This window comes from Peromyscus californicus, unplaced genomic scaffold (genome assembly GCF_007827085.1).
Source record: "Peromyscus californicus insignis strain IS unplaced genomic scaffold, ASM782708v3 Scaffold_6__1_contigs__length_162567912, whole genome shotgun sequence".
NCBI lineage: Eukaryota > Metazoa > Chordata > Mammalia > Rodentia > Cricetidae > Peromyscus > Peromyscus californicus.
Window position 1 is genome coordinate 47,522,475 of NW_026294584.1, and position 72,089 is coordinate 47,594,563.

The window sequence follows — 72,089 nt, forward strand, 5'->3', positions numbered from 1 at the left end:
GCCAATCACTTTAAGTTATTTGTGTGTGCATGCGTTCACGTGCTCGTGCATGTGCATGCACGCATACAAAAGTGAGGTTGTCACAACACATGTGTGGATGCCAGAGGGCAATCTTCAGGGACTGGTTCTCTTTCCACTGTGGGTTCTGGGGGTGGAACTCGGGTCACCAGCAATGCACAGCAAGTGCTTTTACCCATTTCTCCAGCCCTCAAATGCCACCCTTACTGAGATGAACACTTTACTTCAAATAAAATATCTTTATGCACGGGGCTGGAGAGACGGCTCAGCAGTTAAGAGCACCTGCTACTCTTGCATAGGACCCAAGTTTGATTCCCCACACCCATGTCAGGCATTTCAAACTACCTGTAACTTCAGTTCCAGATTTGACACCCTCTTCTAGTCTCTGCAGGCACTCATGTGCACATGGGCATGCACACATCCTCACATAAGTAAAAGTAAATCTTAAAAATCTCTCCATGTGGCTGCTATGGTTGATTACAAATAAATGTAATTATTTAGTTAAATTATGAAAATGCGATACAGCTGTTGTTGAAGGAGTAATGGTAGAAGGCTTCTGTAACACTGACTGAAAAACATGCCTGAAGATATTGATGTTTCCTCAAAGAAACAATTCCTCCTCTAAATGAACAAGATGTATTCACACACTTATGAGAAATGTGCAGCTATGAAGAGCTCATGTGTAACTTCTCATTTACTGCACATCTGATAAATAGATACAATGAATGATTAGAAGTCTTAATTAGTGGAGTGCCAGTAAATTAACTCTCTGGATTTATCTTTCCCCACTAACTTACAAGAAAGATAAGCAATATCACAGAAGGGCGGGACTTTAAAAGCAATGTGCTTTATTTCTCAGCTTGACCTGTTTAATCCTGTATTTATGTCCATCTTGTGGTGCATTAGCACCTTGTACCTCAGCTTCTGTCAATATGAGTAATAGCTTGCATTGACTCTGGAGTCACACTTTACAAAGCCCTTCAAATACATCATTTCCTTTAAGTTCTGTTTTAGTATATTATTTTGTGTATGGAAAAACTGAGTCTAAAGGGAAGCTAAGTTGTGTCTGAAATGCCAATTTTCCTACTCTGTATTACTCCATGCCCATTAGAAGAGCTAAAATTTAAGAGTGAGGATCTCAACTATTGGTAGGATGTGGAACAAATAGAGCTCAATTATGTTGCTGATAGAAATATAAAATGATATAACCACCTTGACCATAGTGGCAACTTCTTGAAAGTTAAATGCACATTTAACCTTCAAATCCAGAAATACAGTCCTAGGTATTTATCCAAGATAATGTAAGCTCACAAAAGGATTTATTCAAGAAGGTTCACTGCAGTTTTATTAGCAAGGGTACAAAACCAGAAATCACGTAAGTGTCCATCAACAAGAGAATGGGTAAACAAGCTATGGTACAGCATTACTGAGCAATACAAAGAATGAATTGCTGTGCCAGTGCACAGAATAATGTGAACAGATGTTAAGAAGAGAAGCCAGCTACTAAGGAATATACACTGTAAATTCCACTTATTTTAAGTTACAGAACAGGTTAAAAAATAACATAAAGTGAAAACAGATTGTTGCTTGCCTTTGGGGTTAGGAGATGGACCCCAAGGGAGTACTCTTTCTCACAAGATAGAAATGTGATAAGCATGTATATCCAGCTGTCAAAATAATTAAGACTTGTATATTCCACTATATGAAAACTTTTCCTTACAAATCACAATGTTAATAATTAGAGCATCTGAGGACTGGGTGGCATAGATGAAACAAGAATGGCAGAATATCAACCATAATTGAAGCTGAATGATGAGTAAATGGGGTTCATTGCATTATCTTATTTATGCTTGAAATTTTCCACACACACACAAAAAAAAGACAAGCAAAAATGATCAAAAGGCTTTCAGAGATCTGAAAATAGCCCAGCATGGCTGGAGCAGAGCCTCTTGCAGTCTTGACTCTCATAGGAATTTTCCAAGATTGCAGTGAGCTAAAAACACCAAATCTCTTAGTCACGTCTCATTCTAGAGCATGGATGGTTACAATGACTAACTAAGAGAAATGAATAACATGGTTAGGAAAACAGATTTTTTTTTTCAAATATAAAGATAAATCAAACACTGTTCCTTGAGGCACCTGCAGCAACATGGGCCATGTAGCTACCATGGCAATCTGGACATGTCTAATGGTACAGGTTCAGACTAGAATAACCCCATTTTCTTAACTAAACTTAGTTTCACGTGTTTCAAGTTCTCTCCTTCTACCACTTGGGTTTTTGGGATCTGGGCCAAAGGGATCATTACCTACACACTAACTACTTAGGTAATATTTTCAGGAAATGGCAAGCTTCTTGAGAATAAAGGAATTTGTTTTCTGAGCCCCTACTTGTCAACTGTTAGCCATAATTCCTGGGCAAATAGAGTTCTATCCAGAAAGTCCTTTCCAACACCTGTATCTTGTAGGGTACTGCCTTGTTCTGGTGTACTTAGCTTTTCAGGCATTGAATTGAGGTCATTGGTCCACTTGCAGTTAATTTTTGTGCAGGGTGACAAGTATGAGTCTAATTTCTCTCTTCTGTATGAGGACATCTAGTTTTCTAGTGCTCACTTATATGCTGTCTTTTCTCCAATGTATATTTTGACTTCTTTGTCAAATATTAGAAGGCTATATATACTAACAGCATGTACTCATGTATGGGCCTTCAATTTTGCTCCACTGGTCTACATGTCTGCTTTTGCACCATTACTATACTGTTTTTATTACTATAGCTCTATAACATATCTTAAAATCTGGAATGGTGATCTCACCAATATTGTTCTTTTTTGCTCAGGATTGCTTTGACTATCCAGCATCTTTTATGGTTCCATATGAGTTTGGGAATTTTTTTTTCTATTTTTGTGGAAAATGTTGTGGATGTTTTGGTTGTAATGGCATTGTATCTGTAAACTTAATTTTGGTTGAATATTATTTTTCACAATATTAATTTTACTAGTTGATGAACATGGGAGGTTTTTCCACTTTCTAACATCTTCCTCAATCTCTTTCTTCAGAGATTTGAAGTTCTCACCGTAGAGGTCCTTCAGTCCCTTGGTATGTTTATTCCAAGGTATTGTTGGTGGAAGTGCAAACTGGTGTAGCCACTCTAGAAATCAGTATGGAGACGCCTAAAAAAACTAAAAATAAATCTACCATATGACCCTGCTGGTAACACTATACTATATGACATATTCCCAAAGGACTCAACATCCTACTTCACAGATACTTGCTCAACAATGTTCATTTCTGCTTTATTCACAATAGCTGGGACATGGAAACAACTTAAATGTCCTTCAACAGATAAATAGATAATGAAAATGTGGGATACAGTAAAGAAAAAAAAATAAAATCATGATATTTGAAGGTAAATGGATGGATATTGTATTGAGTGAGGTAACACAGATCCAGAAATACAAATGCTGCATGCTCTCTCTCATCAGTGGTTCCTAGTGCCAAATCTTCAGATGAGGCTATATAACTTGGAATAACCAAAGAAACTAGGAAAATATAGAGGGACTATGGTCGAGATGGGGGTGAGAGAGGGGCAGAAAAAGAATACCATGCCCCAGGTGATATGAAGGGGAAAGTGGCAAGGAGTGCTTTAGTTGAGAAGGGGAGAGGAGGTCAATACAGAAGTTAAAAGATGGAAGAAGGACAAGCAACACTAAGGATGTTTGATAAAGCCTGAAGGAATCATATTTTATATTCGCTTAAAATATAAATACATATTTGTGTGTGTGTGTGTGTGTGTGTGTGTGTGTGTGTGTGTGTGTGTGTGTGTATAAAATGAAGTCATGCCACTTGGGCTGACAATACTACCCACAAGAGTCACAAACTATCTAATAAGACTCCTAGCACCTGGTATGAAAAACCCCATTTTTGCTGTTGGTCGGGGTAGTCCAAGTCACTCCTAAAATAATACGGGCTGTTGCTGTTGCTCTTGGTAGCCTTTCAGAGGTTGAAGGTAGTTCCCTATTGCTGAAGACACTGTGCACTTTGGACATAGGACTTGGAAGATTAGAGCTGGATGTAATCTGGAAGCTCCTGGAATCTAGCTTTCATAGTACCAGAAGGTGCTAGCAAGATGCCTATGGAGGAAAGCAATCAATAGTTTGATGAAGCTGTGATGCCTATGAACCACAGCAATGATCAGGGCAAGATATTCCTAAAGATGCAAGAGTGGCACTCAGACCTGGGTGGTAATCAACTGCTGTCTAATTGGACTTAAGGCCCAACACTCAACAGGAGGGAAATCATATATAGTGCTATAAACTTAACCACTACCTGGGGCTAGTGAGATCATAGATCTTAGAGGAGACCTTTACTAGAACAGCATAATTCCTAACTGCATTATAAAACTTAACCTTATGACCACAGAGACGTGTAGATCTCACCACCCCCCACTCCCTGCACCAAAGAAACATTTTGCAGCAAACGGATCATTATAGAAAACCACAAGTGGTCAAAATGCAGAGATCACCTGAGCCCAGTCCCAATAGATACAGCTATAGCATAGCTTCTGCACCTAGGACTCAGAGAACTTCAGGGAAGAGTTGGTGGAGAGATTGTAAGAGCCAGAGAACCAAGAAGTCAGCTGTGAGATTGTCTCCAAGAAATGACAGAGAAGCTACGCTCATGGTATTTCAACAATGTGGTTGCCTAAACATGACCAGAATAATGATAATACCAATAGAATTGCTAACACGAAAGGGGGAGATTTTATGAGGGTCCCACCTACTAGACAAAGAACTACAGGCAACCAATGGCTCTCTTCTGGAAGAGAAGAAGATAAGAACTTGGGATATAATTTTATTTTCTCTATATATTTAAAACATGGGATAGGGATATAACTTACAGCTTGTCTAGCATGAATGATCCCCAATACTACATAAAACCCAGCATGGTAGGACATGCCTGCAATCCCAATACTCGGAAGGTAGAGGTAGGAGGATCAGAAGTTCAAGGTCATCTTCAGCTACATGAGTTTGAGGCCAGCCCATCAAAAACAAAAATGATCATTGCCTTTTTAAAGATTTGTTTTTATTTATGTGTGTGTATGAGCAAAATGTGTGTGTGTGTGTGTGTGTGTGTGTGTGTGTGTGCGCGCGCGCACGCATGCCATGTGTGTGTAAGTGCCTGCAGAGGCCAGAAGAGGGTGCCAGATGCCATAGAGCTGAAGTCCCAGACTTGTGAGCTACCCAAGATGGGTACTGGGAGCTCGACTCAGGTCCTCTGGAAGAAGAGCGAGCACTCTTAACTGCTGAGCTCTCTCACTAGCCCCCACTATTGCTCAAGTCCTAGCGTACAGGTATAAATATTTCACTTCATATATCTCACTCTAAGTAGCAGTGAGAGTAGACGGAACGGAGTACATCATTTCTATTTAGTTGGTGTGATGCCAAGGCTCGGAGACAATCTGTAACGCAGTGAAAACTTCACGTGTACTTGTATGGGGATCTAAACCACCTCCCAGATCTTAAGACATCATGTACAGGAATGCTCTTTTGTCCCGTGGCCCATGTTCTTTCTTTCCCCTTTCCTTGATTTCCTGTCCTTTCCCTTAGCTTCTTCTCCTTTCATCTTCTCCTTCCTAACGATGTAATATTTGCATCTATTTGTAAGAAAAATGAACTGGCATTATCTCAGCATTCAGCTAAGAAATGAGATACTGTCAATACCTCTGAAACCCAGGGACTGCATTTTATCTCCAACATGTCACCACTAAGCTGGACTTTGTAGTCACAGTTCCTTTCTTGTCACTTACACGTCCTTACAAACATACAGTGCTTGATCGCCGGGCCTCACATTAGGGGACCCACTGTATTCCTTCTTATTAAAAACTACATATCTGACATTTATCCATGCTGATTTGCAGATGTATCTCATATTTGTTTTGATGGAGCTAGAGCATTCTGCTTCAGGGCTATGCCGTGTTTTCTTACTGACGGGCATCTGCATCATTTTTAGTTTTGTGCTATTAAAGTTATATGACTCCAATCGCACATACGCAAAAAGTTTCTCCAAGGTACTCATGTCACATTGTGTAAAATGACTACCTCATTGAACCTACAACTTTACTGGCTTATGCCAAATTCTTTTCCAGATCTCGGTTCACATCTTGGTTTCTAAGTACTGTTTTGCAATCAAGAGAACAAGTGTTCCTTGAAGAAATATTTGATTCCAGGGCCAGCACAAAGAATACACAAGAGACATGCTGTGATGCCAGAAAATAAGAAAATGCTCCAAATAAAAAACAAAAACACACTCCAACTCGAAGGAGCACTAGAAAAATGAGCAGCAAAGTAAGTTAATAAAGCACTCAGTCATAAACCATAAAATATAATAAACACCCAAACCTAGAAAAATCAGAACTCAGGGTAAAATGTTCATGAATTCATCTGATAAACAAATCACCGAAGTGCTTGCTCTGGGATGCTGGGCGGAAAGGTATGAGGAGGAACACAATTCACATCATTTTAATATAATTGTGAAGATGTTTATTAATTACAAAGGGAAGAACAGTGATTTTAAAGGACAGAAACTTGGCCAAGGCATAATAACCAAGTGACATGTCAGTATCACAAACCACGTGCTGTGACGCTGTGTGGACAGAGCACCATTTTGCGGCATTCTCAGCCAACAGGCATAGCTTCAGTGACAAGAAAACATCAAACTCACAGCTGAGAGATGTCTGACAAAATAATGTATACACTTCAAATATATCAAAGTTGGGAAGAACAAGAAAAATGGAGGAACAAGTACAGACTGCAGGGGACCAAGGACAACTTGCCAACTAAATGCCAATGAGATCCCAGATAAGATCCAGGAACACAAAAGAGCCTCAGTGGGAAGTCAGTGAGCAGCAAGACTTAATTGAAGTTTTCAGTTAATGTTAATTTCCTGGCTCTAGCTACTGGGGAATGGTTATCTAAGATGTTACAGTTAAGAGAAGCTAGGTGAAGAATACATGTAAATTCGCTCATATTCTGGCTATTTTTTAAGAGTATAAATTTAGTTCAAACCTCTCAAATGTCTTTTGCTATTCTGAAGCTGTAAGATGATAACTAAGTCATGAGGGTAGCGATCAGAACATCAGCTCTATTTCTGATAAGGCCGTTGGATTACATAGCCCAAGGAATAGGCACTGATAAGCTTCTTAATGCCAACCTCAGCTTAGTGCACACAGCAGAGGCTAACCTGCAAAGAGGCGTGGGTACTGCTAATATGACTCATGAACATTCAATTCCAAAGGAGGGGCTGAACCAGATCCATCTCAGCTTTGCTTCAGTCTCCTAAACATAAGGGGACAGAAAGAGTCTAAGTTACACTAACAGACCTCTTTCCACACGAGAGGAAAAGCAAGTACTGGGAGTAAGGTTCCCTTTGACCATCACCTACAAAATCATGTGGACCAGAAGACTTATTTTCTTTGTATTATTATTTTTTTAGGGAAGATTTTATACTATGAACCTCATCCCTTTATTGATTACAGAACTGGTTATGTCTCCTTCTTGAGTCCGTTTTAATAAATCACTGTCAATTCAGCTTTCATTTAAGAAGAGTAAAGGAATCAAAAGGAGGAAAGGATGAGCAGCAGGAATTGGTGAATGGTGTTAAGGTCCATGAGAAAGGGCAGGAAAAAGGTAACGAAAGAAAGCCCAGCTGATGGGGACTTTTAATTCTAAAATAAATGCTGGTGATGGAGATACAAGGATCGAATGAACAGAAGGGGAAGGGGAGAACTGTAGACCAAGGAATACAGGAAAAAGAAATCTTACAAGAAAGAGAACAGCCACTCATCCTAAAAACTTTTAATCACTCTCTGGAGGATCCCTGCAAGGTTCAATGAAACCTGAGGCCCCGAGATTCACCACAAAACTGCAGACATGTCTGTTATCTGGCAAAAATATGGCTGTTGCTAAATAATAAAATACTGGAAAACTATCCCATAAGGAAGCAAATGATGCAGAAAGAAAGTACATCATTGATGATTACATTTTATAGTGAATGCTGTGACTGATGAGACAGGAAGACACATGGGGATGAAACAAAGGAGCTCTGCCTTTAAACTTGCGAGTCTGAGGCAGGAGGATTGCCATATGTTCCAGGCAGCCTGGCCTACATTGAGACCTTGTCACCAAAAAGGGAAGGGAACAACTAGACAGATTAAAGAGAAAGAATAAAATGCTAAAGGGAAGGATGACAAAGATTTCTGATTTTCTAGTACATATTTGTGTGTATGTGTGGTGTTTGTATGTGTTTGCTCATGTCTGAGCATGTGTATGGAGGCCAGAGATCTGGTGTCTAACTAGGTTATACTCTATTATCATCATCATCATCTCATAATCTCTTCTTCTTCTTCTTCTTCTTCTTCTTCTTCTTCTTCTTCTTCTTCTTCTTCTTCTTCTTCTTCTTCTTCTTCATCTTCTTCACCTCCATCTTCATCATTGTCATCACTGAGACAAGGTTTCTCACCATCCCTGGAGCTCACTGACTCAACTAGGTTCTCTGGCCAATGAGTTCCAGAGACCTGTATGACTTAGTTCCCTAGCCCTGAACTTAAAAGCACACATCACCACACCTGGCTTTTACATGGGTGTTGAAAATCCAAATTCAGGTCCTCAGCTTGTACAGGAGGCACTCTGCTGAGTGAGCCATCTTCCCAGCCCCAATATTTTGTTTTAGTAACAAATCCCCAAATGATGCACATTTATAATATAAAAGGGATTTACTATGTACATGTACCTTCTATTTGATTCTGTCCACCATTTCAGGAGAAAATACTATAAGCAGGCTCTTTGAGGCATTTAAGATGGACTGACCACAGTAACTTACCATTTGAAAATTTGAAACCATGAATCAACACCTACTGTATTAGGAATAGGGATGTAGACACTGTGTTCATAAAATGAGACTCTTCAATCTCATATCATGGGATGACGACATCATCTCTACATATTGTTCAAAGCACTTCTTGTCAATGAAAATGGTCAGTTACTGTGTAAGTTATGAATGGAAGAAAGACTTGACTGAATCTACTCTCTACTCCATCACACTTTAATGCCAACACAAAAAACTAAATTAACTCACAAATTTGTCTAATTGAAAAGTTATGAAGCATAGCAGAATATTAGGGTGTGATAAATCTGAGTTTTACATAATATTTTCTAGTCTTGTCTGGAAATATTACATAACTTTAAAATAACCAAAGTAATAATTAAGGATTTGTTCAGGGAGGAGGGTTAAGAAACACATTTCAGGCCGGGCGGTGGTGGCGCACGCCTTTAATCCCAGCACTCGGGAGGCAGAGCCAGGCGGATCTCTGTGAGTTCGAGGCCAGCCTGGGCTACCAAGTGAGTTCCAGGAAAGGCGCAAAGCTACACAGAGAAACCCTGTCTCGAAAAACCAAAAAAAAAAAAAACAAAAAAAAAAAAAAAAAGAAACACATTTCAGGGGTTGAGGAAATAGCCTAGTAGGTAAAGTGGTTGCTGCCTAATCATGAAGACCTGAGTTCAGATCCCCAGCAGTCACATATAAGCTGGGTGTGGTGGTGCATGCACATCTGTAACCCTAGTACTCAGGCAATGGAAACAGGCAGAAGCCTGGGAGCTTTCTGAATAAACAGTCTAGCAGAAATGGTGAGGTCCAGTGAGAGACCCTATGTAAAAAAAAATCAAAATTAAAATCATAAGATGGAGAAGCAATTGAGGAAGATATCCAGATGTCAACCTCTGTCCTATGCATGTATGCCTGCACAAGCAAGTGCATGCCCTCACTAGCATGCAATCACACACATGCATAATACCCTCCCCAATAGAAAAAAAGAATGGAATGTACAAAAATACAGAGAAATATTATTGGACAATAGGTAAGAAAATTGGTGCTAACAGGGAAGGGAAAGAGAAAGGGGACAGTAAATAGTGGGGGTAACAGAGTCACATTGTAAGGCAAGGACACCAGAAGAAGCTACAGGTGCTTTCACTGCATTTCACGACACAGCAAGCAGGAATCTGGTGGACAGTGGATATAATTACTCATTAAGCACCCCTGAGAGAGAAAGGGAACTAATAAATACTAGACACCTATGTAGCTAATTCTTTAAATTATCTTATTTTAACTTCCCAACAAGCCAAAGCTAGGTATTATCCCTGCTTCACACACGAGTCCTGGAGATGAGGGAGGTTAACTAACTTATTATCAACTAGGCAAAGGCAAGGATTTGTCCACATCTGCTTGTTTCTCCACAGCCAATGGTCACTAAAATTTTTTAGATATAAATTATCCATTTGAAGAATACAACGGCAAATTTTGACAAGTTTAACACAACATGTAGCCATCACTATAATCCAACTTTGGAATACATACTCATTATCTACTATAAAGTTCCCAATGCCCATTTGTAGTTTATCTCTGCAACTTTGCATCTTGTTAGTTTTATATAACTGGAATCATACACTATACTGTCTCAGAGGCTCTTTTATGTCACATAAGTTCCTAAGAAATGCAAGCAGCAGTAAAAATCATGCGCCATTTTTAAAAGAGCACACAGAAACTCCATCTATCACTTTATAAACAACTGAAGGAATGATTCTCTCCTACTCAGTTTATGATGCATATCTTTAATAAACAAAAAAACCTTAATGGTTCTCAAGAGTGCTATAAGACAATTTCTAGTCCTATCAGCCCTATTAAACTTTTAATGACAGAAAGATGGCAGATAATACTGCATTGAATTAACTATTTCCTTTCTGTTCACAGGTGGTAAGTTATAAGGGTAACTGATTAGAATGTTGGGGAGGGGTACTTCTTGAGAATCAAGCCAGAGCCATCATTTATGTAGGGACCTAATTCCTTCAAAATTTGGGAGACACTCTGCGCAGCTGGTTACTTGCCAATTTGATGTGCTGTCTGAGATAGGGTCCTGGACATTTTTTAAGGAAACAGGTGGATTTACAAAAGACATACACACGGAAAGCATTTGCCATACTATCTTATTAGACTGGTCTACTCTTGTTTTGCTTAATACAATGAGTTTGGAGTAGAGAGCACATGTCCTTTCCTCTGGGCCTTGAACAGATTTCTCCACAGGGAAAAATCTCTAGTGATGCATAGATATACTGGCCTTTGTACATATACTTAGTGTTCCATTAGTGAAGAAAGTAGGTCACTGGGCATTGAGGCTCCTTGCTTCAGCCGTCAGAGTGAACATGGATCCCAACAACCTGAATTTTGGTATATCATCTTTCCTAGACTCAGAAGACTTTTCCTTTGTTTCCTTTGCACGTCTCAGAGCAACTTCCTTCTTCTTGATTTCCATGCTGTGGTTGCCAACACATTCATCTCTCGTGTGTCTGACGCCTGACAGAGCAGCCATGAACAGCCGGGGCACTCACCCATCATAGAGAGAGACCAAACTTCAGATGTCAGTTTTGAATGAGGAGACAAGCCTAGTGACAAATTATGTACTCTCACTTTCTCTTCCTTGGAAACTTACTAACAAAGGAAACCAGTCTATTTCCCAGATTTATTTTAGAAGGACCATGTGAGGATGTAGATGAAAACACAGTGAGTTTTGTCTGCCTCATGTTGGAGTCGTGGATCTGTAGGTAAAAGAGCCTCTCCTCAGAATACACTAATAGCCCCTAGAGACAGTAGCTATAGAAACAGCTCTCCAAGCCAGTCGAGAACATCATTTTAGGATAGTGCTATCTGGTACTGTGAATAGCCTCTCACATACTTACACCCCAAGAAAGAACATGCTATGTTAAAAGGGCTCATTTAAAATTGTTTTAATTTAAAATTTTAAAAAAATTGATGTGTCTAAGTGTTTTGCCTGCATGCATGCCTGTGTCTGGCATCTATGGAGGTCAGAAGAGGGCATCAGATCCCCTGGAATTATAATATGGACAGTTGTGAATCCCTATGTGGGTGCTGGGAATTGAACTGAGGACCTCTCTGAGAACACATGCATTTAAATGCTCAGCCATCTCTCCAGCCCCTAAAAGAGCTAATTTATGCTTAAGATGATTTCATCATGGATTGACTTTTGTTGTCTGTTGTCATTTTCTATGGCATTCTAGATGTCTTTAAAATGTTTATCTCACCACAAACTTTTCAAGTCCCCAAGGCTTCACGTTTTCTCACCTGACTGACATGTATGGCCCAGCACTTATTTTGACTCTGTAATCACGTGCCTTTCTCTACTAGCACAGCCCCTGAAACCTTATCTGCTAGGAACAGCCATCTGCTGCCCTGGAAGGCCTCCAAGTGCACACTGCATTTGTTTTTCTTAGAAGAAAATGAGAAAATCAACCAGGGTGATTTGACAGTTTACGTAAGAAGTTGTACTGGGTCATTTACATTAAGACACTTTTTAAAAAGATTTCTATTTTATGTATATTAGTGTTTGCTGCATGTTTGTGTACTGTATATGTAGCTGGTGCCTGCAGAGGTTAAAAGAGTCAAATCCCCTGGAACTGGAATTACAGATGACTGTGAGCCACCACGCAGGTTCTGGGAACTCAATCAGAGTCCTCTGCAAGAGCAACAAATGCTCTTAACCACTGAACTATCTCTCCAGCTCCTACACTGAGACTTTTCAAAGCTAGAATTTATTGGCTGGATGGTGGTGGTGCACACCTTTGATCCCAGCACTCAGGAAGCAGAGGTAGGTGGCTCTCTGTGAGTTCAAGGCCAGCCTGGTCTACAGAGAGGTTAGAACAGCCAGGGCTACACAGAGAAACCCTGTCTCAAAGAACAAACAAATGAACAAAAAACAAAAACGAAACTCTAGAATTTATTGAGTTCTTGTTATGCAAAGGAGATATTCTTTAAATACATAATTTTATGAGGTAATTAAAATTATTATGCCCATTATATAACCAAATGAGAGAAAGCTGTTAAACAACCTGCCACAGATTATACGGTTAGTCCAGAATAGTCCTTTCTGGAAACCAGGCAGACTGGTTCTAGAGTGCACACCCTACATGGCTGTACATCTTTGAATCTATCATTACTGCTGTTCTCTAGTGGATCATGATTAGTTCCCAGTAAAACATCCGCATTTGCTCTTAAACTGGGACAGGAAACTCTTACTCCCAGCTTTAACTGCTTTTATACCCACTGTCTTCACCCACTCTGTGCCTTTTTCTCAGCTGTAAAATGAGGGGAGCTGAGGGGATGGAGCTGGAGGACACTATGTATACAGAGTAAGCAAGCCAGGACCAGAAAAACAAGCACACGTTTTCCTTCACACATGGACGATAAAAAAGTTGATAAGTTGATGTCATACAAGTATAGAGTGAAACAGTGGTTACTGAAGACTTGCAAGGGGAGGTAGGACATAGAGGGTTTGATAAACTGCTACCAAAATAGATAGGATTAGTTCTAGTGCTCTACAGCACAGTAAGGTGACTATACTTTATAGTGACTATACATTTTGTAATGAACTAGACTGAAGGAGTTCAAAAGATCCTAGCACAAAGAAATGATGTTTAGAGGGATAGAAATTACCATGGTATCCATGATACAATGTATATATGTATCAGATTATTACATTGTGCTCAATATACATTTATAATTATGCAAACTGGAAAAGGTAAACATTAAAGGGAAAAAAGGCTGGGTGTAGCACATGCCTGTAATTCCACCATTTGGGATGCTAAGGCAGGAGGATTGATTATGAATTCAAGGTCAGCTTGGGTTATACAGCAAGGCTGAGCCCAGTCTAGGCTAGATAGTAAGATCCTGACTCAAAAGACCAAATTGAAATAAACAGAATTATATGTTTTTTTTTTTTTTGAGCTAACATCGAGTATATACATAACACTTAGGGAAAACACATGGGTGAATCCCTAACCCCAGGAGAAAGGAAGGTCTATATGAGGAACAATGGGAAGTCACTGTTCTAAGCTAGAGGAAGGCAGGGAGGATGATTTGTGCCATAATCACAAAGGTTCCCTACTGGTACCAGCCCGGTTCCTTAAGAGTAGAAGCACATTCAGGGGGACTTAAGAGCAGGCTGCTGAAAAACTGCAGGCAGAATGTGATGGCGGATGAGGCTTCGGGAATGTATCTATATATACTCTAGTTTCAGGAGAGGGGAACCTGCACTCAGGTCAATGGCAGGAGGCAGACATGGGCCCACTGCACTAGATTAACCTGACGCCGAAAAGAAAGAGTTGGCGGGAGACTGCCTGCCAGCAGCGAACAGCCAGCTCACGGTGTGAAGATAAACAGACAGTCCTGCACATGGGATAGAGGACCACCTCTGTAATTACTGGAGAAGGACAATGGTTCTGTCAAACTAGATAAAGGCAGGACAGTCCAAGCCAGTGGCTAATGTTTTCATGCTTCTTGGACCAGCTCAGCCCTACTAGTAAAAGGCTAGGGCCTCGGGGTACACAGCTGTGAAATTATTTTGACCAGCTAACCATGCGACTATAAAATGTTACTTTAATCAGTTTATTAATGGGACAGTTCTCAAGGTATCAATGGGCTGATACTGACTTTTCGATATACACGGACAATAAAGGCCAAGAGGCAACAGGGTTAAAATAATTCATTACTTTTTCATTTATTTGATGAAAACAGAACTGCACTGAAAGTTGAAATGAACCAAAACAGACTCGTTTTCATAATACCTAGACCATATCAAAATGAAATTCCTCGTTTTAAGTTTTTAAAAATTCACTCTTGTTACTTTTCTTTTCCTTTTGAGACAGGGTCTCACTGTAGTCTTAGTAGTCCTGGAACTCACTATGTAGACCATGTTGGCCTTGAACTCACAGAAGTCTGCCTGCCTCTGCCTCCCTAGTACTGGGATTAAAGGCACTGACCACCAAGTTTGGCTTTCTTATTATTTTTTAATTATGTGGATGGATGTGCACATGTAAACATAGATGCCCATGGAGTCCATAAGAGGGTGCTGATCTCCTGGAGCTGGAGTTATAGAAGTTGTGAGACATCAGATGTGGGTACTAGGAACTGAACTCAGGTCCTCTGCAAGGGTGGTATGCAACCTTAACTGCTGAATCTCTCCAGCCTCAGAATTAAACTCCTCATGACTAGAATATATTCTTGTGGGAGTCTGGTTCAAGAAGAGAGTATTTCCCAGAATGATCAATTAGCAGTTGGGTTTTTGTCCCAATCCTCTATAAATACTTAATGTCTGATCAAATCACTTTAAATTCATTTGTGCAAAGAACTAAATAGGTTTCTTTCAAGGCCCTGTGAAGTAATGCATTAATCTAATATTTTTGAAGGTCATCTTTGCCTTAAATGGGTTTATGATAATCTTTGTGAGCACAAACTCACTCTTTTAATGTTCCCAAGGAAAACAGTTCATGGACAGATCAGAACACAAGGTCCAGGATATACTCTTATCTAGCTAACAACGAGAACAATCTTGCTATGACAACAGTGACTCCTGACATTGTTAGCTTCTGTGAATATCTGTGTCACAAAGACCATGCTTGCGCCTAACATTTGCTTTTAATTCCTATTTAAAAGAATTACTGCTAAAATTGTTTCTTATATAAAAATACATATGCTAACGATTCAGGTGGATAATTCTAAAAGACAAGTATCGTTGAAGTTTTATATGACAAGCTAGCATTATTGGGTATTAAAGTAAATCAAATGAGTAAGCATCCTTAGGTTCAGAGTATCCCTAAATGTCAAATGCTGTATTACTGGGTTCTTTTGTTTTTGTCTTGCTTTGTTTGTTTTGGAGACAGGGTTTCTCTGGGTAGCCTTGGCTGTTCTGAAACTCACCCTGTAGACCAGTCTGGCCTCAAACTCATGGAGATCTGCCTGCCTCTGCCTCCTGAGTGCTAGGATTAAAGGAGGGTGCCACCACCATCACTTGGCTATGTATGCCTGTTTCTTATGATTGGTTTTGAATGGCTGCCATCATCCTTCCTGAGTAGAAAGCTTTGACATTACAGTGCAGTAGGAATGTTTTCTGCCTCACCTGTCTTCATTGGCATGAAGAACAGGTTGGCAAGTGTGTAAGATTGGGAAGCTGCATCCCCTACAACTAAGACTGAAAGCTGCCTCCTCCAGGTTATCCAACTTGAACTCTATTTAAATCTTGTTCAAGTTACAACTATTACTAGAGATGGCCAATCACCTGCTGGGAGCTGCCAGGCTTTGAAACTTCCAGAAATGAATGCCTGTTCTTTGAAAACCCAGGTGCAATTATCACCACTAAAATGGATAAGTGGGACACACAACTTGCTACAAGTAGATCTAATGTCATGTTCATGTGTTATCAGTTCAAAAAGTGTCACAGAAGTTTAACCTGTGGCAAGATTATCTTCCTAAATGTATGGCTAATTGATCTGAGAACCTGTTTGTTAGCTGGTCACAAACTTATTGGACTTGTGTATTGGATTAACCAGGAAAAACTCAGGAGGCACTAAATACTAAGCAGGGCTGCTTTTAGAAATCAAGAAGGGGGATTTTCCCGTGTGGTCAAGTAAACATACCATTTCTTATCTTTCTCATCCACCCTCAAATTCTGACACACATGCTTCAAACCTCGTGTGGTAGTTTAAGCCTGCTTAGATGCTTCCACCTCTGGTGCCAGCTCCGAAAGACAAGCTGGCATTTTCATAGGTTTCTCTGCAGAAACTGGTTTTCCACGTTTACAGTTCTCTCCAATTCCGCCCCATTCGCCACGTCCCGTTCTGGGAACTTTTAGGATATTCTATTATTCGTTTCTTTCCCCTTCAGAATGTTAGGAGAAAGTAAGAATGAACTACCGTCTACAAATCGGACACTTTAAAGATTTTCATTTTCATCTCTATTTACAACGCATAAATACGCGTGGCAACCGAGCTGCCGTGAGGATCGCCCGGGTTCAGCTCAGGTAGAATCTGAAATTTTCCGCTGACTAGAAGAAATATCACCTCGTCTCTTCCACGGTTCAGCCGGGCCCGCTCTTCACGGCAGGTGTTTCCTGTGACACCTCACGCTTTCTACAACTTCAAACTGTTCTCTGAGCCTCCTGGCACGCTTCGGCTTTCCCAATCGCTCCAGAGACGCGCCAGGGTTTGTTTCTCTACGGCCAAAACCCGCCCACCCACGCCGAAGCTATCATCTTATTGGTCTATCTGTGCGTCCGTCTCCTCATTAGACCAATCAAAATCTCCCTTCTTACCCGAGGGCTTTGGGTAAACGGAAAGAAACCCAGGCAGGTCGCGGGTGGAAGGGCGGGGCCGTGGGTGAGTGACAGCTCTGTCCTCCAATACACAGCGCCATCGGTCCTGCCTTCTCTGGCTTCTGGGCTAGAAAAGAGCGTTGGTGCGGGTGGTAGAGATGAGACCCTGCTGGCTCCCACAGCCCGGAGTCGCCGAGGAGCGGCCGCTGCTCCTGGTCTCTTTGCAGGTGAGTGGTTTCGTCGTAGAACGTTACAGTTGGGAGAGTTTCTTTTCTAAGTGGCGGGGTCTTTTAGGGGGAGAAGGCCAGTTCCTGTCCTGCCCGGCTTTAGTATCTGGTGGGAATCTGATGCCTGCTCCACCCACTCAAGCGGCGACCCTCATGGAACCTCACCCCCCACCCCCCAGATCTCAGCTGTCCCTTTCTCAGAATGCGTCTTTCAGGAACAGTAATTCTGTTCGCTGGAGGATGAACCCACCGGTAGAGTGACGGTGGCTTTTAGGAATGTTGGACTCTACCTCCTGAACGGCTCAGACGCGGTGTGGCGATTGTCTTTGCTAGTAGATTCCCTGGAAGGAAGCAGGGCTCTGCACCGTGTGTAGGTGGCGGCGGACCTGACCCTAAAAGTGTAAGTTAAGAAGGGGAAGGGGGGAAAATGCCATGGAAGGCAAAGAGGTCTCATAAGTAGTGATCTCAGGAGCCAAATTACAGGTTCGGGGGAGCACTAAAAACACCCCACCACCACCACCACCATGTCCAAAAAGTGTAATTCCTTTTGTTCAAGGGGCTAGGAGCCAGCATTTCATTATAGTAGGTCAAAAGCAGTGCAAAATTGTAATTAAGTTCACTATTAGACCCCCTCTGTCCCTTCTAAATTAGGAAGGATTTATAGCTTGTGAATGGTCCTAGAATTTTAACTAACAGAATTCAGACTCCTTCAGAAAGAAATAAAAAACAAACTGTTACATTTTGCCAACAGGGACTGATGTTTCTATAATAAAAGCAGAAGCCATGTCAATTTGTCTCTAAAACTGTCTCCCCTAAATCCAGAGACAAGGTTTTACCCATTTTCCTGTGCTGTAGCAAACTCACACACTATGGATACTCCCTGCATAGTGTTGGAATTTTAAAAGACACAATTCCAACAAATGGCATAATTAAAGAACAGTGAATTAAGCTGGGCGGTGGTGGTGCACACCTTTAATCCCACCACGCTGGAGTCAGAGGCAGGCAGATTTCTGTGAGTTCAAGACCAACCTGGACTCCAGAGTAAGTTCCAGGAAAGTTGCCAAAGCTACACAGAGAAACCTTGTCTCAAAAACCTAAAAAAAAAAAAAAAAAAAAAAAAAGTGATTTAAAAGTCATGGCCCTATCTTTTAGTTCAGAAGTCGTTACTATTTAAGTGATCTTAAACAAATGATTTCAATGCTGACTTTTGATTTTGACTTTGATCTTTTAAAAAAGCAGAAGTTATATTTCTGAGGCCCAGATTAGACAGTTTTCCACTACCAAGTCCACAAGGAAAATCTCACTGTATTGAATGCTGTATAAAGTCTGTATCAAATAAAAGTGCCCAGCTTCAAGGCCATGTTTTTTTGTGCCCATATTTAAACTGAACCAAACCAAGCAGATCGTTGTTAAAAAAAAAAAAAAAAAAAGGAAAAAAGAAAAAAATTTTAAAGAAGAGTATAGAAGTATAATGTGCAAAAAAAAGGTCATTTTTAATATTGTTACTCTGAAGCAACCACTATTAGTGTTTGGATTGTTTGTTTTTAGTTTCTCTTCCTCTGCCTTTTATGGCTTGTTGAGATTAATAGGGTTGTTTTAGTTTAAGTAGTGATTGATGCATCTACATTCACCATCCATGAATCCAGCTTTGTGTGTCTAGAGAACAGAGAACAAAAAAGGTTATACTGGTGGCTTCTTGAACTTTCTTGAAATTGAAATCAAGTCTGAAGTGATATTTTTATGGAGAAACAGAACAAAAGGTATTACTCTCTGGGCATGGTGCCAGGCTCCTGTAATCCCAGGATTTAGGAGGTTGAGGCAAGACAATTGCCACAAAACTGAGGCCAGCCTGGACCACATAGTGAGACCTTGGATCAAAAGATATCAATAATGAAACCCTTTCATTAAGAAAATATGGTGATAAAATCCTTTATAGACTATAGATTTAACATTGACCTCTTTACTAACACATTTGGATTGCAGAACCTAACAGTAGTTGGTGTGCTTCTAGGACAGCACAATTCATTCCGCCTTCCCTTTCACCCACATTGGATTGCAGTTTCCTCTGTTCTGTTTAGGTTTCTCCTCTCTAACCTTCCTTCTGTTACTTTATTTCTAGATTTTGAGTATCTTCATACCGTCAGCCCAGTAGAATCAGTTTGACAGGCCTGCGGTCTATGCCAATCTTCATGAGTTAGTAAAAGCCTAGCCCTTTCTACCTCTCACTGTTTGGTAGAGTGTTTTACCATAATTCATATAATATTCCTAAACAGTCCCTAAGAAAGTGATGGTTTTGTTATTCATGTAGACATGGAACCTGAGGGTCCCAAGAATTTAATATATTCATGATCAAACTGTCCATAAGCTTCTGCCCAGTTTTTTGACTTTGAACTTTTGGGATTTGATGGACACAGTTTGTATTGACAAATCTACCACCTTAGGGAAGTAGCCGGAGATAGAAAAGAAGAATCTTGAGTGGGTATTGTGCACACACACGGGTGATTCCAGGCAGGCTGGAACAAGTACCACGAAGCCACATCTCAGTACTACACATGTGTTATCTCTTCCCTGGAAAGGGGGATCTACTTACTATAAAGTGTTGCCTTTGCAACGCATTGTGGGGTTTGTTAGTAGATGTAAGGTTGAAGGATGGGAGATTTTAGTGTCTGAGACACCTGTGAATGGCAGCATCTGATGCAGAGGTGCTCTTAGAACTGCACACATGGAAAAGTTGCCATATCAGCCTTTAGAAAAGAAATAGGTGTTAAGTGCCATGAAGAGTCATGTTTGATTTTTTAATACTGAGCTTCAGTCTGGGGAAGGCATATTTTGTTAAGATGCTTGAAACCCTACGGAATTAAGTTCCGGGTTTCATTTGCCTCAAGAACCGTTCCTTTTTAGTTGATTAGAGACCTTGGTAGTCTTTCTCTTTGTCCTCAAATAGAGCCGGCTCATCTTCCCTAAAGTTAAATCCCCTGTGCAGTGGGAAGTAAAGTTGCCAAAAGCTGCGCAGTAAGGATTTGGACTAAGGAAAGCTTAAGAGTATTCTGAGGTAGTGCGGGATGTTTAAATCTTAAAAGTAAGCTTTGGATGGACATGATTCTGGTTCCATGTCCCTTATTTGATATTACTTGACATATCATTGCTATTTCGAAAATAGAAGAAAATAAAAGTTTTAGGTTCCGTTTTACACTGTGATTTCTCCATTTTTTCATGAGTCTTACGTGTATATTACTTTTCAAACACTTGAAAGAGGAAGCAAAGTCCTAGCAATGTTAATTTGTAAACAGATGGGGAAAGAATGCAAAATTATGTGGTTTAATGGTGACACATATTATTATCTGTTCAGGTTTCTCCTCTCTAATCTTTCCTTCTGTTACTTTATTTCTAGATTTTGTTTTGTTTCTTCAAAACAGGGTCTCAGAATAAGCTGGCTATTTTATAATGTAGGGACTGTCCTCTGTGAGAGGATACTTGATTAAGGCCAGAAATACTGGTGTGAAGAACACATCCAAGTATGGGGTCTAGGTAGGCAGGGATTTGCATACTAAAGCCTCTGGTCCATTATTTCTGTATAGACCACAGATATAAATGGGTGGTTTTGGTTTTTGTTTATTTGTTTGATTTTGGATTTTTTTGCATTTTAAATTGATGAAATTGACCTAGTAATAAAAATATATAACATGAAAATTATATGAAATTCTAATTTTGATGCCATCATCAAATTCTATCACACTTACTCACGCATGCATTACATATAGATAGATACTTTCAGCCATAGAGACAAGATTATACCATTGTAACTTAGTTATGACAGAGATCATATAGTTTCAAAGCCAAAAAAATTCAGTTTGAATTTTTACAGGGATTATTGACAACATCTTAGCATCTCAGTTAAATTATAGTTTCTTTGTCTCTGATCTTCTTTATTCCTTTTTAATAGCCATCTTCCTGGTCCAGGTTGTCATTATATGTTACCAGGGTTACTGAAAAACTCCTAAAAACTAATATTTGTACTTCTCTGTGAGTGTAAATGCTGCTTGGTCCTCAAATTCATGCTATTAAGCCTTTAATGTCTCAGTATTTATAGAAGAGTCTGCATTCTTTGGCACAAGGTCCTCCTCAAGCCTCTAGTCAGTTTTATCTTTCTAGACTAGTCTCCACCTACTTCCTCATTAAGCCCTATACAGAGTGACCATATAATTTTCCAAATGGACACTTAGGTGTGAAAGGGGCCTTAGTAATCATATGCTGGGGAAGGAAAAGGCGTAAAGCAATTCTGTTTTAGGCAAATCAGGATGAATAGTCACCTACTTATAACTCTGGCTGTATTAAATGGGCCTCCTGTTCTCAGTGCACCTGTTCCTGGTTGTTACCTTAGGCTAGAACTCCATTCCTTTTTTTTTTATATCAGTCTAAATTTAAATATCTTTCCAAATCCACCTTAAGTAATACTGTGTCCATGAGGAGAGAGATAATCTCTCATTTCCTGCTCTTCCTCTTTTATGAATGAAAAGCTTCTATTGATGTTAATTACCTTCACTTTTAGTGACACACGAGCATGTACATCTTCCCACACTGGTGTTTTTGAAGACATAATCTCTGCTGAAGTCGTGTTCCTCCCAGGCTTACCATTGTGCTGTGCCCAAATCATATTTCTGCACATTTGAAAACTGAATAAATTGATTGGTCTGGGAAGGCTCATGAGGATTGGGCTTTCAGTATATGAATCATTAATTTTAACGTGTTGAAAACAGTGAGAAAAAAATTGGGGTGTCAAGGTTTGAGGTCGGAGCCTTGGGTTCCAGTATCAGTGTAGCAGAATGGTTCAGGGCGTGGATGTGTCCTTGGGGCCCAGCTGATACTGAATTATAGTTCTGCCATTTACAGCCTATGTTGCTTTAGGCAAATTCTTCCTTTCAGTTCTGCATCTGTCAAATGGGCATAATAGAAATTGCTGCATGAAGAATGGCTGAAGGTTGGGACATGCACTCTGAATTAACTGCTGTGGTTAAGATCACCACCAGCAGCACCACCAGCACCAGCACCACCAGCACCAGCACCACCAGCACCAGCACCAGCACTACCACCACCACCACCACCACCACCACCACCACCACCAGTACCACCTGCACCACCTGCACCAGCACCATCATAACATAGGTGGGGGTAGGATAAAACAAAGATCCGAGACCAGGATGTAAAAGTGGGAGAGCTAGAGGAAATAGTACCAGAATCATAGATTTTCCCCTGAGGACGTAATGGGCTTCAGAGGAGCCAGAGCAGCATGGGCCCTGAGAGAAGGTGGTCTCCGTGTAGTAGTGACTAATCATAGGCTTTTGAGAAATCACTTCAGTAGAGTAGACAAGGCACACATCCATAGTTAGAGGACTACGAAAACAATGTCCAGGACTGGAGAGACGGTGTAGTCCTGTGCAAATATGAGACCTGAGCTTTGATCCCCAGTATCTATGTAAAAAAGCTGGGCTTGGTGGTGCATGCCTGTAATCCTGGCACTGGGGAGGCCGAGACAGGAGGGTCCCGACGCTTCCTGGCCAGCTGGTCTTGTTTAATCTGTGAGATCCAAGTTTAACACGAAGTCATGCCTCAACAATAATATTGATGTGAAAAACAATAGAAGAAAACACCTGGCCAGCAACCTCTGGCCTGTATACACACAAGTGCACATACATACACATAAAGCGCACACACATGCCATAGCCACATGCACCCATAAACCGTAAATTTGGTACACACACACACACACACACACACACCCTGCCCTGAGGTGAGGAAGAACGAACACAGGATATAGGAAAGCTCCATCTTTCCCTAAGAGTTGCCTCCACTGTGCCCATACAGTCATCGGAACTCACCACCATTCTGACCACCGTCCGTAGTCTGGTGGCACCTTCTTCTCACGTCAGTCTTACTGGTAGATGCTTGAGTTCGCAGCCCCTGCCTTGAACTTGTCAAACTGATAAGCGTCTCGTATCTATTGCTGAACATGGTAGGCCAGCTTCAACCAGTACTGAGAGCTGTCTTAAAGGCTGCCAGCTCAGCAGTGCCTTTGCACACACTCACCGGCTAGTTCAGTAGGAAATGAGTTGATAGTACCACGCGGGGGAGCAGGAAGTTTGGTTTACCTGAGATAGACCATCTAGTTTCCTACTTTCTCCTTTGCTCACCTCCTGTATGTCAGAGTGAAGGAATGTGTATGCTTGCATAGTTTTGTGGCTCTTCTGCTCCATTATCTATATCTTCAGTAAAAAGGAAATCAGAATTGTTTTTTAAAAAACACAGAAGCAGTTGTAGCAGATTAAGATACCGGGAAGCTTGGTGGTGGGTATCTGGGTACTGATAATGCCTCCGCTCCTCGTTTGGTTCCCTTGATATAATTTGTAATCCAAAACTGATTGAGAAGTGCTTTTGTTTATAGAATTTGTCCACCACACCTGTCTGAGTTTCTTTTCCATTGCTGTGATAAAATACTCTGACAGAAGCAACTTGAAGGAGAAAGGGTTTATCTAGCTCACAGTTCCAGGTTACAGTCCATAATTTCAGGATAATCAAGGCAGCAGGAACGGGAAGCAGCTAGTCACATTACACCCACAGTCAAGAGCAGAACAATGCATTAATGCATCCATGCCAGGGTTCTGTTCCCTTTCTCCATTTTCATATAGTCATGGGTCACAATCACAGATGCCCCCACCCACCGTGGGTGAGTCTTCCTAACCTCAGTTACACAGTCAAGGTCATCCCCACAGGCATGCTCACAGGCCCATCTCCTAAGTGACTCTAGATTGTCAACTCGCTAGTTAGTACTAAGATGATACCCTTCTTCATTTGAAGGGAAAATTCTTTCACTAGCTCTTTAGCCTGGAGGCTTCCTGCTTGATGTGGCAAATTAAGGGCTGAAGTAGAGGAACAGTTGATAGCATGCTTCTCATTTCTTACCCACAAAACAAAACACATGATTTACAAGATTGAGTATGGTTTTCAATAGGCCCGGAGCTTCTATTACTTGGCCGATGGAGGCTTTTCAAACAGGAATGTAAAAATACCTTTCTTGGGGCTGGAGAGATGGGTCAGCATTTGAGAGCACTGGCTGTTCTTCTACAGGACCTGGTGTCGATTCTCAGCACCTACATGGTGGTTAACAACCATCTGTAACTCTAGTTCCAGGGGTTCTGACACCCTCTTCTGGCCTTTGAGGGTACCAGGCACAGATGTACATGCTGACAGAAAACACACACACACACACACACACACACACACACACACACACACACACACACACACACACACTCTAACTCTGTGTACCACACCCATCCACATGAATTCATTGCATGGTCTTTCCCGGATGAAGATCCTTGAAGCTGGAGCTTCATCCATGTGATTATCCCCTGGGCATGCAGTCACCTGGCAAAGCCACTGCTCGGAAGACTTTCATCCTCTTTGCCACCTTGATGCCCCTCTGAGGCCGAGAGAGTAGGCATTGTGCGGTCTCCCTGCAGTTTCCCAGCCTTGTGAGGTGCTTGCACCTGAGCTTGGTTCTTCTAGGCACTGGGTTTACCCTTCCTCCATATTCTTCAAAGCTTCAAACCTGATGCTCATCAAAAAAGAGAAATTTTAATTCTAATTCTTGCAGCCTTTCAGCTACTTACAGACCACCTCAGCCACCACCACCCCTGTTCCTGAAGCCTTATTTTATTGACGCTTTCCCCCTTCAGAATCTCCAGGAATTACTAAAAAAGAGTGCAATCTAGATACAGTTTCCAGTGAACTCTGTCACTGGTTGTTATATAACCATGGGTGAATCACAGCTCAAGCAGGACAGAAAATCTCCAGTTACTGGAAGTTGCCAAGAATGGCAGAAGCCAGGCCCTGGTGTTCATATAATCTTTGCTCCCCAGTGTGGAAAAACCAGGGGTGGAGATGGAAGGTGCCAACTGAGCAATATGTGTTTGTCATGACCCACTCTTGTCCACAGCATGAGAGGCAGTCTGATGCAGCCTTGTCTCCAGGCTCTCCACAGGACAGAGTAGGCCCACAGATCTTTGGGGTAGTAGCAACAGCATAAGGGAGTTCAGAATTGCCTTAGGGTTGCTTGGCCAGCTCTACTAGCTTCTCCTCACAATGTGTGGCTGATGTGAGTAGAATTTCTACAGGAAGGGGGAGGAAGAGGCAGGCCTTCTAATGGGTGGGGTTCCCTGCACTACCACAGACCTGTTCTGTTAATCTTTTCCTCCAGGCAGCATCTCTCAGCTGCTTACATTTGATAACTTGTTTTGCATCCGGATTTATTCCTGCCAACAGCAGGTGAAAAATTACTTCAGGGACTGCTACATTTGCTCTTGTTGAGGCCACTTATAGTTCTGTTTGAGTGTTGAACCAAAGTGTCTGCCCGTTCCCTAGATTTGTGAGCCGGTAGCATCAAAGATTTGGTTGCCCCCTGTCAGAGAGGTGTATGACGTAGATGCGGTGCTTCCCTGAGTTAACATGTTTATAATGTCCATAGTGAGGCAAGACTGGAAAAACACTGGACACCCAAAGGAGGAGGATGCTCGGTGTAGAGTCAGCTGCTAGGAGCTGGGCGTTCCCAGCCCCCAGCCATTCTTTTTGAGATCTATAACTCACGTATTTTGTCCTCTCCTTAATAAGCATAAACTGCCTGCTTGTTGGGTAGAAACACACCATTAGGATGGAGTGTTGTCATTTTAGGTCATACAATTAACATACTATCTAGCCATCAGAAACTTTAAGTCAGCAGGGCTGTCTGTAATTACCTGAAGAGTGTGCCTGTACGTGCCATAGTATATGAACACCAGATGTTTGACGTCAAAAGTGTTCAAAGGAATTTCAGTTTATCTTAGAAACTGGCTGGTGTGTAATTGTTCTCCATTACTGGGTAGTCATTTGAATAATGAATATAATTTGTATTTTTTGTCTTCTCTTTCTAGATATACTCCTGTTCTTGAACATCATCCCACTGAGAACACCAGGGAAGTTCAGCCACCAGCATGTCTAAGCACAGACTTATTATACTGAGACATGGAGAGGGGGAATGGAATAAGGAGAACCGATTTTGTAGCTGGGTGGACCAGAAACTTAACAGCGAAGGACTGCAGGAAGCTCGGAACTGTGGGAGACAGCTTAAAGCCCTGAACTTTGAGTTTGATCTCGTCTTCACATCCATACTTAACCGCTCCATTCACACAGCCTGGCTGATCCTGGAAGAGCTGGGGCAGGAGTGGGTTCCTGTGGAGAGCTCCTGGCGTCTCAATGAGCGTCACTATGGAGCCTTGATTGGTCTCAACAGGGAGAAAATGGCTCTGAATCACGGTGAAGAGCAGGTGAGACTCTGGAGGAGAAGCTACAGCGTGACCCCGCCTCCCATTGATGAGTCTCATCCTTACTTCCATGAGATCTACAATGACCGGAGGTATACAGTGTGCGACGTGCCCCTGAATCAGCTGCCACGTTCAGAAAGCTTGAAGGATGTTCTGGAAAGGCTTCTTCCCTACTGGAAGGACAGGATTGCTCCTGAAATACTAAAGGGCAAAACCGTTCTGATATCTGCTCACGGGAACAGCAGTAGAGCCCTCCTGAAATATCTAGAAGGTACCGGCTTTCCATCCTGCTTTAGAGCTTGCTGAATGTTGCAGTTGGGTCTTCCTCTAGAAAGTGACAGCACTTTTCACTCATATGCCCCTTGTCACTTCATGTTTAAGAAGCCACTGTCCCGTAAACCAAAACTCCTGTAGTTTTTATGGTCATCGTGGCTGGAGCAGAAGTTTTCAGACGTCAGTGTGCGCCCCTCAGGTGGGGAGTTCAGAATGACAGAGTTGTGGGTTGCGCCCTGGGAGTTTCAGAATCAAGAGGTACAGTTAGGAGCTGGCATTTCTCAGCAGTTACTGGTGATAGCTGCTGCCTTGGGGGCTCTGCACTTTGACAAGCTCCGATCTGAAGGGCCATGTGGTTTCTGCTGTAAAATGAAAAAATGAAAAGAGGCTAAGAATTGAGAATACATTTATTTGAGCCTTTTAAGTAAATTATCTAGAATTCAGTTTTGTCTGTTTTCTTCCACTTTCAAACTCTCGAGGCTGTGTTTGCAGACCTGGATTTCCTGAGCAGTTCTTTTGTTCCAGTTTTCCAGACGAGGCTTAGTCACTGCCTGAGAGAATGTTAGAGGGGAGGGAAGTAAAACAGCAGTTGGCTTATTGACGTATCTCTGCTAAGAGCCTGGAGAGGATCAGAGCCTCAATTTATTTCAGTCGCTTGATGTTGTGTTCTAAACAAGAACTCTTGAGGACTCTGGGCTCACCATTTTGGGGTGCCAGTGATTGAGGGTGGTAGTTCTCACTTTTGCTCTCCCTTCACCAATCCCGTGCCTGCTCCTTTGACTGTTCTGCACCACATCGCCCCTGCCTCATCACTGGCCACAGCTGGCTGGTGATGAATCCCTTGCTTCACTATTCCTTCCAACTGCTTCGCTTTCACTTGAGAGGCTGCAGAATTGGAACAATGTGAGGCTGTGGAAAGTGTAGCAACACAAAAAGGCTTCTGAGTACACAACAATAACAAAACGAATCCACACTCAGATACAGAATGACTGGGGTGTCGAATTATGTGGCTTCCCACAGCCTTGGTTTTGAACTAAGCCTCAGTATCTTCCCGGGTGTGAAGAAATGGTGTCTTGAAGAACAGTGTTTCTCCATGTCACCTTTGTCACTCTGATGGGGTCTCAGCAGGTTAAAATTCATTACGGACGTATCCTACGGATGTATCCACTCACCGATACAGGACCCCCAGCCTTTCTGTTGTCTTGTATGTTGACTCTTCAGAAGGTTATGTTTATAGAGCTTCATGTGCTGTTTGATTAATTCTTAACCTAGCTTTTCTCCAAAAAATTAAATGAATTTCGACTAGTTTAGGGGGGACATCTCAACTCTCTCACAGGAATCAACAATTGGAGTGTGTGTATTTATTATAGCAATTTACCTCATTGCCAGTTTACATGACTGTCGTTACCTGCCCCACAAAACCCATTTCAGATGTATAGTAATTATCTTCATGTAATTGCTATCACCTTTTGCTTTTAGAATTGCCCCAGCTCAGACAATAAATTATAAAGTCACCTTACTTTACTGATATTTTCCTAATATTAGACTTAACAACTAATCTGAATTCATTAGCATTGATTGTCTTTGAAATGCATACTTCCTATAAACACAAAAGTTGCCAAATTGCTTACACTGATTTTTTTTTTTTAAAGGTAAAAGTGCTTGTTGTAGATGCATCTGATTCCTACTCATGCTTTCTATAGGTATTAATATTTATGTAAAAATTTTCCCCTGTGAAATAGAGTCTTGCAAGGAACTGGGGAAACTTCTCATGTTGTCCTTAAACTGCTTGGCAAACATAAAGCACGTTACTGATTTTAAACCCACTTTCTTCATTGTTTAAGAACTAACTCGGAGATGGGAACAGTGGTGACCCCAGTTAGAGAAGTAGCTATGGTATTGTTCTTTAGAATCACGTGCATCGTTCAGCTGCTCTCTGATCTCCAGGGGTAGTGTGTGTACTTCAGCTGTGTGGCTGTTGATTCTTAGGGTGCTGTTTGGCTTCTCGTGTTTTGGTACTGCAGTCCGATCCCCACTGTGCTTAGAAGACAGGTCCCAGTGAAGTCACCCCAGGAAGCCTCAGGTAACGTGGCCATGACAACCGACTGTTATCTTCAGTTAGAATTGTCAACTCTGCCCCAAATCCAACTTGCTCAGCTTCTACACAGGGTTGCAAACAGGATTTTTTAATTTTAAATTTTTTCTTGAAAAATAGCTCTTTCCTTGATTATTCTTTCTTCAAAACATTATAGGGTGAGCAGCAGCAGCATCCAGAGCACCCCTAGGAGATAAACCGCCTTTTTTAAAAAGGTGATTTATTGCAAGGAAATGAGTCTTTAATTACTGCTGCCATTGTAACACTGCGGTCTGTGAATGGCACTCCCTGGCACAGCTGTACAAAGAGGCCTTTTTGGGAGCCCATGCTTCCTGCCAAGCATAGTCCTAGACATTTTACATAGATATTTTGTTTCATGTAGAAACCTGAATATGGCTTTTAGCTCCCTGAGAAGCAGTAGCTCAATATTAGGTTTTGTTTACTATTGTTGTTTACTGTCTCCATATCATATATATATATATATATATATATATATATATCATATATATATATATTTCATGGGATCAATCACTGATCAGGTAGTTGCTTCCCTTAATGAACTACTTCAATTAAAACAAGCAAGCTTTTCACACCCTGGCACCATGGATGATTCCGTTACATCATGCTAAGTGAAAGAAACTTGCCTGAGAATGCTGTGTACTGTCTCACCCCATGCATGTGGCATGTGGAAAGAAACCAGGCTGGGAGGACCAGGCAGAGATGTGTGGCAAAAGGCAGGCTGCATGACGGCAGGGGAACTTGGGGGCAGGGGATGCAGGGCTGTTGGGCGTCCTCACTGCAGGTGTTTATCCATCTATATGCAAAACTTAACAGAGCTGTATTTTACACATTTAGGGTAAATGTAGTGAAATTCTAAAGAAAACACCTACACTATTCAGTGTATCCAGCTAGTGAAGTGCCCTTAACTGGGACCTCATTTTTTTGTTCCTCAAAGTAACCATCTGAGTGTGCTTGTCAGTAGACTTAGGTGAAGGTTACTTAGCACACCTCCCTGTGCCTTTGAACACTCGCCACTTTCAGTCTCCTGGACTGCTCAGTGCCGACTCTTCAGCCTCTGAGCCATCAGCAGCACAGGGGCACCCTTTCCAGTCCTCCTTCAGGAGAAGTTACATGAAAGATGCTGGAAGAGGTTGCTTACATCTTTTTTTTTTTTTATGCTGAGGATTGAACCCAGGACCTCACACCTGCCAGACAAGTGCGCTGCCACTGAGTTACACCCGATCTCAACTGTGTGTTTTGTTAGTCTTGCTGATGTTACTTATATAGAATGTGAACCCTTCTAATAATGGCTCTTCATCGCAGACCTATGACCCTTATTTGCCACCGTATGGTATAGCATTATGCTTTCATCTGCTTCCCCCACATACACACACACCCCGCATCTTAGAACATCTAGTCTAGGAATAGTTTTATGAACCTCTCAGAGCCAAAACATGCAGACGATTCAGTTCACGACAACTGTTGTTGATTGGAAGTTAGCTAACATTCTTACCTAAGGATTGTCAGCTTAGGAACCTTGAGGCAACATCTATGCTGTCATATTCCTGACTGATGAGCCTGGCCTGTACCCTGCCAAGTGACTTCTTTTATAGCATCCCTGGCCTGTACGCTGCCAAGTGACTTATTTATATAGAATCTTGACTTGTAAATTGTATGTAACCTTGAGGCTACTTTACTTTTAACCTGAGAATGATTAATACTTTCAGAAGACAAAACAAGGCATGGGATATTATATAGTAAGAAAATTCCTCCTGGGATTACTTTACTGGTTTGGGGAAGCATAAGTAATTACCTGCACGTTGTCAGTAAGCCCGGGTTAAAGCAGGTCCCACCCCCTGACTGGCTCAGATACACTCCTCGCTAAGCTGCAAGAAAACTTCCAACACAGGCTGGAGAGCTAAGAGCATCCTGTCCAGCACAGATCCAGACAGGCGTGTGTTTCTTTTTCTTGTGGTTGGCATAGTCACTTCCTGTTTGTTTCCTGCTGCTCCACACTGAAGGAAAAAGCTGGGTACCAAACCATGTTGGATGTGGTCTGCACCTTGCCGGAGGAAATGGACTGTTTAGTCTGGGTATAAGCACAGGATTAGGCAGTTGCAGACTGGGATAAGAGTGGCAGGCAAGACATGTGTGTAAGACTTGGACTTTGTCCCTGGAGAGCTGTGTGCAGCTGCATACACAGCAAGGCAGAGAAATGGTGACTTGAGATGAGAGAAGTGGGAGGAAAGGTCAGCGGAGCTGGTGGCCTGCCGATGGCGACCGAGGCGTCTGTCACCTTTGGCATTTAGTGTGATATTTTCAGAATCATGAGTTCAAGCCCTCTTTCCTGGGAGGCAAATAGTTGCTTAGTGGTAGAATTGATCTTTCTTTTTATGTAAACCTACCAAATCTGTAGTAACCCCTATTTTTAAATATCATAAGATTTTAAGTATAAAATTTAAAGGTAAATTTCTCTCTCACTTTATTTTAAATCAGCAGCTGTTAGCTTACAGTGTTTAATACGCTGTTTTCTTTGCTTCCCCCAATCTGTCTTTAAGTTGTATGTATGTGAAATTAAGATTTTTAAGGACCTAAACTTAAATTTAGCTGTATGGTCACCTGTAAAGTACCAGGTCTCTTCTTTGATCCCTTACTGATAATAGAAGAATACAGAATTCTTATCACACAGGTTCAGCAGGAGACTGGGTGGGGAATGGGTGGAATCTCCCAGTTGAAAGGGTTGACCGCAGCTGGGTTTTGTTTTTTTTTTTTTTATTAATTTATTTTGCAATACAATTCAGTTCTACATATCAGCCACGGATTCCCTTGTTCTCCCCCCTCCCGTCCCCCTCACCTTTCCCCCAACCCCCCCCCCCCCATTCCCATCTCCTCCAGGGCAAAGCCTTCCCCACAGACTGAGGTCAACCTGGTAGACTCAGTCCAGGTAGGTCTAGTCCCCTCCTCCCAGGCCGAGCCAAACAATCCTGCATAGGCCCCAGGTTTCAAACAGCCAACTCATGCAATGAGCACAAGATCTGGTCCCACTGCCTGGATGCCTCCCAAACAGATCAAGCCAATCAACTGTCTCATCCATTCAGAGGGCCTGATCCAGTGGGGACCCCTCAGCCATTGGTTCATAGTTCATGTGTTTCCATTCATTTGGCTATTTGTCCCTGTGCTTTATCCAACCTTGGTCTCAACAATTCTCGCTCATCTAAACCCTCCTCATTCTCGCTAATTGGACTCCCAGAGATCCACCCGGGGCCTAGTCATGGATCTCTGCATCCAGATCCCTCAGTAGTTGGATGAGGTTTCTAGCACAACAATTAGGGTGTTTGGCCATCCCATCACCAGAGTAGGTCAGTTCGGGCTGTCTCTCGACCATTGCCAGCAGTCTGTTGTGGGGGTATCTTTGTGGATTTCTGTGGGCCTCTCTAGCACTTTGCTTCTTCCTATTCTCATGTGGTCTTTATTTACCATGGTCTCCTATTCCTTGATCTCCCTCTCTGTTGTTGATCCAGCTGGGATCTCCCGCTCCCCCAAGCTCTCTTTCCCTCAACCCTCGCCTTTCATTACCGCCACTCATGTCCAGGCTGTTCATGTAGATCTCATTCCATTTCTCTGTCATTGGGTGATCCCTGTGTCTTTCCAAGATCCAGCTATACCACTCTTGGGCATATACCCAAGAAATGCTCAACCACACCATAAGAGCACTTGTTCAGTTATGTTCATATCAGCATTGTTTGTAATAGCCAGAACATGGAAACAACCCAGATGCCCTTCAACTGAAGAATGGATAAACAAAATGTGGTACATATACACAATGGAATACTACTCAGCAGAGAAAAACAATGGCATCATGAGGTTTACAGACAAATGGATGGATCTAGAAAAAATCATCCTGAGTGAGGTAACCCAGACTCAGAAAGACAAACATGGTATGTAGTCACTCATAGCAAGATACTAGACATGAAACAAGGATGACTTGTCTGCTACTCACATCACCAGGGAGGCTACCCGGAAAACAGGACCCCAAGAAAGACACAGGGATCACCCAATGACAGAGAAATGGAATGAGATCTACATGAATAGCCTGGACATGAGTGGGTTTTTTTTTTTTAATCCCAGAGTGTGGGTTTTCCTTTTGTCCTGTAACAAACCCTTCTGTGTTCACAATGAATGCTTCGTCTCTCATTTCATTTCCTGCTGTTAAAAGAGTTGTAGGCAATTTAGAGAAAAGCCAAAGAACACCCAGAACACATTTAATTTGGGCTTGATTAACCCTAGGTATAAACAACTTTTTGTTCCAGGCTAAGAACTGGCCAATCGCCCCCCTCAGCCCACCCCCACCTCCTTTCTTGTTCAGTTCGTAATGGGAACAGCCTTTAATCAGGACTTCAACAGTAAAGACTAGACTTAACTTGAAAGCCAAGAAAGTTAGAATTCATTCAGTTCAACTGTATGCCCAGCGATTCAAGTTTTGCTCTTGGCCCAGGGGCTAGAGTACGTGTGAATGAATGACACACACAAGGTCCTGCCTATTGTGGATCTTATGTATTCCTTCTAATCTTTCAGAAATTTCACCGAAAATGCATTCGACAGGACCTTCCTTGGGGTACTCTCATGCAAAAGCTTTATACTGCCAAATCTTTAATCTTTATACCTTTTAACCTTCAATCACATGTAAAGTGCATTTATAGCAAATCCAGTTGTGATGGACTTCATGTATTTGATGGACCATATGTCTAAATATTCCTGCATCTTAGCAGGCAGCCCCTGAAAGCGTCGCTCTCAGATGCACAGACACGGATTGTATTCTTACAGTGGGGCGCTGCTTGAAGAGCCAGAGTCACAGAGGAACAGGTAGAGCAGAGTTCTCAAGAACTCATAGTCCTGGCAGAAGCCAGGCGGGTTCAAGCACTTCTCCCAGAAGACAGTGAGTGGAGGGAGCACTGCAGTCAGAGTATAGTGTGTGTGTGTCCTGTGTCCCATCTCTTCCAGGGACTTAGAAGGGGGCACTTGTAGGTTTAAAGTTGGCTTTCTGAAGTTACTCTGGCATAAATAAGTTTGTTTAAATTTCTTCCCATTTTTGGTGTGGATTTACTCCCTTGGTTTTTTTTTCCTAAACTTTCATTATTTCTTGTTTGAAATACTTCAATCATTTCAACTAGTTGTGGTGATGGTGTAAGTATTGCAGTGCTTGCCTGGATATAATCCCAGCCCTCCAGAGGCTGGGGTAGAAGATCTCAACGTCAAGGCAAGCCTGTGCTACTTTGTTAAATGCTAAAGACACCAGGGGTGTGTGTGTGTGTGTGTGTGTGTGTGTGTGTGTGTGTGTGTGTGTGTGTGTGTATAAACATGAAGAGACGGCTCCAGAGGGACTGTGATGGAAAGAAGATAGAGAGTAAGGAGTTGGTGCCTTTTCCATAAAATGCTCTTGGACTCTAGTGAGTGTGAGCTGGAGACTGGGAATGTAGCTCAGTTGGTGTAGCACTCGGCTAGGGTGCATGAAGCCCTGCCGTTTGATCTCCACACTGAGTAAAGCTGGGTGTGGTGGTGTGCAGGCTTGGAGTCACAGCTCCTGGCAGGTGGAAACAGGAGAATCAGAAATTCAGAGTCCTCAGCTACAAAGTGAGGTCAGGACCAGCCTGGGCTGCATGAGGCCTTGTGATTAAAAAATAAATGACTAAATAAAAATTTAAAAAAATCAAAACCTTGACTAGTTACCAGACAGGGGATGTGATTGATATCTGGCTACAGATTTTAGCTTCTGTTTGATGTCCCAGTGAATACATGTTTAATAGTATAATGCAGAGTGTCTCTTGTGCTAGTTCACTTTGGTTGCATGCAGTGCAGTTGCATTGTTCTAGCTTTGGGAGTTCTACTTAACTCTCCTGGGATGAAGCATTTAGTATATGCCAAATCTTAGTACCAAGTAATGGCTTCCCTGTGGTTTTTCTTAATTTGCTACTTTAAAATATCAGCTGTTTAAGTCTCATTGCCTGATTATTAACCTGTCTAAGTATTTTAAGTATTTGTAAGTAATTAGTTTACTATGTGAATGGGTTGAGGAGTTATTGAAATGGAATGTTAACTTCATTGAAAACACATCATTTTTCTTAAAGCTCTCTTTTTGTTAGTGACATACCATGGTCTAGGGGCTTTTGTTTAGTGGACTCACACAAAAATGAGTCATTAACTACTCCAGCCTGGGCCATGGACTCGGCCTGCTGGATCCAGCTGTGTCTAAGTCATGCCATTGAGACCCGCGTGGTGTGTTCTAGGTACCTCTAAACCTGGCCCATGCTCCCTGTGTTTTGAGCTCAGACAAACCTGCTCTTCCCCCTTCCCAGTGAGAACACGGACTAATGTCCAGTTAGTACCTAGCCTTTCACCAGAGCAGAGCAAAATGAAAGCATTCTCTATCACCTTTGGTGTTCGAAACAACAATGGATAAGGTGGGTGACCAGGGTTGAAGTACTGAGTCTAAGAACGGTTCATTTTTATAGCCTTAATATCTTGTGATTTGAACAGGCTCCTTTAGCCTTTGGGATCTGCTTAGTATTTTTAACAGCTTTACTGAGCCGTAATCCACATGTAACTGACCGTTAGTGTATAATTGTCCTTAAGTAACCATAGAGGACTGGTTCCAGACAACCCTGCAGTTACCAAAATCTGTGGGTAGATGTTCAAGTCCCTTACATAAAATGACATGGTATTTGTGTGTCACTTATGCACGTCTGCACACCCCCTCAGTGTATTGTGTATCACTTATGCACGTCTCCACACTCCTCAGTGTATTGTGTATCACTTATGCACGTCTCCACACTCCTCAGTGTGCTTGTGTATCACTTATGCACGTCTGCACATTCCTCAGTGTATTGTGTATCACTTATGCACTCTACACACTCCTCAGTGTATTGTGACACCTAGAACTGTATGAATCATTGTTCTGTTTAGGGACTGACAAGGGGAAGGTTTAGGTCTTTTGGTACAGATACGTTTGTTTCCACATTTTCCATCTGTTTCTGTGGCTGATTGAACCCATGTGTGAGGATCCAGCAGACATGAAGTGCTGACTGTGTCACAATCATCAATCCATCAACAAGATTAATTTTAGAAGGAAGGAGTGGGGACAGCATTGATCCAGGGGTGCTAAGCACAGTTGTATCAGAGGAGGAAGTTGTGGTGTGTTGTTGCATAGAGGAATAACAGTGGCTGCCATGTTCTGGATCACTCAGAAAACTAGAAGAGAGGATTTTGAATGTCTTCACCGTAAGAAGTAATGATAATAAAATAATGTAAGACAGCCAGTTTGTTTAACTTGATTTAAGTGTAGATACGGACTTGTCATTTCCTCCAAAGGAAACTGTGTTCTTCCTCTGTCAATGTTTTGTTCTCCCAGCCCTGGACAGCAGTTCACTTTGTGTTATTGTGGATTTATCTGCTCTGAATGTTATCTGTTAATGGATTTGTACAATAAGTAGTCTTTTATGGTTGGCTTTTTTAAAAAAAAACTGTTTATTGTTTGGAACTGAACCCAAGGTCTTGTGGGTTCTATGCAAACACTACTAAAATCTATATTCCCACTATAGTGTTGTCAAGGCTTATCCATATTGTAGCATATCTCAGTACTTTATCCCTGTTCAAAATTAGTATTCCATTGTACTCCTAGATGACTTATTGTCCATTGATTGATGGTAGTTTTGGCTATTAGCAGTAGTGCTGCTGTGAGGTATTATATATAACTTTTGATGTGAACATATGTTGTATTTCTCTTAGGCATATGCCTGAGGAATTTCCAGACTGTGTTCCAAAGAGGCTGCAGCCTTCTGACCTCCTGACTTTATACTATGTTATAATTTCTGTGCATCTGTGAAAATGCTTCCTTATAACCTGACTTTTTCTGTAGTCATCTCCTTGTGGCTTGGATTTGCGTCTCCAGGAAAACAGGATGCTGACCATCTCTCCGATGCTTCTTGATGCTTTATGTTTGGAGAAATGTCTGTTCAGATATTTTGCCTATTATTTCATTATGTCATTCGTTTTTTATTTCTTGTTTTATCTTTTTTTTTTTAAATGAAGATCTTATTTTTTAAAATTACGTTCTTGGCAGTGCTGAGGCTCGAATCCCGGGTCCTATGCATCCTAGGCAAGCCCTGCCACCGGACTTACATGCCCAGTCCACATGAGTATGGGCGCCGAGGGATGCCAGAAGTGTTGGATCCCCTGGGGCTAGAGTCCCAGGTGGTTGTGAGCTGCCCAGTGAGTGTTGGGAACTGAACTGGGAAGAACAGTAAGTGCTTTTAACCACTGAGCCAGCTCCCCCAGGCAGTGTCTTAATTTTGAGGCATAGTAGTTCTTTATGTAGTCTAAATGCAGGTCGCTATGATATAGCAAAGATAAATAAATAAAATCATCCTATTCTCTGCGCTGTCTTCATCTTCTTGACGGTGTCCTTTGAACCCCAGACAGTCTTACACACAGGTTTCGTTTTTCTCCTTTTGTGTTGCTGTGCTTTGGTGTCGTCTAAGAAACATTGCCCTCATTCAGGGCCACGAGGCTCTTCCCCCGCCCGTGTTTACTCTGGGCTGGGCTGTAGTTTGAGCTAGATCTCTGCTCCAGTTTTAAGTTAACGTCTGTGTGTGCATATCCTGTGAGGAGTTATTCTTTCTGCACTTAATTGCCTTAGTACACATGTTAGAAATTAATTAATTGAAAATGTGAAGGCTGATTTCAGTCTCGCTTCTTATCAGTCTGTTGTCAGTCCTTAAGTGAGAACCGTGTACCACCTGCAAGTACGTATACTTTGGAATCCAGTAGACTCCTAGTAAGTGTTGAGAGTGAACATTGTGATTTTTTTCACTTTCGTATTTGGGCTATGCAGAGTGCTTTGGATTTCCCTGTGAAATTTGAGTTTCTCAGTTTCTATAAAAAGAATTGAAATTTTGTTAGAGATTGTGTTGGGCCTATACATTAACGTAGGAAAAATTGCCATCTTTTGTGTGTGTGCATTTGTGTGTGTGTGTGTGTATGTGTGTGTGTGTGTGTGTGTGAGAGAGAGAGAGAGAGAGAGAGAGAGAGAGGAGGACATGCACACACACAAATGTGTGTAAAGGCCAGAGGTGAAATACAGGTATCTTCCTATTTTGCTGTTCCTTTGATTGATTGATTGATTGATTGATTGGGTTTTTTGAGACAAGGTTTCTCTGTGTAGCTTTGGAGCCTGTCCTAGAACTCGCTTTGTAGACCAGGCTGGTCTCGAACTCACAGAGATCCACCTGGCTCTGCCTCCCGAGTGCTGGGATTAAAGGTGTGCGCCACCACCGCCCAACTCCACCGTATTTTTGATGCAGTGTCTCTCACTGAACTTGGAACTTGCCAGTCAGGGTGGTCAGTGCCTTCTGGAGATCAGCTCGTTTCCATTCTTCCAGCTCTGGGGTGACAGACGTGTATTGCCATCTACAGCGTCTTCCTTGGGTTCTGGGGACTCAAACTCAGTTGTCCTGCTTGCATAGGAAGCTCTTTACTGACTGAGCCTTCCAGTCTGTAAACATAGGACTTCTTTAACTAGATGGAATCTTCAAGTCGTATGCTTTTACATTGTCCCAGTTCCTTTTTTTAATTCATTGGCTAATTGATTCTGATTTGAGTCTTTCTTATATTACTGTGAGTAGGAGTGTTTGCTTGATTTCACTTTCATGTGGGTTTCTGTGCTGGTGGTAGATAGTGAAACTGAGCTTGTTTACACTGTTAGTTGTCATTGTTGAGTGTGTTTGTGTGGAGGAAGGTGGTTTGTCATCTGTAGATCGATGGTTGTGCTTCTTTTCTAACCTAGGTGCCTGTTACTTCATTCTCTTATTTATTGCCCTCTGGCTATAGTTCCTATGAAGGGTGACTACAAGTGTGATGCTGAGTCTTCTTAAAGTAAGGTCCTGTCTTCTAGAACTTAGGTAAGGTCAGTGGTTACAGGCCTTGTAGTGTGTGTGAGATGCTGGTGGACATGCACACACAGTCCTGTATCTCCTGACAGACTTTAGTGTGAGATCCTGGGGGACATGGTCTCTCTCTCTCTCTCTCTCTCTCTCTCTCTCTCTCTCTCTCTCTCTCTCTCTCTCTCTCCCCTTTCTCTCTCTCATTCCTGTGTCTCCTGACACACTTAGAGTCAGATGCTGGTGGACATGCTCACACACATACACAGACACATATATACATATACATACTCCTGTGTCTCCTGATACTTTAGTATGAGATGCTGGTGGACATGCATACACACACATAGTTTTGTGTCTCTTGACACACTTTGGTGTGAGATGCTGGTGGACATATACATGCACACACACACACACACACACACACACACACACACACACACACTTCTGTGTCTCCTGATATACTTAGTGTGAGTTGCTGGTAGACATGCACACACACACATAGTTCTGTGTCTCTTGACACACTTTAGTGTAAGATGCTAGTGGACACACACACACACACACACACACACACAGTTCTGTCTCTTGACCCAGTTTAGTGTGAGATGCTGGTGGACACATACACACACTCACTTTAGTCATGTCAGACATTTTTACTAGCTATCAGCTAGTGAATTGAGTTATATAGAGGAAATATATATGGATTAGATAAATCTATAAGTCCATCTCTTCAGTTCAGTGAGCAATGTGCTTGCCGATTAGAAACACAAAGCCGTGCCTGTAGCTGAGTGGAAACAGTACTACTCAGTGTCCCCCTGTTTCTCATGCCTCTAAGGTATCTTTGCTTTCCTAGCCTATTAAAAGTAAAACAAAGGAATTTTGATGCTGAAAGAGACTATCCTCTCCCGTTGTATAATGAAGTAGTTCACTATAGGTAAAAGCCGCCCAAGAGAGTAGGTACTGTTTATATGAAAGGCTGTTGGTTACTAGGGGTTGGGCAGGTTGGGCACCACAGCCTCCAGGGCTCCCCCTGGACTTGGGAGTGAGCGGCAGTGGGTCTAACCCTTAGTGGTCCTCTGTCTCTGGTCCACATGCTGTTGAACCTACTGTCCTGCCCTCCTCCAGGGCAGCCATGTGGCAGCTGCTGTAAAGACAGCTAGCTGACTTCTCACTGATGGAGTCAGAGGGCTCTGAGAATCTGGGGCAGTCATCTCCCTGCTGAGCAGCCGGGAGCCTGGGCTGAGTATATCTGCTCTTGCCAGCTTCTGTTTGTGGTGGCAATCCTGTGTAATGCAGTGTGAGGCAGGGGCTTGGCAGGTCCAGCAGTGGCTCGGCTGCGCTCTCTTTAAAGGAAAACATTGCTGCGTTCTTTCCTGTATTATTCTCCTTTAAGCCATGTCTTCTACCCCACAACCTCTTTATAAATGCAAGGTCAGAGAGAGAGAATATGAGTGAGTAAATATGAATGTCTCATTATGAAGGCTCCTTCCCTGACTGCGTAGGATGTTGAAGCCTGGGGCAGTGTGCTTGGCAGAAACACAGCTTTCTGAAGTTGGGAGTCTCCCGTGGCTCCAGAGCTGTGCAGATGGGGGTAGTTTGTGCATAGCAGTCGCTAGGTAGCTCTGCTGGGCTGGACATGAAGTTGGGTAATAAAGAGCTGCTCCATCAGTAGGGACCCAGTGCAGTGATTCTGTGATTCTTGGCGGGTACACACAGTTGTGACCGGTGACTAATTAGAATAACAAGTGGCATTTATAACTAACTGTAATAATCTATTTTGCCACTGCCAAGTAAAGACAAGCCCTTGCCCTCCTCAGAACTGCTGCGCTGGATCCTTTCTGTTAGCACAGAGGAGAGGCCGGCAATTCGAGTTTACACGACCAGAAAGGCATGGGGTTTTTCTTAAAGAGAGGGTTGCTTTTTTTTTCTACTTTTATCGATTCTTTGTGGATTTCACATCATGCATTCCAATCCCACTTATTTTCCTGTCCCCTCGAATTCGCCCTCTGCCCTTACAACCTCACCCCCAAAACAAAACCAAATTTAAAAGAAAAACCAAAACTTTTTTAAGTTTAACCAAAACTTTAAAAAGAGAAGAATTAAAGATAGGTTTTTAAAGTAGGTGATTTGAACACTTTCGTTGCCTTTTAATTTGCTGGTCTCTGACTCTTTTTCTCTGTACTTTCTTGGCGTATTTTGAACTCAGATTTTAGTTGCTATGTGTACCTGGGTTTGAATCCAGGCCCTGCCATTTACCCTGTGAGTGATCTTGAGTTGTTTGCTTAAGTTCTTTGTGCCACAACTCATTCTTGGAGAAAACAATAGCTTATCTCCTCATAGGCTGGCAGGGATGAATACGTGAGTTATTACTACATAACATATAAAATGCTTAGAAAAGTACTGTCCTGTAGTGTGATGCCAGGATTCTAGATGTTTAAATTAAAAGTAGTTGTAATAATAACAATTTTACAACCACAGCTACTGCCGCTCCCCCTCCTGTAGTCAAAGGTGGGTGACCTATAATATGCTTGCATTCAAGTATCAAAGGGGGCCGTCCCAAGCACACCCCTTCCTCCCTTAGCAGTTGGGATGTTCGGGCAATAGGAGGAAGAGGCCTTGTTTCCAGGTGGCTGTAAGGTCCTTTCCTGCTCCTCTGAGCTGTGCTTCGTGGCTCTCTAGGAGAGAAGTCCTGCTTCACTCGGTTTAGCCCAAACTCATTAAGTGCTGGAAATCCAACCACATTCTAATCAAGTGAGTTAGATTCTGTGCTTAATGAAAGAAAAGCCCTGATTTTAAGACTAGCCTTCAGAAGACAATTTGCTGTTTTCTTCAGCTTTGGATAAGAAACAGCCAGGAGTGAGTTGCCCCAGAAGGGACATACAGTTCTCAGACTTAGCACTGTCTAAGCTTTGTTTCGGTTTCTTGGTGTCTTGGAAGCCTAGTGGGGACCCCTCACGGTTTGGGGTGTGGCTTTAGGCACGTAGTTAATGTGGGACTTAAGTTCAGTGTGCAGACATGCAGTGGGCCTTCCTCCAGGTTCGTCTGTTGACGCCGTGTCCTCTCTCCTGCCCAACAGGTATCTCAGACGATGACATCATCAACATCACTCTTCCCACCGGGGTTCCCATCCTGCTGGAGTTGGATGAGAACCTGCGTGCTCTTGGGCCTCACCAGTTCCTGGGTGACCAGGAGGCCATCCGGGCAGCCATCCAGAAAGTGGATGATCAAGGCAAAGTGAAACAAAGCAAAAACTAAAACTCGTCCCCAGTGCGGCCAGAGTGGAGTTCAGTGTGTGCCATGTGGGTTTCTCTTTCCCCCATTCTCCCCATTTTCCCCAAGGCTCAGCTGTGTGGTAGAGTGTGTAGATAACTAGGTAATTTATCGTGGCCCAGACATGACCATAGGATACTGAAGAGCTTTCAGCTGAAGCCTAAGTTAACTTTTCTGCTACTCCTGTTTGAATCAAGTTCACAGACGAGGAGCCAGTGGGGTTTGATCAAGCTGCTTATGAGTTTTGGAGACAGGAGAGTAACAAGTGGAGATAAAACCATTTCTCACTTAACAAGTCATTACTGAGTTAGCACTGACAGGCACTATTCTAGCGAGCAGTTCACCTTGTTATTTAGTAATTCTGGGATGAGTAGTGCTATGGTAGTTTAGACCAGAGGCCCATCAATGGGAAAGCCACAGATGGGTCCTAGGAGGTAACCACGCGCCCCAATAGCGGCAGGTCCGTGGATTTCCCTTAGCCCGTGCCGCCCTGTTGGCCATCAGTAGAAATGGTCTTGGGCCACTAGAACGACCAGATGTGCACAGCTGTGGCTGTTTATGTTCTCTTTCTGTTTCATTTTGAGTTTTGAACTTTAATCTTTGGGTACTTAACAGGTAGTTTAAAATAAAGTTTTGTGATTGCAAGCAACATGTGCAAAGCGTCTCAGTGTGTGATAAAATTCAGGGCGGCCTCTGAACCTGTCCTTGACGCCGTCTCCTCTAACACTCCAAGGGTTGAATTTACTTCAGCACAGGCCGCTCCTGAGTTGAAGGCGGGGTTGGGGAAGGAGATTGTGGTGCATGTAATTTTAGTCACCTGATCATGGTGATGGGTCTATGGGAGCTTCTCATGTACATTTGCTATTCCTCAGCTAAGTACAACAGATTGCGGTGTGTGTCCTAGTTCAGGTGGGCTGTAAACCCCCAGTGTGACTTGTCCACAGTGTGTGTTTAGGTGCTGTGTGTCAGTCATCTTTTTTTAAGCTGTTGCCTCACTGAATGCAAGTCATGGGCATTTCAGGCATGGTCATGTACAGATTTTGCAGTCACAGCAGTTACCATAGATTTTATCATTTTTTTATGGTTTTCCAACAGTAGATTAGTTTACTTATATCTTTTTGTATTAAATAATGCTATCTCCTCCCCAGTTCCTACTTTGACGAAGTTTTAAAAGCCTGTGAGAGAGCAGCACCACTTACTGCATATACATAATACAACCATGACTTAATCATCTCTTACTTGAGTTGGGGCTGACCATTTATTGTAAATTGTCAGTACACTGAAAGTCTTTTCATAACAAAAACTTAATATCCATGTAAGTAGAGCACTGTGGTCACACACCTACAGTGTCAACTTAAAACCACTGCCATGTTCTTCTTCTCTTTCCTCCATTCCCCACTGACTGTGTTGAAACAAAACAAACAGCAGATGATACGTTTTAAAAAGATGAAGAGCTTAAACGGTCTTTTCAGGTAAAGGGAAAGTTGCCCTTTGCTTGTGCCTCCTTGGTGCTCTGTAGAGAGCCAAAGCAGTACTTGATATAAAGAATGTAAAAGGCAGCTGGGGCAGAGCATGGCAACTCAAGTTTTGATCTGTCTGTGGTCTCTATTTCTGGTTGCTGCCAACAGGCCCCTTAGCCTGTTATGTGTGGTTTCTGGAGGACCGTGTGGGTACCTCCAGCATGAGATGTGTTTAGGGATAATGTTGCAGAGACTCTTCTTAGCTTGTGTGTGATTTGTGTGGAATGTTGTGATTACCTCCAGATGTCACTGTAGAGACTAATGTGCCCCTGAAATGCCTTTCTAGTATTAAAGGTGAGTAAGTTGACCAGTATTGTGAATCTGATATCATTATGGGAGAAGAGAGACAAGACAGAAGTCAAAGTTGGACCCTTTGCTACTGTTTTTGAACTGGAAGCATTTGTATGAACATGTGTATGTATTTTCATGTGTGTATTTTCCCCTGTTGCCTCCATCCCTGCCAGCTTGCTCTGGTTGCATCCTCTGAAAGGGCCTTGCAGCCATAACCCACTAATCCTTAGCACACCTACTTCCCTTTGATCTTAGTTCCTTGGTTCTTTTACACACAACTGGGAATGTTTAGGGAAATGGTCCCAGATCTGAAACAGATGATGCACAAGGTAAGCTTGAAGTATCTCCACCAGGCAGAAAAGAAGGATATATCCCAAGACTGATGGGACAGAAAAGTTGACTTATAGGAACAAATTTGGGATAATTTAAGAAGTTAATATAAAAAACAATTATGGTGATGATGGGTTATAGGATATTGAATTTTAAAAATAACCAATCAAATGATAGATTTTAAAGAGAGGAGCAAAATGCTACAATTTCCTAAAATAGAAAAATAATTGACAGGAGAAAACACTTGATAAATGCAACTTTGTATTGAATTCAGTCCTTGACTTTGCTTTATTATATGAGGTGACCAGATAAAGGCAGCTGGTTTCTGTCCCCTTTGTCTTGAACTCTCAGTCTTTGGTAGATAAGGGAAATAGAAAACTTACTAACATTTATTATATAGAGTATACGTTATATACTCAGGCGGGTCATGGCTGTGAAGGTAAGGGCACTTCCTGCCAAGCCTGAGGACATGGTGGGCAGAGGGAACCAACACTCAGTTGTCTTCTGACTTCCATGTGCGTGTTGTAGCACTCACATGCACACAGACAGTAAAGAAATACAAAAGAAGAGGAGGTACAGAGTCTTTCACTTTTTTCTTTGCCTTTGAAACTACAGCTGCGTATCAGACTAAATTAGCTTATCTGCTGATGTCACACACCAGAACATGATTATGGTCAACATCACCTTTCAGATGACTAATAATGGAATTTCTCTCCTGATGTAAACATTTCTATCTTCTCTCCTTAGTATATTGAAGGGACATGACTTCTTGGTGCTACCCGGTAGCACCTAAATTCTGCTTAATTGCTGGGACTCCATTTCCTTGGATTTGAGCTCCTGCAGTAGGCCCTTCTCAGATGTCCCTTGTATTATCACTCAGCTCAGTGTCATAGTCCAGCTTGAGTCTAAGTGACTAGGAAACAGCCATCTTCCCTGCTGCTCCATGCCCCCTGCTGCTGAGACTTCTGAGGGCCTGTGGCCTGAAATGGATGCACCTTTTTGCCTGTAACAGAAGCCAGATAGATTCTGACAGCATTAAAGGTTTTGTTTACAGTGCAACTGGGCATTGAAATTTGCGTGTTCAGCTTTTTGTCACTGACAAACTACCTGAGGAAAACAACTTAGGATTTGTTTGGCTCAGAGGTTTCAGTCCATGATCAGTTGTCCCCATTGACCCCAGGTTGTGATAGGGAGAACATCATGGCAGGAAGCATGTGGGAAAGCAGAGGTAGCTGGAAAGGAAGAGGGAGAGAGACGTGGGGAAGAGGCCAGAGACAATATACACACTTCAGAGACATGCCACCAGTGACCAGGTTCAAAACAGGCTCACACCCCACAATTCTATCTCTCAATAGTCTATTCAGTTATATCTCTGTCAATGCATTGGTACTTTTTATTGCTTCAGAACTATTCAGTTTTAATTTAATTTTAGCTTTAAAAAAATGAAATATCAAATCCTCCCCACCTTTCATTCTTTTCATATTTTCCCCACTGCTATTTCCTTTTAATCGCGCGCGTGTGTGTGCGTGTGTGTGTGTGTGTGCGCATGTGTGTGTGTGCGTGTGTGTGTGTGTGTGTGTGTGTGTGTGTGTGTGTGTGTGTGTGTGTAAAATGCACTGAGTCTACTTAGTGTTGCCATATCATGTGCATGATTGTGGGATCATCATGGAGCATGGGTAGCCTCTCAGGGACTGCATCTCTGAAGAAAACAGATTATTCCTCCCTAAGGAAGGATTTCATGACTCCGTCACCCACCCATTCTGAGACTTTTTCCGGCTTGCTTATGTGCATACTGTCCCAGCTGCTCTGAGTTCATGTGTACAACTTATGTCCAGAAAAGACTATTTTGTTGCTGTCTATAACTGCCTCTGCTCTTACTTTCTTTCCATCTCCTTGTTTGTGATGATTTCTAAACCTTGAGAGGAAGGAAAGGCACCACATACCTAGTTATAGTCCATGGAGGAATCAAGCTGGTACAAACCTGGAAGTTTCATCCCTACTGGCTAGCTTTCATAGTGATGGAAGATGCTATGCTCACTACTGGAGATAAAAATGACAGTTTTACCTAGGTGTGAATCCTGTAACATTTGGCCTGGCAAGATATGCCCACTGGCACAATAATGGCACAAGTAACCAATCACTTTCTGATTGGATTCAAGGCCCACTCCAGAAGATGTAACCCATGCCTGGTACTGTTGTGGAATAACCTTTTTGTACACTGTGAAGATGTGTCATTCTGGGTAGTTTAATAAAAAGCTGAAAGCTGATAGCTAGGTAGAATTTCAGCCACACAGGATACTAAAAAGAAGAAGGGGGAGTTGCCAGACAGAGAGGAAGCAGCATGGGCAATACAGAGTAAAGGTATAAAGCCATGAGACAAAAAGTAGATTGATAAAAAATGGGTTAATTTGTAAGTTGTAAGACCTAGTTAGTAACAAGCCTAAGCTATTGGCTGAGCTTTTATAATTAATAATAAGTCTCCGTGTCATTATTGGGGAACTGATGGTCCCAACAATAAGGTTTGACTACAAATGGCATCTGATGTCCAGCCATGCATATCCACATAAGACCTGAGAAAGCTTAATAAAAGGTTCTAAACACACAAAAGCAGAGCCAAACGTGGCTTCCTAGTCTCGTATCTCTCATGTCTGCCGCAGTACAGAAACACAGCTCCTGGCAGCTGCCTGCATGCTTGAGCCACCAGTGTGCCATGAGCTAAGCCACATGGCGTGTTTAAGGCTTTGCTCATGCAGACAGAAAGGTTACAGATATACAGTAAAGCAGGTTCATATGGAAAAAAACCTTTAACCAGGTTACAGTGTGTTTAACAATGTGCATAGGCTTAAGAAAAAAAATGGGTATAGACCTAGAAAAAATATTTTAAAAATAATAGAACAGTCTTTAAAGAAAGAATAATAATAATTTAAAAAGAATCAGCCAGGTAGAGATGGGAAATGCACAGGGAGTCTAGATCCCATATGTTATTGTGTTGTCTTTGAATTTTTTGATTGCTGATGAACAAACAATAGCTGCTGAGAGACACTGGATTATGGAAACTGCTAAATTAAACCAACCTATATATTTTTAAAATGTCTTGACTTCAAAATGGAAGTAAAAAAATATGTTGCATTGGAGAAGTGGTTATGCTTTTTTTTTTCCATAGAAAACGAAAGGCTATGGAATCATTCAAGGTTAAAGAGGATCAGGTTTGCCGGGCGGTGGTGGCGCACGCCTTTAATCCCAGCACTCGGGAGGCAGAGCCAGGCGGATCTCTGTGAGTTCGAGGCCAGCCTGGGCTACCAAGTGAGTTCCAGGAAAGGTGCAAAGCTACACAGAGAAACCCTGTCTTGAAAAACCTAAAAAAAAAAAAAAAAAAAAAAAAAGAGGATCAGGTTTGATCGGGGAGACCTCCTGAAAATTGTGGCTACAGACATAAAGAAATAAACCTAGAAAAACTATAAGACAGGTAGCATGTATCTTACCTGTTCAAACATAACAACAACAATAACAAAAATCTCTGGCTGGCTTGTGTACAATGCACAGTATATACTTGTTAATGCAGATATATATGTTACCTTTGAAAGTTTATGTGTTTTCAGACACCAATGAAAATGGGTGGCCCAGGTGATCCAGCCTCACAGAATGCCTCTGTTGCAGTTTCCTCAGAGTTCTGAATCTGGAACAGCGTCAAGGCTGCTGGCTGAGATGGTCCAGCCTCACAGACTATTCTAGCTAGGACTTGACCATTATCCTAATTTTCTCAGGGTCCCCGAAAGATTCCAGCACTCTCAGAACACAACACCCCATTCCAAAGAGATGGGATGGGTAGTTTTTGATTGTTAAGTGGATTATGGAATTTGTCATCATTTGTGGGGGTTGGTTAGAAGTTGTTATTTGCCATGGTCAGGAAACAAAGCTAAATGAATTAGATTCAAGGATATCTTTCTGAAGGAAAAAAAGGGGGGCTATAGTATAGAAATGATGAGATAAAAGGGTGGATTGTTGAGTCTACTTTTAAACAAATATTTGACTCTCAAATATTTTACATTGGTATGGGTTTTTGTATATTGATATAAATTTAAGGTTATTTTTGTTACACTGTATATATGTTTCTATTCTTCTTTAAGGTAGTGTACCTATACAGCTCATTTTAAAAGGTTATGTAAAGTTTTAGTTTTGAAAGCTATTTAGGATAATAAATACAGGCTAATATAATAGTCATCTATAACTATCAAACTTATAGTAATGTTAGGTATGTTTTCAAGGTCATACAGAGATATAATTTAGATATATAGGTAATCTTCCAATACTTCAAAGACCTATAGAATATGGCATTTAAAATGTTTTAATAACATAAGGCTTTTCATGACAGTGAGACATGTCTGCTGCTGATAGCACCAGTTTACTTCAAAAAAGGATGATGAGCATCGAGGAACTTCCATATGGAGTTTGCTTTTATTGTGGCAAAAGCTAGCTATTTGGGCAAGAAACTGCCCTTGCCTCGACTGTTGACACTATGCTGTCCAAAATGGACCAGCAGGATGCAAAGGAAAAAGACTGCTGAACTTTGCCAAAACATGGGAGGACAGTCCTTCAAAAACTCCTGATTCACAGAAAAGTCTGTCAGTTATTCTAGGCCTGTAAGCCAAAGATGGATGCCCCAACATTGCAGAGGAACCTTGGGTGGTTGTCCAGGTAGTCAGCTGTTTCTGTCATTTCTTTTAGTTTTGGAAGTTGATTGCTCTGCACTTCCTGTTTACTCAGGTAATATTATATCTTTCTGGGGTCTTTGATGGAGTTGAAGACTAGACAGTTATAGTTTTCCTTAGTTATGATAGAAGATAAATTAGGTAATGAACTTTGAACTCACCAAGATAACATAAATAATAAAACATTTTCTCTAAAATTGCTAAATACAAATGGACTAAACATTTGAATGTAAATCTTACCTGATAATTGTTCTTATTATATATAGCTTTACTGTGTTAGAGTTAAACCCTTTCCTTTTTAGACAAGAAGAGGAAAGTGTTGTGAAATAATCTTTTTGTACACTGTGAAGATTTGTCATTCTGATTGGTTTAATAAAAAGCTGAAAGCCAATAGCTAGGCAGGATTGTCAGGAACACAGGATGCTGGGAAAAAGGAGGGGGAGTTGACAGACAGATGGAGAGGAAACAGCATGGACAATACAGAGTAAAGGTAATAAAGCCACAAGACAAAAAATAGATTGATAAAAATGAGTTAAGTTCTTAGAGTTTGTTAGTAACAAGCCTAAGCTATTGGCTGATCTTTTATAATTAATAATAAGTCTCCATGTCATTATTGGGGAGCCAGTGGTCCTGATGAAAAGGTCCAACTATATGGTATCATTAATTTGGCCAAGAATCCATGGCTGGGTAGATCATAGTCTCTAGAGGAGAACATACTAACATATAGTATGTTAAATGTACATAGTACTAAACTGCCCCTACTTTTAATACTTACCTTTATACCTGCAGATTGATGGATCTATCTACCCTCATCAAATAGGCTTCTTTTTGCAATAGATGGCTATTAATGCAGAAACCCACAATTAATCAATGTACAGAAGCGACTGAGAAGTACTCTACATTTTTATTATATTTATTATAGTGGTACATGCATTCCACAGTGCATGTAACATTGGGGACTGGGTCCTCTCCTTTTGCCACAGGAGTCCCAGGGATCAAACTGAGGTTATCAGGCTTGGTGGCAAATACCTGCTGAGATAACTTGCAAGCCTTCAGTGCATTCATCTGTTTAGATCAGAATCCTCATGATCCAATTACTTCCCCAAATCTCCATCTTAAAAAAAAAAAATCTTTTCTTTTAGTTAAAATGTAAGTACATATTCACCCCTCCCCTTTCCTCCCTTCAACCCCTCACATGTCCTCTCTCTCCAAAACCTCCCGTGCCCACTGCCCTCACTCCCTCTCACAATTCCTGTAATGTGTGTATATATGTATATGTATATATATTATATATAGCATAAGTGTATAAATATAGCCTGCTGTTTGCTGTTGCCCATATGAACGTGATTTCAGAGCTGACCACTCGGCATTACATAACCAATTGGGGACTAATTCTCCCTCTCTCAGCAGTCGTTAGTGGCCTGGCGTTCTTAGTCTGGGGCTGAGGACCCATTAGATTTTCCACCTTGGTTGGCATGCCTATTGGTATTGGAACTGTTCACCAAAGCCCCATCTTAAGGTGAGTCTTGCAGCAACATTTTACATCAGAACTGTAATATCTAAAGTCTTCTCATTTTGAAAAACGCAGTTTATGAAAATGCATTGATTTTCTTGAGGAGATGTGTTAAGTCAGCACCTCTCAGGATGTGGCATCAGTGTATGTCCAAAGTACCAAAGAACCAGTGTCCCAAGGTAGATGTCATTCACTAGCAACCCTGTTGACTCTTAGCCAGGATGCTAGATGGTTACTTTCCTCATGAATAAGCCACCACAGCAGAAGTTGTTTTGCTGCCCAGTTAACTCACGATTTTATGAATTGCATAATGGTGGCTGCCACTCAATTGAGAAGGGCACTGTAACACAAATTACTAAACAGTCTTATTAATAAAAACCCCAGAGCCAGATATTGGTGTAAAAACCTGAAAGATCAGAGAGACAGAACAAGCCACAGCCAACCTCACCTCACCAACTCTTCAGCTGATCTTGTTTCCTCAGACTGAAAGCCTGAGTCCTCACTGGATTGGATCTCAGCTGAACAACTGCTATAAAGTCTCTAGTTCCTGGTCCTCAGTCTCCAGAGCATGAGTTCCTGTTTCCTCACGCCTTATATACTCTGTGCCTTGTCATATTACTTCCTGGGATTAAAGGCATGTGTGCTTCCCAAGCAAAGACATGAGATCTCAAGTACTGGGATTAAAGGTATGTGCCACCACTGCCTGGTTCTGTTCCCATTGTGGCCTTGAACTCACAGAGATCCAGACAGATCTCTGCCTCCCGAGTGATAGGATTAAAGGCATGTGTGCCACCACTGTCTGGCCTCTATGTCTAATCTAGTGGCTGTTCTGGTTCTATGACCCCAGATAAGTTTTATTAGGGTACACAATATATTGGGGGGTATAATATATCACCACAGGGCACATGTGCCCAGTCGCCTTGCTTGGCCTCTACTTAAAAGGAAACATCACTGGAAGGCTTACTGAACTAGGTGGGCTGTCAGATGGAGCTGAGATTTGTATCAGTGAAAGGAACTGCATAAAATCTACTGCTCCATGATGTTAAGACCAGGAAGCAGCTGAGAGTGGGCCTTCGCAAATGTAAGTACTGCACCAGAAGGCAAAAGCTAGCACAGAGCTCTATACCTGTAACTGAGGCCTTGAGCCATTTGGACAGAGTCCCCCAGGCAGCCTCTAGCCATGGCTTCACTACTGGAGTCTTTGTTTCTGAAGTGTTCTGGATCCTGACTCCGATAGCACAGTGTATATGCAGCCAGAGGAGAATTGAATTATTTTTATTTCTGCACATGGACACTGGGGGTCAGTATTTATTCACAAATGCTCCTGTATTTGGCTCCAACCCTACCTCTGGCAATCTACAACAACTGGTCATGTACAGGGAGGCCTGGAATTCCTCTGTGGGATTTCTTTCTGTGGTCATATAACTAGAGAGCTCCGCCTATGTAACCATAAACACAAATAGAAACACTGGATCCCCATGAGATTTTAGCCTGGGAAAGAGGCAGCTAATACCAAGTCCTTCCCGGTTTCTGGAGACTTGTCTGGCAACACTGGCCATCTCAGGATGTTCAGCCAGCATCCCAGCCACCACCCGACTTTTCTCCTGATTAAGTGTGGTGTCATCCCCACTTACAATTTTATCACTTCTCCATACCCATTGCTCCTGCTTGAATAAAGCCTTCATCTCCTCCCCAGAAGTATTTCAGCAGCTTTCTTGTCAATTCTTTGCCTCAACTTTTCCCCTCCTCTCCAGACAGACATCAGAGTCACACTTGCCAAGCCTTGCCTTGCACAGCCTCATGCAGACTCCCAGAAAGGCTAGTACCCTTGCAGGCTCTTCCCTCCACTTCCCAGCTCTCCCCATCTCACGTGCTGCCTCATGTCTGCTCATCCTTTGGGACTGATAGGATACCATGGGGCAGGGCAATTCTGCAGTTCACTCTCACACAAGTTCATTTGTACGCTTGTCTCTTTGCCTGCCTGGTCAGGGAAGTGAGTGGATTCACGTCTGGGTAGCAAAGCTACGCACGCTTGCCCTCTAGAATTCCCCATTTATTCCCCTGTAGTGTCAGTGTGGTTTTTAAGGCATTTCTTATAACCAGCCCCCGATCTTTAACCTGTCTAGACTCTGGTTAGCTGCCCTCTATGCAGAAATGATCCCCTTGCTGCTGGTGAACCAGGAGCAAGGGAGCCCTAACATATCATCAGCTCAGAGGATTTCCCCTCAGGCAGCTGCTATAACACCAGCAAAACAGGGTATTTGCAGAGGTCTGCCATGTTGTCATTCAAATTACAGAGTTACATAACAGTATGACTATTTGGTGAATGGAAGGGATTCCCTAGGTTTGTCATTTATTTCATTATACACATTTCATGTGGATCCATACTTAACTCATATTCCATATTGCATTCTTTTATTTATCATAAGCATCTCTCCGTGTTTCAGAGGCTTTATCCAAACGAAGTACACTGAATACTGTTCTATTATTTGAATAGAACTTAAAATGTCCTGGAGGCAGTACTTTCAATTTTTCTATAATAATAACATTTAAGAATGTCAATTAAGCAAACATACTGTTAAATTATATATATACACATTAATAGATATATATCTTAAAAGATACACCTTCATAGTAAGATTTTAAGATGTGTAAAGCCATTTTATATGACTGTAAATCACAAAGCATCAACAATGATGTTCTTCTCTGCAGAGGGTTTGTACACACTAAGCCTTATGTGATCTTTATGTATGCCTGTGAGTACACTCGGCTGAAGAAATGGCATCGGCAGTAACTCCAAGGCAGAAAGAGTGTTTAAGAACAAAATAACTCTGAGCATTCAATCCCTAACATTACAACAGCAAAACGAAAAAATAAAAACAGAAAACAGAGTCCAGAGAGATAGCTCCTGGAGTAAAAGCCCTTGCCACACAAGCCTAATGACCTAAGTTCAATTCCTGGAATCCACATAAAGAAGAAAGGAGAAAATTTGCTCCGCAAAGTTGTTCTCTGATCTCCACAGTGTGTGCCTTGGCAGATGCACTCACACATCCACACACACATCTTCATGTATGTGGGTCCTGGGGATCCTCAGATTTTTAGGCTTGGTGGCAAGCACCTTTACTGGCTGAACCATCTCACCAGCCCCTCTGTACCGGTTTTAGTAGGGAAAGAAAAAAAAGAGATCCACCCACGACTGATTGAAGACTAAGGCTGCCCAGTGAAGCTACCGTGAGCAGTTCCTTTTTGGTTCGCTTACACATCAGCCCAGTGCCCCTTCAGTCCCGTAGACGCTGTGTGGAGCCAGAGAGCTGAGATTTTCTCCTAATGAAATTTAAGTCGATGCTTTCCTGAGTGGCTACAAGTTTGCTTTTGTTCTTTTCTCAGATTATCTGTTTTGATATTTGGAGAATCCAGAGCATGTGTGTTAACGTCTGACCGAAGTATAGAAATAGGTAGAAGTAGATGTTTGATATTCCAAAAGGGAAACAAAACAAAGCGAAACCACGTGTTTTTTTTCCGGCATGGAGGTTATAGAGGCAGTAAGCTCCAGCCTCAGGAAACCACCAGTGTCAGGACACTGAGAAATGGCAGTCACTGCCCTAACTGCTCTAAATTGACAAGAACATTAGGAGGCTCACAGACCCCTGGGGATGGCCACAGAGCGATGCCTAGAAGGACACACAGCTGAGAGCTGACTTTAATAACATCCTTAGGATTGCTCGGTGCCCCAAGTGCCAGGTACATATGCTGCCCTCCTTCTGGCTGTGCTGGGCACTGGGTGCCAGGCACAGATGCTGCCCTCCTGCTGGCCATGATGGACAAGGGTGCCAGGCACAGATGCGGCCCTCCTGCTGGCCGTGCTGGGCACTTGCTCTTGAAATTTACTGTTGCTATTCACTTAGCAGTGATTACAGAAATGGCCACACATTCCTTTCTCCTGTGCCCATCCATTCTCCCTTCTCGTGGAACTTTGTTTTCTCAGATGACATGGGACTCAGACACAGAGCCACCTTCTTTCTGTCCATCTGCATGTTAGTTTAAGCCAATACTAGTTACTGAAAGGCCTGTGCTGAAGCCAATAGCAGGGTTGTGAGCGAGGACAGAGGACGAAGACACTGCTACCGTGAGGACCACCTATTGGTCTGCCACACACACAGGTCCTTTGTACAAAGTCTGACTGCTCAGGGTCCCCCAAGCTCCCAGCTGCCATTCACTTCTTCCAGCTACTTTCTTCTACAAAGTTGAAAGGTAAAATCCATAGCCAGAGATCCTGGGCAATGCAGGCTGCCGAGGGTGCTTGTTCCCAAATTGGTGAGATGAACTTGCTCATGGACAGGCTTCGACCTCAGAGGCAATGCTGTGGTGGCAAAAACTGCTGGCCCGGCCCACTTCCTTCGCTTTATTCCGATTCCGACTTCAAGGGCGGCCTTGCCCAAGGCTCATGCTGAGACCTGGACCTCAGTAACTCCAAAACACACACCCTTTTCAGAAATCTGTAATTTCATCATTTCTTGACCAAATGAATCTAGCCGCAGAGAGACACACACTTTCCATTGGGATTTATTTTGCCGCTCTATTTTGGCGAGTATGATTTTTTTCCTCCTCTCTTGCTTTGGAAACCCTATTCATTACAAGAAATATAGGTTTTTCCAAAACTGACTTTTAAAGTAAAATTATTAAACACATACATCTTGCCTTTCTGTCTTTTAAATTCTGGTTTATAGGTTTGAAGGCTGGGCTTCAGAACAGTCTATAGCTTAGAAAGTGAAATTCAGGTTGTATTTGGCCCCAAAACGCTAATCTGTGCTTTGAAGTCTAAAGAGCCAGGATGATCGCCTCCCCTCAGTCTCCAAAGCCAGACCCCGCTCATTAAATCAGGAGCCTCAGCCCCAAGCACCGGCAATCCAAGGCTTCCAGCTTCCAGCCACAAGTGAACACTAGGAAATTTAGGAAGCAGGGTAGAATTGTTTCTTGTACAGATGAATAATTTATAACAATTAAGAAGTATGAAGTTAAGGAAAAGCAATTAACCCAGAAGCAAGGCTTGTTGCAAATTTTCATACCAAAAGGGACTATAGGATGCAGGTGCGAGGCTGTTTTAGAGAAAGAAGATTATTAAATATGGAATAAGCTCCCTCCCACCTCTTTCTCTCTCTCTCTCTCTCTCTCTCTCTCTCTCTCTCTCTCTCTCTCTCTCTCTCTCTCTCTCTCACACACACACACACACACACACACACACACACACACACACACACACACCAGAAGATAGAAGGAATGCAGGAGCCCTGGATGGAAGGAGAAACAAGGTAAAGAGGGCAGAAATGTGCAGGGAGCACAGGAGGGAGGCGAGGAGGAGGGAGAGAGGGCAGAGATGTACAGGGAGCACCGGAGGGAAGGGGAGGAGGGAAGGGGGAGGAGGGATGGTGCTGAGATGCTCTGGCATGTTGAGGCTCCTGGCTGGCTCTGAGCCATGCTGAGGGGGAGGGAGAGCATGAGAACTCTAGTTACGTCTCCCCCGACCCCGCCACCCCTACAGTGTTCTGAGCTCACCCCTCAGCCCCCACAGGGAGGAGTCTCAAGACCACAGGGGAGTTGGCAGAAACTGGGCAAGTTAAGATTCAGAGTCTCACAGGAAGAGAGTGAGGTGGAAGGTGGCACCCCACCTGCGTGTCCCCTCGACCAAGCAGAATTCCAGTAAAATGCACCGAGGGGATTTTGAGAGCTGGCCTTGGTGACTCAGTCCTATAATTCCAGCACTAGGAAGGTTGAGGCAGAAGAATTACAGCAACTTCAAGTCCAGCCTGGGAAAGACAACCTTGGCCCCACCAAAACAATCAACCAAGAATGCTTCAAGTTTTACTCATAGGTCCAGATTAAGAGGGAGAGATTTCTGCCTTTAAAATGTCAGAATGGGATTCAGTCCTAGAACTACCTGAGGATGCTTTGATTTAACACCTGATATCATCTTGAGATTTTCCGCTACCTTAGGGAAACCATTTTCCCTGTCACCATCGAAGACACCTGAAATTGTGTTAATCAGTACAAAAATCTTTCTGAAATCATTAGAGACAAAATTTTGTAATGGTATTTGTTTATTTACTTATCTATTTGGTGTGTGTACCAGGATGTATGTGTATGCACAAATGCATATGGGGCCTGCAGAGGTTGGGGAAGGAGTTGCATCAGCTCAAACTGGAATTATAGATGGCCACGAGCTGTCATATGGGTGTTGGGAACTGAACCCTGGTCCTCAGCAAAAGCAGCAAGTGCCTTTAACCACAGAACCATCTCTCCAACCCCTAGAGATAAAGTCTGAACAGCAAATGCAGAGGAATAAGCATCCTGAACAAAATGAACAGGGAGCCAGCTGAAGCACAGGAGAATTACTAGCGACAGATTCCTCCTTCTTGTGACAGAGAAGGATGCTGATGAGGAGCGGTTGCTGCTGAAGAAAGACCTGGAAACAAAGTTATTGACTAGTGGATTTTACAAGGGCGTGGCCTTGTTTAATCGTCACGTGGGGTGGAAAAGACAGAACAAGATAGTGCCGAGCTGGGTGTGTCTGTCTCCTTTGTCTCCTGGGCTGTTGGGGACAGATAATCGTGTTCACTCTTGTGGGCATTTTGGTGCTTTCTTTTCCAAAGCCTTCCCCCGCCCCAGCATGCCCCCATGGCATCATGAGTTGAGGGATATATGTTTCTGAGGCAGTTTACAGGACCATAAAACAAGGTGAAATGTGCCTGGATACAAGGAACCCTGGATCTGGGGTCTGTCTGGGCTCTGCCACTGAGGGACTCTTGGCCACTTGCTTTGTCTCTGAGACTTAATGCCTCAAAAGTAGTGGCTTTAGCTGGGCCTGGGGGCATAGGTCTACAATTCTAGCTTTTTAGAAGGCTGAGGCAAGAAGGTCACAAGTTCAAGGCATGTCCCAGCTCCAGAGTGGGTTCAAGGACAACCTAAGCAACTTAGTGAGACCCTGTCTCAAGATTTAAAAAATAAGTAAAAAGAGGACAAGGAGATAACTCGGTGGCAGAAAGCTTGGCTAGTATGTCTAGGCCCTCATTCAGTCCTCAGAACTATAACACACACACACACACACACACACACACACACACACACACACACACACACCCCAAGCAGTGGCCCTAGATGCTGTTTTGTTTTGTTTTTCCTTCCCAAATTGTGGCACTTTCTTAAAAAGTAGGCTAGAGGATTCCAGAACTCCACCCTCATGCAGAAGGCAAAAGTCCGAATATCCCCTCTGTTTCCTTCAGCACTAACAACATGGGTATCCCATAGGCTTCGGGGCTCCTAGTGTACAGTCTACAGTAGAGCAGGCCCAAGTCCCATGCACAGGATCCAGGGCACGCTGATGCCAGAGGACCTTGGGCTCATCAAACAATGAATTTCTCTCCTGGCTACACAAGATGCCAGAGGGCACAGAAACTCTGGCATCTCCATTAAGAGTTCTCTGAGTAGGAATAGCTTGTATTCATTACAAACACACAATTTCCTGACTTCTTAATCAGACCTTTTTTTGCTACCCTAGGTGACCTCAGGTCCCTTTCTCCCTCTACCATCTCATGGGACTTAGACAATAAAAACAGCCTCTGATGTTCCTACTGTGTGTCACAGTTGGCTCAAGTATCGGAATAAAGCCACCTCCTGGATCACCTGATAGAGGTGTCATCCCTTCTCAGCCTACTCTTGCCGTACAGAGAATGGAGAGGGTAATGTCTCTCAACCTTGAGGCTACTTGCTGGCTCAGTTTTGGAGATAATTTTGGATGTGTCAATCAACCTTGCTGTGTTCCTGCCCTCTCTGTTGGCAATAAGCATTTATTGCAAACCTACCCTTTGGGAAGGCTGCTTATTAATCACCAGAGGGGGTAAGTGACATAAAATGAGACCTAACAAAACTTTTTCTTCTTCTTGTTGCCTTGTGAAAATCAGTCATGCAAAGACACATCATACGTAGGAAAGAAGCCTGCAGACCTTCAAATGCCAGAGTGGGTGAGACAAAGTTGGTTTTGAGCAAAAGGATTTCTTCAAAGAAAGGTAAAGGAGGAGAAGGCCCCAAACTCCCTGTGTGTTCTATTACCCAGACACACAAGACATGATGTGGATCTGGCCCAGGCATTGCAGCCTTTTCTAGGAGATACAGCCATAAAGAATGGGAAGGACTGGGGCTGAGGACTGGGTGGGAGACCCAGGGGCCAGCGCTAGTCGGCTCTCAACCTGTCGGCAGTTTCTAGATGGGTGTACAGCCATATGGTCTGGATCCCCTGACCCAAACAGTCCGAGATTCTCTTCTCTCCTTCAGCCCTTTTTGTTCTTGAAGGAGAGCCCAGCTTTAATAATCACACACACACACAAACACACACACACACACACACACACACACACACACACACACACACACACACACAAGCGCGCGCGCGCGTGAGCGCATATGTATATATATTAGTGTATAAAGTATGTGCTATTATTAATGCCACTTTATAAATGGGGAAACTAAGGCACAAAGCAGTCACATTGTGATATAGCTTAGCTTCACATCTAGGTAGTGTGGCTCTGGGTCCCATAAACACTATGCTTCACCAATTCTGTGTTAATTATACAAATAATAACAGCAGAGGCTCAGTAACACACATATGAATTTCTCAGACATTCTGAATGAGGAGTCTGGAGCCCTTAGGAGACAGACACCAACAAGGAGATGGGTGGTGTGCTGTTAAGTTTCCTTAGAATATGCTCAGAGGCTCATAGCCACTGTTTACATGAACTGCTGACATTGTGTCTATTTCTCACTTAAAATTAACAGCTACAAAGAAATATGAACATTTGCAAGTAAAGTCAGAGAAAGAAGAAGGAAGCCGGGCGTGGTGGCGCACGCCTTTAATCCCAGCACACGGGAGGCAGAGGCAGGCGGATCTCTGTGAGTTCGAGGCCAGCCTGGTCTACAGAGCGAGATCCAGGAAAGGCGCAAAGCTACACAGAGAAACCCTGTCTCGAAAAAACCAAAAAAAAAAAAAAAAAAAAAAAAAGAAGAAGGAGAGAGAGGGAAGGAGGGAGGGAGAAAGAGAGCACACGCTATAGGAATCTGGAAATAATATCCCCTAACTCAGGGGACTAATGGCATTGGTTTAAAAGGGGCTGACTTTAAAGCTGGTATGTGAATTTACTGGGGCCATTGGCAGGGATGCTAACAATTTATGGAATGCGTTTTTGGAAAGGATTAGGGGGAAAACATGTTGTGTCTTACAAACCCAGAGTTAAGAATACAGCTCTAAGGGGTGAGCATAAAAATCACGCGCTCAGCATGTGTAGTTTTTTTTTTTTTCTTTTCTCCTTAAGGGAAATGGTTTGCCTTCTTTCTTTTTCTTTTTTTCAGATCTTACCCTAAGGATCAAATTCAGGCCATACCGGATATGCCCAAATCATTTCCATCTGCTGCCCAGGACGACCCAGGAGGCCTGGCCTTGAGGAGCAGCTCCCAGTGAGAGCTGTTTATGAAGGGACCACATTAGAATCACGTCATTCCTTTCTATTCAGCCTGGTCCCGGGCCCCACCAGCCCCGGCTGGCTCCTGCCAGTTGAGTTTTAAAAATGAACTGCTTTGCATTTTAGCCACAGATTAAAATAAGGAAAAAGAGGCCCTTTATAGCTATCCTGCCTCCTTCCCATCCCTCCCTCCCCAGTATATAAAACGTCTTTCCCACAGAGTAGAAGCTTAGAGCAGATGGCTAAACTGAGCTACAGAGTTTGGTTTGTGTGTCCTGGATTGGTCACAGATCTCTCTGTTCGAAGCAAAAGCCCAGGTAGCTATAGGAGTGTTAAACCAAAAGAATCCCAGGCCTTTTAACAACAACAACAACAACAACAATTTTCAAGAAATCCTTTTGTGGCTATTTCTAGAAAAGCTGCTGGGGGCTTTCCTGCCCAGACTTGGACTCATCTAACACAGAAGCTATCCTAGCTCTCTGCTCACCTTCACGTTGATCAGACATGACCAGACAGAACACTCCCGGTAGGAAGGGTCCCCAGCTGCTCCTGATGGCTCAACAGTTATTTCTAGGTGGCAAACTGGCTGTAAGAGCATGGTCAGCCTTCCATGTCATGGAATCCAAAGCCACTGATTCAAACAGCCTCAGAGTACATGTATGTGCAGAAAAACTGTGTTTAAGCTGACTATAACCAACTTTTCATACCCCTTTTCCTTAAACGCACAGCACAACACCTGTTCCTTCAGTATTACCATTGTATTGGGTTATAAATAACCTACTACATATTTCAAAGAGGTGTGTAGGTTATAGGTAAGTGTTACCCTTTGGGATATGGGATTTGAGCATCCCAAGGTTTTGGTATCTGTAGGGAGTCTTGGAACCAGTTTCCCAAGAAGGTATGTTTATGAGGAGGGTAGTGTCTAATCTGAAAGGAACCTGGAAATATGACCAGCAGCTCAAGGCTCTGAGCAGGACATAAATAACTCCCAAGCCTCTGCTGGGTAGGGTCTCACAGAAGCTACTTTTTCTACAGCCCATAATGGTTCTGAACCAGACCTCTACATCCAACCTTCAATTTTTCTTTTAATATAAAAATTTGATGCTATGACTTTATTTTCTCTCTGAGAGAGGGTCTCACAGTATAGCCCAGACTAGACATCAATTCTCCTGTCTTTGTGTTATTTTTATTTCTTTGTTTTAAGAGATGATCTCAAAGTATTCCAGGCTGGTCTTGAACTCACTGTGTGGTTGAGGTGACCTTGGACTTCTAATCCTACTGGCTCCACCTGCAAACAGTGTGATTCTAAGTGTGCAGCACCACGTGCTCAGTTTATGAGGTGCTGGTTATCAAAATCAGGGACTCGTGCAGGCTAGACAAGCACCCCACCCACTGAACTACATACATCCCCGGCCCCTTTGTGTTATTTTTGAGAGTAAAATGTTACCATTATTTTCAGTGATTTCGTTTGGGTACTTAAACTGAGAGACTATAGTGAGTTTTCTCTGTCACATTAAACAGTCTTCTCAGTGCTGGTCACATTTCCAATCATCTAAAACTCAAACCACTTCAAGACCTATTTATTGGAGCTGGATAGATAGTTCAGCAGTTAAGAGCACTGACTGTTCTTGCAGGGGACCAGATTCACTCCCCAGCACCCCCACGGCAGCTCACAACCATCTGTAACTCCAGTCCCAGGGGATCCAGTGCCCCCTTCTGACATCTGCAGGCACCAGGCATTCACACAGTGCACAAATGTACACACAGGCCAAGAATGCATACACACAAAAATTTTAAAGTATTTATAGAGCATCACTTATCTGCCTTATGCCAGGGAAATTGCCAAGTAACGGATCTCCATGGTGGTTTTTAAACTTTCTACTCTGAAATAATTTTCTGAGTTCAAGAGAATTGCTGAAATTCATGCCGAGGGTTGCTCTGCACGGTCCTCCACCTCAATTTTCCTCCAGTGAGGATCATGCAGAACCGTGGAATAGTATCAAAACTTTAAAATTCTTCTAGAGTTACAGATTAAAAGAAACATTCATAACGGCTGAGAACTTGCCCAAAGTCTTACAAATGAGTGAGAGCATTTGGTGATCTCCAGGAACACATCTTTCACCCTATTAGGGTAGATGAGATGTGGTTGGTAATGTCAAAGCTTTGTTTGAATTTAGCTTTTGTCGTTGGTGAGCTGAATGATGCAGGCCAAGTTCCTTAAACTCTCAGAGCAGGGGTCTTATCTGAACAATGGAATTAAAGACAGTACTTACCTGGAGGGATTGTTCCAAGAACAGCAAGACGGCCACTAGGTGGTGGTGTATGCCTTTAATTCCAGCACGTGGGAGGCAGAGGCAGGTGGATCTCCTCTGTGAGTTCGAGACCAGCCTGGGCTACAGAGTGAGTTCCAGGAAAGGCACCAAAGCTGCACAGAGAAACCCTGTCTCGAAAAACAAACAAACAAACAAAAAAAAGGAACAGCAAGAGGTATGTACAAGATGCCTGGCATATATCAGGAGCTCATGTGCCTGGCTCCTTCCTCTGCTCCTACCATGGTTCTAGTTGATTATGTGTTAAATTATTTTATCTTTATAGAAAGCCTAAGGACACAGTTATTATTTTCGTCACAAGGAAACTGAGGCCCAAGGATGTCAGAAGCATCATGAGGGTCAGGGCTGGCACTCAAATCTAGGCCATCTGGGCTAGGACTGGGTCCCCCCCCCTCCAGGTCAAGTGTATGAGCAGCACGGCTGCAGTGGCTGTCCCTGCAGAAGGTCTCTCACCTGGGTGCACTGGCTTGCTGGGGCAGCTTCCCAAACCTCTCCCTGTGGGTCGTAGGTCACGTGAGTGAGCTGCAGTCTAGGCACAGAAGTAGTTACAGGCTGTTATCATTCGGCCAGCCGCCACTAGTCTTGCAGTGAAACAGTGTTGCATTAGTTCTTCCAAGCTCATTGACGGAGAAGAGGCTCCTCCTCCGCAACCAGTGTGGGGCGCCCCACTTTCCCTTCATCAGAACCCCCTTTCATTGCCTCGCCCCTTGTCTTGAGCCCTCCTTGTTTCAGAAGAATTCTCCATCGAACGATTTGCTAATCAAGTGATCCATGTTTCCATGTCTAAAGACAGTTGTTCAAAGATACTCACTCATCTTACCAATTAGAGAAACTGAGCGTCAGGGCACGCCAGCACCATTACCCTGGGCTAATGGAATGCCAGCTCAAGGCAAACAGCAGTTGGCATTTTCATGAGCCTATGCAGGCTTAGCAGGCAGAGCCTGGGACTTCAGAACACCTTTAAAAAACTACTGGAAATAGTTTGAAGACTCCTAAGGGTTTAGAAATCCCAGGGACTTAATCCAATCCCCAAAGAGTCTAAAGATTTTGGAAAATCCCTCTTGAAATAGAAATGCTCTTTATTATATGTGCTTTATGTCACACTAAGTCCCCTCTTCAATATCTTAATCCTAATGCCTTAAAGTTTGATATTTACATGGGAGTCTCTGAAATTTAAGGCAACCTGACTGCACCAAAACATCTCCACGCACATGTGGAACCCAGGTGCTCAGTAAGTGTAGAAACTGTTACTTTAAAAATAGTGGAATGTATGCTCTTTGCGGGCTAGTCAGTTCTCTGCCTGCCCTCATGGCTTCAGCCAACTTCTGTCTCATCTGTCTGTAGTCTCTCTCCCAATCTTTCTTTAGGAAAGGACTGAGGTTCAGTGAGCTTGTGTGTGTGTGTGTGTGTGTGTGTGTGTGTGTGTGTGTGTGTGTGTGTGTGTGCTGGTGCATGTGTACAGAGGCGAGAAAACAATCTCGGGTGTTCTTTCTCTGACACAGTCCACCTTAACGATTTTTAAAAATTTTATCTTTGACAATTTCATACATGTATACAATGTATCATGGCCACACATCCCACTCCTGCTCTCTCTTTCCAGAACTCACTACAGTACCACCTCTCCCACCACCAACCACCCACCCCAACCCACCCCACCACCAACCACCCACCTAACCCACCCCACCACCAACGACATACCCCAACCCATCCACTACCCACCCCAACCTACCTCACCACCAACCACCCATCCCAACCCACCACCCCATCACCACCCACACTCCCCACCACCTACTGCCTTCATGTCCCCTTTTTCTCTTTTGTTTTTAAATAACTCACTGAGTTCCATTAGTGCTGTGTGCAGGCATGTAGTGCCATCCCCTGGAGCATGGGTAGCTTCGCTGGGACCATACCCCTGAAGAAAATGACTTTTCCTTCCCCAGCAACTGCTAGTAGCTCCTCAGATAGGAGTGGACCTTCCTTTCTGTCTCTTTCTGCCATCATTCCCTCCTTCCTTGCTTTTTTCAAAAAGCAGGATCTTTCACTGACCTGGACCTCACCAAGTGGATTAAGTTGGCTGATCACATTTGCTTCTCTCTCTCTCTCTCTCTCTCTCTCTCTCTCTCTCTCTCTCTCTCTCTCTCTCTTCCTTTTCCTACCTTTTTTTTTTTGATGGGTTCCAGGGATCTAACTCAGGTTCTCTGAAACATTTTGCTGAATGAGCCATCTTCCCAGTCTCAGTGAATTCTTAATGAATAAAATTTCAGAGCTCTGAAACTGGATTGAAATCATGCTGTGCCATTGAGTAGCAAAGCTTCTACAAGTTTCCTGAAGGATGGCTATTTTGCTTTCACGAGCCTGGATGTAATGACACCTCCCTGGAAAGATGAGCCCTCTGGTCAGAAGTCTTTCCCATTTCCTCACGTGGTTGTCACAGGCTCTCCTCCTGGAGTCATTCTGCAGCTATATGAGGCCAGATTTGACCCTTGGGAGGATAAACCCCTCTAGGACGAAAATACAGAACCATGGAAGACATGAGCAGACTGGTAGTTACAAGGTCCCTACTATCAGAAATAGGGACTGAAGGTATTTTAAGAGTGAACATTCTGTTTAGTCAAGAAAACTCAGAGGGGGCCCCAGACAACCCCAGTGACAGATAAAATGACTGATAGTTTGCCCCCAGCCAGACATCTGTAAGGGCCAGGAGGAGCAGCCTTTAAGGGTCAGGAAAAGAGACTTTTTTCTGGCCAGTCACTGTCAGATGACAGGGTCACAGGGCCACTGAGTTCTGTCTGTTGAATTCTGAGTGACTTCTTGGAGAGAAGAGGAGAAACTCCCAGAAGGATGCCTTATCAATACTCTGGGGGTGATCCCAGGTGGCTCTGGTCCCACATGCAGCCAGTGGAACACTGCTGTGGATGCTTAGGAGAGTGACAAGAACTCTCCATTTCTAATAATGGACATGTGCGTCAACCCAAGACTATCCTATGTTGACACAAGTAACCAAGCCATTCCTCATCACCCTCAGGGGCATAAAAAGCCACATAAATACCCTCCTCCACACTCACATGCTGGCAATCACTCTTAGCAATCACAGTTAAAATCTTCTCCCCAGTGGACAAAGCACTAATACCCAGAAAGGGGAAGTGACGTGCCCCGCCCAGGTGGGGAGCAAGGGAGCTGAGAAAGGCCGCTGGGTTGACGGGAGCTGCTCTCCGCCCTTCACTGCCTGTCTCTGCTTTTGAGTTATGGGCTGGAATGAAGTGATAGATGCCAAGTGATCCCACAGCCAGGACTTTAATCCTCTCTGTGATGTAACTGGGGCTTACAAATCATCAAGACAGCACTTAGGCTTTGCCTCCTTTTCGACCCCAATGCTGATGATTTTGTAGGACTAAATTACAAGAAGAGCATAAGGTGTACTTTGACCCCCAACTGGACATCTGTCTTCCGGACATTGCTCTATAATCTATCCTCCACATTCTATGTTTGGCCTTCCCATTAAACCTATGGCTATAGGGCATTCTAGTTACAGGCATGAGAGCTGAGGACAGAGTAATGGTGCCCGGCCCTACCACAGTCCCTGTTGGCTGTGTGGCTTTGGACAAGTTTCTTCACCTCTCTTATAAGTTTACTATATATGAACATTAAAGAAAACAAACAAGATCCCCATACACAGACGGTGGTGGGGAAAGTCATCAAAAAGCCTTTTCTCTCAACTACAAACCAGATCCTCTTGTTTCTCTTGGCCTTGCTTCAGGGTGCTGAACTACAGAGGGAGAGGGAGGGGAACACAAGGACATTGAATTGCTGCTTTTAAGGAAGACAAAGTGGATGAGAATTTGGCCACAGCCCAGGTTCCCTCAAGCATCAATGGAGCAGTCACTGGCTATGGATTTGATAAAGAGACTCATATCAAACCAGGAACAGTGAGACCAGCAAAGTCTGAAACCTCGGGCTGCATCAGCTGGGATGGCCTCAGTAATGACCAAGGTCGCTTCAATACTAGTTTGGAAGCCATTTGAATTCAGGAACTTAAGTCACTGGGGAAGGACCAAGAGGTGTAGGTCTTAATCATCACTTCAGAAGAGTTTTAGAACCTACGGTCCCAGGAACCTCTTGCTTACAACGAGGACCAGCTCTCCTTGATTTCTTTCCAGGCTGGACTTGTTTGCTGTAGAGAAAGAGATCACTCCCTCTGGTAAGGCGCCATCTCAGGGAGACAGGAAGTCAGTAGAGAGTAGACTATGGAGACAGGAAGTCAGCAGAGAGTAGACTATGGAGACAGGAAGTCAGCAGAGAGCAGACTATGGAGCGATGACTAGGATGTGTTCCGGGTTTCAAGCAAAGCAGGTCTGCTTTCCTTTTACCGCTTAAGTTAATGCTGGTGTGAACAAACACTCCGGTGGTAGGAAAAGAAGAAGAAGACATCCAGAGGAAGGGCCCTCACTCCTCACAGGTCCTGTGCCTTAGGACAAAAGGTCCCTCTGCTCCCGAGGGTGATGATAAACAGCTTGGTTACCAGAAGCAGCTTCATCTTCAGGCTGTGGCCAGCAGAGGCCCAGACTCTCCGGACAGCTTTCCTCGGAGGTCAAGGACTAAGAATGAATTGCAAATAAAAGCACCAGCTACTCTGTAGCTGGCTTGCTCCAGGTACCCTGGGAGTAGTCAAAGCACAGTCTACCGCAAGGACGGCTTGATTTTGGGCGCGCACAAATTAGGAAATGTGTAGCACTAGACAGGCAAAATAATAGGTCGATTTGTTAGCAGAGTGGATAGACAAATTTGGCGTTCTATGTGCTCAGATCTTCAAATATTTACAACCAAGAACCTTCAGGAGTGACCTTTCTCTAGAGACTTCTGCAGCATGAGCTTCAGAGAGCCCTTTGCTAAGCCTTTCTGTGATGCCATTCCACACTCTGTCTAACAAATGTTGGCTAGATTTTCCTGGGTCACTTAGGAAACCCTGGATGGCAACGTTTGGAATGTTTCTAGACGCTTAGGCTACATCCAGAACCCAGTGGTAACTACCCCGTAAAGAGGTCTCTTTGCTCAGCAAAGCAGACATGACCCAACCTATTGCAGTTTTACACTCTCCAGAGCACTTTGTTTGAGGTGGATGCTGGAGAGCCCTTCTAGAAAGTCCAGAAAATGTGGAATTATTTTGGGAACTATGAAACATTCGTATCCTTAAAAAAGAGTCCAAGATACCCCAGCTCCCAGTAAGAACTTTTCTCTAGTTAGTACACTGACTGTATCCCAAAGGACCATATGTCAAAGGTTTTGTCCTCAGGATAGTATGATAGAACCTTTGAGAAGTGGGGTGCAGTGGGAATTCCTTAGGTTACTCAGGACATGTGGGACTCTGATCTTCTTTTTGATTCCTAGTCATGAGGTTAGCAGTTTTTCTCTACCATGTTAAAATCATGACATGCTATCTTACCACAGGCCAACCCATGGGCCAATAGGTCATGGACTGAAAACTTCAAAACTGTGAGCCCTCCCCCTCAATAAATGGATTGTCTTTGGGCTAGATGGGTGTATCAGTGGGTAAAGTGCTTGTGGAGCAAGCATGGCTTCCTGGTTTTGGATCATCAGCATTGGAGTAAAAAGCTGGGCAGTTGCATGTGCCTATAACCCCAGTGCCTGGGGAAATGGAGACAAGAGGATCCCGTAGGCTTTCTTGCCAGTCAGTCTAGCTGAATCTTGAGCAGGTTTAGTGAGAGAGCCTGTCTCAAAAAGTGAAAAATGGAGAGTGACTGGGAAAGACATCTAATATTGGTCTTTGCCTTCCACATATTCCCCCCAACACACACACACACACACACACACACACACACACACACACACACACACACAAAATTTTGTTAAGAGTGCTAAAAAGCTGACTAACAGAATGTTTCTTTGGAACTTTGGTGAGATTGAGAACTTGACCTTGCCAGTGTACCCTGGGTTGAGGAAGAGCTGACTGATAACTAAGTACACCACAACAACTGCCCCAAATCCTTTTGTCCCAGTACTCACCAGTGAGAGTGCTTAGCCTCTCCTGGCACACAGGCCTAGGAGAATTAAGCAACTGTCAGGGCTAGAGATCAGATGGATGCCTCCCAAACCCCCAAAGCCATGCTGTAGTAGATGATAGTTGATAAGTGCCAAGTGGAACATCTTTGAGCAATTATGAAAGTAATATGATGCTTTTGATTATTGAAGAATGCTTTGCTGAGCCTCAGATCCCTTATCTGTAAGGCAGGGCTAATAACATCCACTCACAGCATCCAGATCAGAACTGAGTGAGATAACAAGTGCATTGAGCTCCCAACGTTGTTTCTTGACTATAGAAGACTCTTAACACTCAACAGTTATGATTTTTACTGTTAGAGTGGAAACAAAGAGCTGGGTTAGTTGAAGAGTACAGAGAAAGGGTGGGGGATCCTAACACAAGAAAAAAAATCGATGAGCTTTGGTGCTGTGGGATGTCTTTTTGTATGCGATAAATGTTTTGCTCTGATTGGTTGATAAATAAAGCTACATTGACCTATGGCAGGGCAGGATGGAGCCAGGCAGGAAAATCCAAGAGAGATAGTAAAAGGAGAAAGGAGAGTAAGGGGAGACAGGCGAGCCAGCCGCCCAAGGAACAGCAAGATGCCAACAGACTGGTAATGCCACAACCACGTGACAAAACATAGATTAATAGAAATGGGTTAATTTAAGATGAAAGAGCTAGCTAGCAAGAAGCCTGCCATAGGCCATACAGTTGGTAATTTATATAAGCCTCTGAGTGGTTATTTTGTAAGTGGTTGCAGGACCTCAGTGCCGAGTGAGACACAGAAAAACTTCCAGGTACACTTTGGGAACTGAAAATAAATACCAACTTCTCCCACTGAGACCTGACAGCTCTTTAAACCTACTGACCAATGTTAAGAATCATATTCAAGGGGTGGTTGCAAGAGACCAGATAATGATGTACTACTGTTTGGAATAGTCAAGCAGTCTGTAGAGCTGGGAACACAAACAATAAGGAGCTGGAAAAAAAAATACATTTGCAAACTTGCCAAGGCCAGAATGAGAACCCATCCTTTGTTTAACAAGTTGTAAGCATCCTGGGCCAGGGGGAGTTCTGCCCCTCACAGCGCAGCACTTCTGGTGTTGGAGAGATTGCAGTCAATTTGGGATGACAGAAGGTAGAGTGTCCAGGATTGCAGAGGACAGCAGCACAGCTGATGGGCTTTGAGCAGAACAGCTTCCTCCACTGCTTTATTTCCCCCTAAACACAGCTACGTTACTAGGAAAGCTCCTGCAGATATGGTTTTACAGAAATGGTGGTGTTTGATGTTAAATGCCGGTGCTGTCCATTTGCTTATAACACATTTATTCCCTCTTAGCAGAACTACTGTTAGAAAGATGTGATTGTTCCTAACAGTCAACAAAAAGAGGGAAGCATCGAGGGGGGTGTTATTCTTGGTCCTCTTAGACTTATGCTGCTGTTGGAGTTCTTTAGAAAGGAATACAAAACAAAACAGTTTGCAATTTCAGAGTGCCTGGTGCCAAACATTGTACCACCCACCTCTATGGAGTGAGTGACTAGATCCCCTCAAAACAGCTCCCAACATTTGAGTGTCTATAAGCCAGGGACCCTAGACTTCCAGAATCTATGAGCCAGAATAACTTGGGGAATGTGGAGGCTAACAAAAAGTTGGTGTCACTTCATTTTGCCAAGTCATCTGTTGTGAAAATTCCTTCTCATAAGGTTCCCCAAACAAAGAAAAGTAAAATTCCACCTAAGTTCCCCCTGGAGAACCAATGAATTTATTAGGGTTCATGCATTGTCTAACATTTAGAAAGATTTTGGTATCTTTGAAGGGATAGGTGCTAATGTAAGTCCTCAGAGAAGGTTTACAACACACACACACACACACACACACACACACACACACACACACACACACTCACACACACAGAGTCTTATTACATTAAAAATGACAAATACCTACCCCAAGGATATCAATTTAATTTGAGGATAATATGGATTACTAGTTATTAATCTGATAACCTCCCTAAGGAATACTGCTGTGCAATATAAATACATATTACTCTCATTGGTTAAAAAAGAACTCATATGCCCATAGTTAGGCAGGATTTTCAGGGCAGAGGAATGCTGGGAAGAAGAAGGGCAGAGTCTTGGGAGTCTCAAAAGATGCAGAGGGAAGCAAGATGAATGTGCCATGTTGAAAGAAGGTATCACCACATGGCAGAGGGTAGATAAGAAATATTGGTTAATTTAAAATGTAAGAGTTAGCTAGTAAGCAGCCTGAGCTATTAGCCGAGCATTTATAAATAATAAGTCTCTGAATGGTTATTTGGGAGCTGCTGCTGAGACACAGAAAAACTCCACCTACAGAATACATATCATACATGGACACAGTCCAGTTAGTATTTTTTCAATGATTCTGCTTTTGGTTGAATGACCCTTTCACTATATAAGACTTTGGTCTAAATGATATAGCATTCTCTATAACTCAAACTATCTTCAAATATGAAGTAGATACTGTGGGGTGAATAAAAGACCCCATTTTTTCTTTTCTTCCTTCCTTTCTTTTATCTTTTTTTTTTTGTAAGCTATGTGTTTTTGAGTAAGTACCACCTCAGGGCTTTGGTTACTTTGTGCTTTGGAAGTCATATGGATCTCTGAGGGGCTTCTGGTGAGGAGTGAGATAATGTATAAGCACTGCGATACATGGTGTGGTGGGGGTATTATTGATATTTCAAGTAATATGTATAGACTGATCAAGTAAAGATTTCCAAACATGTTTGGGCTCATGAATGTAAGTTGGAATAAATTTTTTGTCTTCACAAAGCAAACAGCTCTTATTTGTCTTGAAGTACTAGCAAAAAAAACCCCAAACTCAATCACACTATTACAACATAGAAATGCTGGCAACTTGACAAAGACCTTTTAGCTGTTTCTTTACCATTTGCAAACACAGGAATGCTACTGGGCTGAAATAAATGGGAGGTGCAGATTTAAAATGGAAAGTACCGTGACAGGCATCTGAAGTTTCTTTAGGATTAATCTCCGATTAAAGAATGGAAAATACTTTTGCAATGAAAAGTCTTGTCGTGAGGCCAAACACCTTTACTGGATTAACTTCCTCAGAGGAGTCGAAGCTTGATCTTGTCTTAGCACCTCGTCTCTCTGGTGACTGACACCTGCAGCCAGTGACCTCAGTATGGGAGTCAAATTAAAAACTAGACTAGGTTAAGATTAAACTGCCCACAAACAACCTTAAATGCCTTCATATTCAACTTGTGTTTTAGTTACAAAAGTATAAGATTTTGTGCATTTTTGTATAATACATGCATGTTTAATTAAAATATGTTTACATGTTTAATTGCAAAAGAATCATGGTACGCTTTTCTAAAAATATGTTTCTATGTTTATTTATAGAAAACTTGAATGAAGAAAAGCTTAAAGCACAAAATAAAAATTATCCATAATCATACTCTATTTTAAACTTACCTTGT

General features: G+C 42.8%; 1 protein-coding gene across 1 annotated transcript; it reads left to right on the forward strand.

Moving 5' to 3' along the window:
- The first annotated feature begins 17,314 nt into the window (after window positions 1–17,314).
- Bpgm (bisphosphoglycerate mutase) lies at window positions 17,315–43,020 on the forward strand. Its single transcript, XM_052720931.1, has 3 exons — window positions 17,315–17,448; window positions 26,412–27,072; window positions 42,178–43,020. Exons 2-3 carry the CDS (start codon window positions 26,472–26,474, stop codon window positions 42,354–42,356), a joined length of 780 nt encoding a protein of 259 aa, XP_052576891.1. The 5' UTR covers window positions 17,315–17,448; window positions 26,412–26,471; the 3' UTR covers window positions 42,357–43,020.
- The last annotated feature ends 29,069 nt before the right edge of the window (window positions 43,021–72,089 follow it).

Coding starts and splice junctions, on each gene's coding strand:
- Bpgm (XM_052720931.1), top strand. CDS start 26,472: ATGTCTAAGCACAGACTTATTATACTGAGACATGGAGAGGGGGAATGG. Junction 27,073..42,177: donor CCTCCTGAAATATCTAGAAG/GTACCGGCTTTC, acceptor CCTGCCCAACAG/GTATCTCAGACGATGACATC.